General features: G+C 44.8%; 1 protein-coding gene and 1 long non-coding RNA gene across 2 annotated transcripts; both read right to left on the reverse strand.

Moving 5' to 3' along the window:
- Positions 1–16705: 16705 nt before the first annotated feature.
- LOC119394626 (uncharacterized) lies at positions 16706–25180 on the reverse strand. The gene is made up of 5 exons (XM_037661944.2): positions 25147–25180; positions 24725–24860; positions 22121–22266; positions 18845–18968; positions 16706–17182 (listed from the first exon to the last, which is right to left on the reverse strand). Exons 1-5 carry the CDS (start codon positions 25178–25180, stop codon positions 16918–16920), a joined length of 705 nt encoding a protein of 234 aa, XP_037517872.1. The 3' UTR covers positions 16706–16917.
- A 14865-nt stretch (positions 25181–40045) lies between these two features.
- On the reverse strand, positions 40046–50568 carry LOC119393524 (uncharacterized). The gene is made up of 4 exons (XR_007416198.1): positions 50482–50568; positions 45898–46008; positions 42354–42473; positions 40046–40659 (listed from the first exon to the last, which is right to left on the reverse strand). It is a non-coding gene; the product is annotated as an uncharacterized LOC119393524 (long non-coding RNA).
- Positions 50569–72089: the final 21521 nt, after the last annotated feature.

Genomic DNA, 72089 nt, shown 5'->3' on the forward strand with positions numbered 1-72089 from the left:
CCGGCGTCGTCCGCGATGTCGTCGCTGCTGCCTGGAGGCCCGCGGGGCCATTTGCATGCGAGACGACGGCAGCGGCGCTGGACGAAGAAGCGTCGCCTCTTCGTCGGTGCGCAGCTTTCGGCGGCTTTGGCGTCGCATCGGCGGCAGCAACATCGGAAGCCCTGGCACACGTGGCCAGACATTCCTCTAGTGAGCCGAAGCGGTTGGCGTTGCCGCCGCAACCTCCGTACAGGAATTCCTCGCACGTGCCCGCTGCGGCGTCGAAGTAATAAAGTGTGAAGGCCGCGTAGCACAGGCCTCGCTCGGGCTCCAGTAGGCACGACTCCGGGCCCCTCGTATTCAGCGCCGCGTACCGCAGGCGCCACTCCTGAGAGGCCGGTGCGGCTTTGACTGCGCAGGGTTGACGAACGCGCGCGGCGTGAGTGACGTTAGGATGATGTACGCGGGAGCTTGTGATGACGGAATGCCATCGAGTCCGGACAGAACATGGTGGGAAACAAATCCAGACATGGACCATAAAACAATTTAGCAATTAGGGCATTCTAGTTCCCATACGGCAGTCTTTTGCGCAATTATGTTAAAAAGCGGCGAATTTGACGACCTCTGTAACTATGTTTCCTTCACGTCGTGAACAGCATTTATTGTCAAGCTGTGGCATTACGCGAAGTGTGATAACGAGACTTTTCTAATAATAAGGCGTGTAAGAAAAGTATAGTCAAAGTAAGCATCCTCATATATACAAATACAATATAGCATGATACTTGAAATATATCGCCTTATTGAAACAAACTCAGTAGTTTTGCCAAGGAAACTTCGCATACGCTCTCATGAAGCCGAAGCTTAGGGGCCGTGGCTCAACTTGAGCTTCGCAGTGCAGTTATTTTGATATTGTTTCCTGCGACGCTCCCTGTGGAACTACTTCTTATAATAAAAGCGCAACTCGTGACCGTAGCGTTGCATCAAATCGCTCCTTACTCGTGCACCTCTCTGCTTCCACGCACTGTTCGGCATGCTGTGTGTTTGTTAGTGAATGCACGCGGCGCTGATTTGCCACTTGAGGCATAAACGTGGGTATCCGCTCGTGCGAGGACAAGTACAGATCGGCGACGCCTTTCATCTAACCATTACGTCTCCTCTTGAGACAGAAAAGTGTGAGACATTATAGCAAGTTACAGGACTCATAGATTTATATCGTTCTTTCCGATTAGACGGTTTATTTTTGGCAGCCAGTGCGAACATTGTAGTAAAGAGAAATATATCGTGTTCGTATAGTTTCCTGCTACATAGAAAATGAAGTACTGGCTGACCACTCCATTAAACGCGCCAATATGTTGGGACAAGCGAAAGAAATCCTCTTCCGTGTCTCTTGATCTAATACAGCGTATGACGAACTAGTAATTCACACAGCTACATGAGAGTATTACCAGCAGGTCCAAGTAAGCAATCTGGAGAGTACGCATAACGTTTCCTAAATACCGCGCAAAAATGACATTGGTGCGAAGTAAAACACATTTAGCTCACCTGATAGGAAGCGGGATATCAGCAGACTGAAGATCAACTTCGTCCAACGAGCCCTCATCTTGGAAATTGCGAGAGTCGACAGTCGGTCTCCAAGTGCCGCAAGGCCTTTCACATTCGACTGCACCCACTTTGCATCGTGTTCGGCCTCGTCGAAATGGCGAGGCCCGTTCCCGCCTCTGAACGGAGGCCTCCTTGCTTCTTTTCGTTTGCTCCTGCGTCGCTTTCAACCCAGATTAGCGACGGCATGGGAGAGGTCAGTGACCTTTCCTCGGCTTCTTCTTCCACCTGGCTAGAAGTTCTCACGTGTTCTTTTAGTTCATTCTTTCCATTTATTTCCTTCTCTCTCTTTTTTTCCTACACAGATAGCGCACACCTGCTTTGTAATCACCGGATGTATTTTGCGTTGAGCCCACTGGACTTGCGTGAACGAAGCGGTTGTGTTCTAGGTGAGGGATCCCAGTATCTCCGCACCCTCCTCCCCCCTGCCTGACTTGGCAGTCAGAGTTGTTTATTGCCTTTGTTTTTGTTTTCCTCACGAGAAAACTCCACGTTCGCAGGCCAACGGCGGTAATTGCAATCGTCTCCGCGCTAACGCTGTATGTCGTACTATTCAGTTACTATGCAGTGTACTTGCTATATAGGGGTGTGCGAATAGTGGATTTCAGAACCGAATGGAATACGAATCGAATAGTGATGAAACCGAATCGAATACGAATACGAATCGAATATTATTCGAATAGTTTTCGAATAGTAAGGCAGCAATTTTGAATGGAAAGGAATAGATAAACTTTATTCAGGTTTTGAAAATCACCCTAGAATTGCAAGTTCTATTTAAAACGATATTCACAAACGTTAACAAGGCACATGACAATTCTATTTAACCAACAAAAACACTACAATTACGTATATTGAGGTAATTTTGTATACAGCAGTGATAATAAAATTACACAGAGCAACACGCAAGGGCTTATATTTACAAAGCACGAAACAAAATAACTTCAAGTAGGCCACCTACATAATGCAAACTACTCACATGATAAATAACACGGGCTATGTGTGGATTTTCCACGAACTTCGGTATTGCGAAATCTGCCTTGTGCTAAATTTACTTACACAAACTCGTGCTGGTCAAGCTGAAAGCGTCACAAAGCAATTCTGTTTCTCAGAGCGCTTTAGGACAATATCGGTAGTTCCCGTGCAAGAACACAAGTTCCTCAACGTGTTTCGAACTCAGCGACTTTCTTCTGCTGGTAACTGTATTAGAGCAGGCTGAGAAAAGCCTCTCACTAGGCACTTGGGTTGCAGGAATACCGAGGTAGCGCTTTGCTGACGTCACCAGATTTTTGTACTTTGCCTTACCTACGTTCAGCCACCATTGAAAAGGGTTGTCTTGACGTGGCAGCAGCGGAGCTCCAAGACAACTTGACAATTCCTGCATTAATAGATCAGCACCCTCTTTCTGTCCTGCAGCCAAGCTACTGTAAAATTTTCCACAATGGAGAACACTCACTGGCTTGTCCACTTTGGTTGGCACTACAGTCTGCAGGCATCTCCACGTCTGCTGAACGGCCAGACATTTCTTTGAGCACTGAATACACCAGAGCTCGCACTTCCATTTTTTTCTTCGTCACCGTAGCATATACATCTTTGAAACGTGGATCAAGCAATGTGGCAAGACGATTGGGCGCAGTAGTGCTTACAGCCGGAAACCTAGCGTTTATCGATTTCAGAAGGTTCTGCGCAAAGTCGTACTCATCACAGTCGCTTGTTTTGTCGCAAAGCAACAGCTTCATGCAGTGAACGAGGGGCACGACCAAAGATAGCGTCGGGTAAGACTCGGCACACGCAGCTGTTGTAGCCTCTTCCACTGGCTGAAGAACTGTCACAAAGGCCGACACTTGACGCCACTCTCCATTTGTCAAGTTTTCAACCGAATCATTTTCGGTCAGGTCGATCGTCACGGCAGTCTTCAGCTTGAGCAGACGAGCTAGCATCGCAAATTCGCTGTTCCATCGCGTTGGAACATCTTGGACGAGCTCAAGTGGAGGGTCAACGGAAAGCTGCTTCTGTATTTCCTGCAGTCTTGCCCTCGCAGTGCTGCTCCGCTTGTAGTAGCCGACGATGGTCCGCGCTTTGGCACACATGTTGGCGAAGCCAATAGTTTCTTTCTTGGCATCTTGAACACAAAGTTGTAGAGTATGTGCGAAGCATGAAATGCGAACCCACGGAGCCTGCTGTATAGCGGAAACAAAATTTCTCGCGTTGTCAGTGACAACAAAACATGGAAGGTTGTCACTGATACCCCAGTCCATGAAAATTCCTTGAAGCAGGGAACGAAAGTTGCTTGCTGTGTGGCTCTCACGGAGTGACCGGCACGCAAGCCCGAAGTTATGTGGCTCAAATTCCTCGCTAAGTACATGACAAGTCACAGCTACAAAACTGTCCCCGGCGCGTGATGTCCACCCATCCGTCGTAATTGCAATGGATGCCGCGCAAGTCTTCAAGATGCTTTGCAACTTCTCGTGCACGGCATGTCTTGTTGCAGAGTACAATTCTGGCACGACACTCCGGGAAAACGTTGTGCGGCTAGGAACTGTGAAATTCGGAACTGCGCACTTCATCAGTGCAATGAAGCCTCGTTCTTCCATTATTGAAAAACTGTGCAGACCAGACGCAATAAATGAACCAATTTTCATGGTGAGCTCCCGGGAGCGGGTACTGTTGGCGCTTAGCTGCGGAAGAAAACCTGTGCATAGACTCGTCGTTTGCCTACTACCGCCATTTTTTGATGCCGGCGTCGTTGTGGTGGCTGCGATGCGACTGCTATACTCTTTGTGGGCAGCTGGATGGCGCTTCAGATGGTTTATCAACGGCGTGGTAGTGCTGGTCGGTGTCTTCAAAACGCAGCCACAAGTGCGACACTTTGACGATCCAGTCCCAGTTCGGTCAAAAAAGCTCCACACTGAACTTCGTTGCTTCCTCGGGGTCGTCTCATGTTCGCTACTCATGGTGCGCCACTGTACGAAGCAGCAACTTGAACGCAATTAGCGAGCGTTGTCCGCCGAAAACAACACAAATGAGCAATGGCGCTTCGCTTTACGGTTAAAAAGAGAGTATTGGCCTCGAGGCCCACCACTGGAAACGCCGGCGCCACCGTCGGCGTGACGTGCTTGGCAGGATCACGTGGTCTCAGCGGCCGCGTCGGCTGCTTGTGGCGCACTGCCGCGTGCTTTGAAAACGAGTTTCAAGTCCCACATGCGCTGCGGTCTGTTCAAATTAGGTAGTTTTCTCTCATTTTCTAGTCAATTGAAACCATTGTAATAGAGTGGCTGCCTCCGAAGGCGACGAACATGGGGTTCTACCGCTCGGTGCCGCAGTACCGCACTTACGCAAAGGAGCCCAGTGTCAGCCTGCACTGGTAACCGCGGGACAAGAAACAGCGTGAAGCATGGGTTCTAAAGCTAAGAACCGGCAAGTAGCCATCCGCTACGAGTCTTGTGAGCAACAAGCACTTACGCGACGAAGACTTTCGTTACTGCGTCGGGCCTGCGATGTTCGGTGAGTAGCAGACAGCGCGCACTGAGACAATGGCTCGCGCGCGCTTCCCGCCGGCAAATGATGCTTATCTGCCACAGGATGTTAAAAGCGCTAACTTTTACCACGTGCGATGCCATCTCAGAACCCTCCAATGCGACCTCTTGATCGTCGGCCCCGTGCTCAGCGTCCACAAAATCGGCTGCAGATGCGCAAGTCATTGTTTAGATACGTTAAATTAAAAAAACGCACAGGGTCCCTTATGCATTCGTTACAGATGACTAGAAGGCGAAAGCCATCTTCTTCTTGTCAGTCGATGTACTGATTCTCCCGCGCCCCCCTCCAAAAACGTTCTGCGCCTAACGCGGTTTTGCACGGCCTCCGTGACTGATCACGGACGCAATGCAAAGCGACCATGGCGTGTGAATACGTCATCATGTGACGTCACATTATGTGACGTCATAATGACGCTACTATTTTGACGATCTGTGACGTCATGATGACGTCATATGGTGACACCATCATGTGACGATTATTTTTTGCATCACTCATGTTGACGCCGCCGACGCGGGACGCCGACGGGCAACCTTCCCATTTGATGAGGCATGCATTGCTTCATAAGCTACATAAATTTTCCATTGCCTCCGTGATCGGCCCATCGGCCAACCCCATGTATTTACTTGGAGCCTCATTTATTTACGTGGGAAAGATGCCACCCTGTTGGCGTTAGACACGACACTGCTGCCAAAATTGCTGGGGTACTCGTCAAATAATTACTATCCTGTTTTGCGGCTGCTGGTTGCTGCAATAACTTCTATTTTATTCACCGCTATTTCAAGTTCATGTGGGTCCTAGTTCACAGCCGACGTTTGCAGAACAAGTCCGGCACACGTTACTGTATTTTCTTTCTTTTCCTAGGCGTCGCATGCTACTACATGCTCGGTCTCGTAGACTGGTTCTTCTTCCACCAGCAATCTCGAAGTGGTGAAGCTTTGGTCTATGAATTTGTTGATGACAGAGAGCGGCAAGTTCACTGGAATGCAAACGGAACGATAATTAAGGAGCATTAAAAAAAGGTGTCGCATTTGCTCACGTTTTGTGTGAGCACCAAACGAAACGAATGCGCTGAATAAAGAAACAGAAGCAGTGGCATTTGCTCGCTGAGAAGACCGATCAATACGCAGTGCGAGACAACTTGTCAAATGACATTGAAACGTACCCGAATTTAGACCGAAAAAAAAAAAAAAACACTGTATCGTCGGGACGGCAGATCACAAAGTTGCCATGCGCACCGAAGCCGCAGTTGTAAGGAAATTGTTATTGAACTGCTCTGATAGTGTCCGCGCAACAGTAGTTGTTTGTTTATTCACAAATTCTCATATTTTGCGGCCTAAAGTTCACAGCGCGGTGCCAAAACGCGCTCGTAGCAAAAGCGAAACCATCAGTACGAACATACATGCAGACGCTCATACATGCAGAGGCACCGTCAGTTGTCGCGAACCAGTGCGATCGCTGGCTTGAGGCTTCTTTCTGTTATGCTCCGTTTGTTTATACAGGCAGTCTACTCTAACGAGATATTTCACATAGTTTGCACTCAGCGAGTCACCTTTCACGCAAGAAGCCGGTTTAGGGGTCTCCAACGCGGTGACAGTGTGAAGCGGGTGCTCGGTTTTCTGCAAAGAGACAGCGACTGTAGACTATCTTGTGCTTTCAGTTCGTCGAAAATGAGTATTGTGGCATTAAAGAACACAGTTCATTTCGAAAGTACTTACAGAAATGCCCTGGAAGGCTTCCGCGAGGTGTTTTTGTAGAGCGCTGACAGCAAAACCTATGGGGAGCGCGCCGGCGGTATCCTGCCTAGCACGCAATCGAGGCGCGTCCGATAGAGGGCGACTCCGTAACTCCTCGAGGCCAATAGCGCGAAAGCGCTCTAACAAGCGCACGTGAGAGATGACTGCGATGTATGGCTAAGAGCACGGCAAACAAAACCACCGTTCTTATTATGATGATGATAATGATGATAGCGGATTTATGACTCTTTCGCTTCTACGCTTTGGCGGCACTGGAATGTTAAGCAAAAGCGGCTCCATCTGGTGATCAATATGACGCCGATAGTCTCGTAAAAACTACAGCTGCATGCATCTTAGCGAATTAAACAAGAAAAATCACCTCTCGGTGTTTCATCGTTTCGTTCCTTTGGTGTTTTGTCGTAGGCGCTGATTACTCGAAAATTATTCGAAAACTATTCGAAATCTATTCGAAAATTATTCGGTATTTCGAATATGCACTATTCGATTTGAGTGCCGAATCGAATAGAACAGTATTCGATTCGTTATTCGTAATTTTCGAATATTCGCACACTCCTATTGCTATACATACTTTGCTGGGACTAATAAGAAGAGTATGACATCATACTCATCTTTCGAGAGAAGCACGGGTAATTGCAGCCTATAACGGAACGGTTCCCGTTCTGCTTAAATGGGGCAATCTCGCACACGTTTGTTTTCTCTTTCTTTCGGAAACGGTAAGTAAAACAGCGTAGAGACCGTCAAGGGGAAATGGAGGAATGAGAGTAATGAGCTGTCGGGATGCAGTATCGTAATTTCTCGTATCTCTGCACCAGTTCACTCCACGACAGCCAATGGTGTAGCGGCCTTTTTTCTTAGGTGCAGTGCCGTCGCTGTTCATTAAATTTTGTTCTTCTGAACGCATTAGGGGCTGCCGGCAAGCTTTGCAAACCTTCACATGCACTCCGTGGTTGATAGAGAGGAAACCGGCATGCAGTCCTGATAATTTTGGACCCGTTCAATCAGCCATGATAGTTTACTATCCTTTTTCTCTCGTTTGTTGAGAGGCTCGGTAATTCGGCATCACGTTTTTTTGACTGAAAGGATTAATTAGCGTGAAAGTGGGGCAGTCACAGATGTAAAAGCAAGCAGACTGGGCGAACGCTCATTTCTATGTTCCAACTGTTTCCACAAATAAAGTTGAAAGTAATTTCTCCTGTCTCTTTGCTTCTAGCTGGATCCTCCACTTTATTTTCCGTCTATTAATCTCTCCTGTAGAATGCGAGACCACTCTATAAATCTTGAGTACAACCTTTTAGCACACATACAGGCTTGCGGGTACACGTCGACTAACTGCCGACGCAGTTTGCGATTGCCCCTGGTCTTTTATCATCGCCCAAGTTCAACTATCGCGTTGTAAACTTATGGTTGTCTATCCCGCACTAGCCAAATCAGCCACTCTGCACAGTTCCCATTCAGCTCGATGAAAAGTGCCGCACATTAAGGTGGCGTTAAAAAGATATTTCGCAGAAATTACGGTGTGGGTGTCGGCGCTGTCCGTGAGCGAAAAATCGCGATGGATGCAAGTAGATATCATGCGTCCGAACTGGAATCGAATTAAGGAATTCTGCGTGGCAAGCAGGAGTTTTACCACAGAGGCACGCCAGTGCTTGGAACTCTTTAGGAAAGTAGAAACAAAATAAGCTATACAGGTGATATATAGCGCAAGGAGTCGCGTTATCACATGTAATATTGCGTGGCGGAAGCTCGGAATCGCACCTGGCGTGACACCATGTGAATTGTACGACGCGTGGATAATTTAATGGCCAACCCATTACAAAGCGCTCGGGCATAATTAATCATTATGATCAGAAACAGCATCAACAAGGCGTTCAGATACGTCGGTGCGCGAATTGCTTTGCGGACGCGTAGTGTGTACTTCGCTAGCAACAACTTGCAGGTTTGGACGAGTGGGTTCATGATGCGAAAACTAGAAGCAGCGCGAAGCACTTGGCAGTTCAACGCTAGTCCTGTTGTGTGTGTTCCTTTTTTGCCATCGTGTTTTTTTTTTTTTTTCGCGCTGCTTTTAGTTTTCGCATATTTCGCTAATTCGCCGAATGATAATTATGGAGTAATGGGCAGTTCGCAGCTTTGCTCGCAGTAGCCATTCTAGGGTAGTTTTAGACGGCCCATGTTACGCGCACAGACGATCCTTTCGTCGCGGCACGGTTGAGGAGCCTACCGAGAAGCGAGGCCTGACTAGCGAATGAGAAGCCGATGCGAATGGTGCCAATCGCGGTATCGCGTTCTACTCTTAAAGGCGAAGCTCAAGCATCCTCCAAGTGTTTTGCACCGTTTAGTAGTGAACGTAATTTTGAGCTTTTTACGAACATAAACTTTGTTTCGGGTCACCTGTTACCGCTTCGCACCTTACGTAAAACACTAAAGGTTGTAATGAACTTGTCCATCCAATCAGGTTTTTGATTCAGTTTGCTTCATAAAACAATCAATAACACAACCATTTCCTATACGGCGAAACTTAACGATAACGATACCACAGAGCTCTGGTACACTCTTGTTAGCCATGTAGAAGCCATACGTGCACTCGCTGTGACACCTAACGGGTTTGGTGCCAGTGCGTGCCATGTTTGCGCAACCCGAGTGTTTCTGTGGAAGGAGACCATTATTCACTGAAACATGCTTGCACCCGAGCGCTTCTCTAGAGGAATAAACTTGCCTGTGCTCGTTACCTTATGCCAGCTTCTTTACGCCTGGAGGATCATTTATCAACTCCTTTGTATGCTCCCCGCAACGTATGACAAGCAAAAGTGAGAGATACATCAGCTTTCTTCATGCGCTGGTCGGTGTTCTTACTGTGTTTTAAATGCGAAGCATTTCTTAGCGAACTTCTGCGACTTTGAGCGTATCTATCTATCTATCTATCTATCTATCTATCTATCTATCTATCTATCTATCTATCTATCTATCTATCTATCTATCTATCTATCTATCTATCTATCTATCTATCTATCTATCTATCTATCTATCTATCTATCTATCTATCTATCTATCTATCTATCTATCTATCTATCTATCGGCCCTACGACTTTGTGCTTTCCTGCTCGTTTCGTTAATCGAATGTACTCCAAAACTGGTATGGCATAACATGACTGTATGACGAACATGAATGACGAGTCATAGCATGAAAATCATGACATGCATGTCATGAACGACATGATATACATGCCACAATCTTGGTGGTCTTACGGCCGTTTCGTTAATTTGATATATATATACACCAAAATTGATACGGCGTGACAAGAGTGTATGACGAACATAACTGACAGGTCCTAACGTGCAAATCATGACACGCATGTCATGTACAGCATAATATACATGCCACGCTCATGACGCGCTCGCGGCCGTTTCGCTAGCTTGATATATACCAACCAGTGCTGGGCAGTATCGAAGATACATGTATCTTAGATACTACCTTAGATACTCTTTGAGTATCTTGTATCTGTATCGCGATACGTCTCGCAATTTGTGTATCAGTATCTGTATTTCCGATACATTAAGGAATGTATCGTGTATGTCAAGATACAAGATACATCGATACGAACGCCACCTTGTGAAAGCGGATACTGCGTCACTAAGCCACTTGAATAAAACTAAAGGGAGTGACATTCTGTTATCTTTCCGCCGGAGTCCTCCATAGAGGGCAGGCGATGAGGTCTACGCGTCCCTATTGGTGGAACCGAGCCATGTGGTGGCGCTCACGCCGCCTCGAAAACTACAAGCGCTCGAATGTCTACGCCCAGCTGACCTCTTTTTTTTTTCTTTCTTTCTTCTTTTTTTGGTTGTGTCGTTACCATGACACTTGCTCGTAACCACTGCCCTCTACTTCAATTCGTTCGGCGCCACTGCGCGAATTGTCATGCCGTTATAGAGCGGTTATCAAAGTTTCTCTTGCGCATGGTTCTTCTTTACAAAGTCCGAAGAACGTAAGAATGGGGTTGCATTTCGTCTCGTAGCTTTCACGCACCAGTGATTTGAAGTGTCTCGTGGATTTAAGTTTGACTTATTCGCTGTGAGACGACCTATATGCAAATAAGATTTTCACATCTATAGCGCCATTGTTATATATGCTAGATCTAATAGAACAAGCATTTACCTAACAAAAGATATCTTAGCGTACCGTATGTTTTTATTCCGGCTATCTTTATTCATAAGAGTCTTTAAAAGCATCATTTGATTGTTAGCAAGATAAGTGCTTTATTAGGTGTCCTTCGTGTGCATCCCGTGCATTACCTGGGTCTGTATATTGTTTGTTTCTTGTCTGCTTACTGCAATGTGTCTCTTGTAACGTGCTGCCAAAATAAGCTGTCGGCTTCATTCTTGCTTTTATCTGTCTGCGTCATTTCGAGTGCTTTTTCTTATATTTACATTCCACTTGAGTTTTGTGTTATGTGAAAGCGATGTTGAGGACGAACGTATAACATTCTGGGAGTGCCCGGAATATAACAAAAATTCTGCTTACTACTTTGTAAAATAGCGAAATTGAGTTTGCATTGTAATAATGGAAATGATTAGGAGCCATCTTAAATGTGTTACGAAGGATTTTCGAGAAACCTTGCTGTACCAAATCCCCCTTTTTTTTTTCTGAGCGTCGCAACGAGCCGTTTTAGGTTATCTTCCATGTACACTGATTTTTTTATTGTATTACCCTAACAGATAAGCTCACGATACCTCATGCCTAATTGTGATAGCAATTAAAGGTGCCGCCTGTATCGTCTTTCTATACTTATTCACTATAATGGTTCGATACGACACATTCTTTCTATTTTACTTAGATATATATGTTTTCCTTTTGTACTCCTCCTTAATTGTTTTTGCTATTAGTAATCATCAGGTAATCGGAACTATAAGTGGCAAGAGTGTGAATAGCGGCGGTTGCCTGCGACGCTTTGTGCAACTATAGAATACGTCTCGGACGATTCTGGGTGTACATGTTCTCTCGTAGAAGAAGAATTGCCGAAAGATTGCTCATTAGCGAGTACTTTACTGCAGAGCGCTTTACGCTAGCAGATGAGTAGAACATGGAAAATCATTGTAATTTTACGTACTCTACATATACGCGATGCATCACAAAATATCTCGCTACCAGAGCTGTTGCCTATGTACACCTGCCCGGCGATCCAGTATTGCATGAACGGTAGTACGTCTACGGACAAGGTAAAACTCCACACCGGTATTCTGGCCATCGCTCGGAGGTTTCTTACTGAAGCTCTTGTGATTAGATCGCAACCCGCCAGCTGGTCGGTAAGCAGGGCAGCCTCTCCCATCATTTACTAAAGCGACGCGCAAAACCCGCTTACAGCGCAGTGTATTAAGAGCTCTCATGTTAAGCAGCTAAAGCAATCCCAATAAGTTCATTCGGAATGAAGCAGATACGCTTTGAGCAATATATAGAAAACTTTTCAAATACCAACAGACATTTTTTTTTTTCAGATCAAGCAAAATGTGGTCGCAGTTAAGAACTTTTAATCATACATTTCTGTGTATACATGTATACGTCCTTGCTGCTACACTATGTAGATCTCTAGTAACAAATTTCCGAATGTATCGAACGTATCTTAAGATACGTTTGGAAGGTATCGTATCGGATACAATAATTGCGGTAGTATCTTGTATCTGTATCTCCAATACTTTTTGCCCGAGTATCTTGTATCGTACTGCGATACAATTTCAAAGTATCTTTGCCCAGCCCTGATACCAACATTGGTACTGCGCGGCGTTACTGTGTAACGAACATAAATAACATTAGTTAACATGAAAATCATGACACGCATGTCATGTACAGCATGACTTACGTGCCACGCTCATGGTGCGCTGGGGGCCGTTTCGCTAGCTTGATATACCCCGGAATTGGTATGGCGTGACGTGACTGTGTGACGAACATAAATAACACGACTTAACATGAAAATCATGACATGCATGTCATGTACAGCATGACTTACGTGTCACGCTCATGGTGCGCTGGCGGCCGTTTCGCTAGGTTGGTCTACCCCGAAATTGGCATTGCGCGACGTTACTGTATAACAAACATAAATAACATGAGTGGCACGCATTTTCCTCAGTGATAGACAAGACGATGTATGCAGCTCTTTGCTGGGTGCTTCGCATTACATCGATTCCCACAATACGTGGGACCTGGTGGCTTTTTTTTTCTGCATTCGCCTTGGTCGTAGTTGGCGTTTTTTTTTTTTTTCATAATGTACTTGGTTTGATAATAAAGTTAGTTTTATTTGTTGTTAGAGGCCTGCTATATGTGCTGGAGGCATTTAGGCGCATGTTAAGGAATCCCAGGCGGTCGAAATTTCCGGGGCGTTTCACTACGGCGTATCTCATAATCACATCGTGGGTCTGAGACGTAAAGCCCCAAAAATTACTTTTATATGTGCTCGAGGGATTCTTTCATTTGAGATATTTTCTAACTACTATGACGACTCACACTAAATGCAATGTAGACTACCTAGAAATTGCATCGTTTCTGCATGGGTGGTCTACATGCCAAGCTTGCATCTTAAGCCTGATGACTGCTTATCTAATCTGGCCAACAACTGCTCACTTGCCTTATGATATCACTGCTTTTTGTTCCACAGTTATTTACACGTATCAGGTTACGTACCATCTAGACACATTAGTCCTGCTTTACATCTGGTCCGTTCTCCTGCAGTAAGTTTTTTGGCACTACTTTGCATTGTTGGTTTAATTAAGAGCACCTGGCACATTCGGCAAACGCCAGCATCTACTTAGGCGCGTGAGCTAGGCCCATGGCTTCTGCAAAGACTCACAACGAAACTTAAAATTATTCAACATTAATCTTCTTTCGATGCAGCGACGTCACTGGCGTGGAGGCGTACTCAAAAAGCAGTCTTTATCATAAGTAGGCACCGTCACACATTCGCATATGCTCACTCATGCTTTCTCGCACTTATTTCAAAGGCGTAAGTACAAGTGTAAATAATTGAGGAGGAGCGGGAGTAAGTAGGAGTACTAACCTAAATGCGGTAGCGCCAGTTTATCTGAGTGGGCGTGATTATGAACGTGGGCGGTAAGTGCAGGTGGGGGGCGTATGCTTAGGACTGTAAGTAGCATAGAGTTAATACACTGACTCTAGAGGAAAAGCTGGGCCGCGAAACCACTAACCACAAGAACGCTGACATCTTGGAACGTTGTCATTCTTGCCAGCACATATCAATCCTAAAGAAGCATTTGCACAATTAAAAACTTGCGGATATTGCTTTGTGTTTATTTTGAATACTTCTACGAAAGGATACGACGGCTATTTATGCAATTTACTGCGCGCGGAAAGGAGCGTTTGCAGGCTGGTTAACTAGATGGCACCACCATATCAACACTCGCGAGAGAGAGAGAGCTCTTGAGAGAGATAGAAAAAAAATATAAAAAGTTAAAATAGAACACTCGCGAGTACGCGAGTTTGTGCTTGCGGCCGATTGCGCCGGTTTGCGCGTCGTGTTAGAGCCCCTGGAACTTCGTTCGCGTCGTGTATCTCGTAGTTGTCATAGTGTCCCATTGTGCACGTTTTTTGTCGCCGCATACCACTCGACTTCATGTGAGAGCCGTTTTTTGTCTTTCGAGCTGGAAACTACAGTGCATCAGTGCAAACCAGGATGGACGGCAAAGAAGAGATGAGACAAGCCCTGAAGGTTATGTACGAACTAGTCGCAACCGATCTTTTTAATACTTTTTAACGGCGATAAAGCTTCGTGGGCCGTGTAACTTTAGATTCGATTGAAGCTTTCGGGAGATGTCTCACTCACATTCGCCGCTGCATGCTGCAATCGAAATTTTTCTGCTTTACGGCTCTCTGCGCTGAAGTACGGCAGCAATGAGCTGAAAAAGAACGTGAATACAGGTGTCTCGCCATTGCAAGTCGAATCAGCGCGCGACCACGGCCTACGGACTTTGCTTCGAGCTGCGAATCTGTCGAGTGACCTTTGTGCCAGCGAACGGAGAGATTTTTGTAGGGAGTGCCTAGTAAAAACCATGCACAAACAGGTGGAAATTTTAACTGTTATCGACCGGACCAGCTGCACAAACAACCGTACACTAACACACGGCTTCACGCATCAAAACACAGCTGATGTTCTCTGAACAGCGCGTAGCTGGCTTAGGTTGGTAGATTAAAACTGATAACTACCGTCAAATATAGCGAGCGTCTCAGGGTCTGGCAACGCTGGCAACGATCGTTCTGTTCCATCATGGCGGAACCCATGTGGTTGTAGGTTTCAATGCTTGGGCCCTATGGGGAGCTTTTCCTCTAGAGTCAGTATATTAACCCTATGGTAAGTAGGCGGGAGTATGAACGTTAGTGAGCGCCGGTGAGCGCGAGTGTGAACGTAAAAGCTGAACGTAAAAGCCGCCAGTGAACGTGAATATTACATTTGGTCAGTGACCGGCCTCGCTGAACGACTGGTGTGTGTGTGTGTGTGTGTGTGTGTGTGTGTGTGTGTGTGTGTGTGTGTGTGTGTGTGTGTGTGTGTGTGTGTGTGTGTGCGTGTGCGTGTGCGTGTGCGTGTGCGTGTGCGTGGTGTGTGTGTGTGTGTGTGTGTGTGTGTGTGTGTGTGTGTGTGTGTGTGTGTGCGTGTGTGTGTGATCTTTTTGATATTTTAATCCTCTCTGTCGTGCTTTTCTTTGCTTAATCTCCCTGCCTTTTGTTTGACCGTTAGCTCTGTCTCTCTTCGTGAGTGACAGTAAGTGCCGGTGAATTTGAGCAGACAGGAACAGTGAATGGGTGCTCGCGAGTGTGAATGGACTTGGGTACGAACCTGAATGAGAAGCTGCGAGTGTGAGTAGACGTCAGCAAGAGCCAGAGTGTACGCCTACATGTGTGAGTGAGCACCGGTGAGTGTCAGTGGGTACGAGTGTCAATTTTAGCGAGTGCACAACATGTCAGAAAAAATAGTGAATGATTATTGGTGACCCTTCGCTCATAGTTTCGACCTATCATTGTTTCGCTTGATAGGATTGTATAAGCAAAAACTACAGCTCATTTGTCTCTAGATACGATGATTTTTCGTTAATTTGACGTTCCAGAAACAACGTTATTGTTGCGAAGACTGCCACTGTGGGGAGCTATGTAAATGGAAGAGACAAAAATGAAAACATCGGTTTCTTAAAGCTGTTCCACTGACAAAGTATCCTTTTTGAAACGTTGGCTCTAGCGGCATTCGCTGTTCGATTTCTAATAACCACTGCTATAGGCGATCTGGCTTTCTCACAGATATACCAAGAAAAAAATTGGCCGCCATTCCGCCCTGCGGACGTGGATGTCCAGCGAAGCTGCATCAAACACCGCACATGCTGACGGGGGCTCTGTTTTATTATTACTTTAGAGCAATGGTAGTCATAATCGCTTTGTGGTCGTTGTGGTAGACTGTGATTGGTTCCGCGACCGTTTTCAGCAAGTGGTATTTGTTCCTTTCCTCGAGCATTGTATTCGCGCTGTTCTCCTGCTGTCTTTTATTGACAACCGACCAAGCACTCCGTACAGACGGTTAACCAGCGGAGCCGAAACGTGCGGCCATGGTGTTTGTCACTGGGGTAATCCCGACTTTTCAGCACTTGATGCAGATGATTAACAAGAGAATCTGCAACGTGCGGCCCCTAATCGATGTTCGCCGCCCGTGTGTTCCCTTTCTAATCTTCAGTGGACCAGTGTGGTAAGTAGTGGGATTACCCCAATTTCTGTTGTACATACCCGCTATAGGAGTTATGTGTTTACGCCACAAAATTTTCCGACAAATGAGAAGGATATCGCTTCGCTGCAAAAAAAAAAATAAACGATTGCTAATAAAAGCCGGACATGCAGCCTTAGTAACAGCAAATATTAACATAGTATTTTGTAGGAGGTACACATGTGTCGCAGTTCGGGCGTCTCATTATGAATGGGAAGATTTTCTGGAGTACGTGCATGTAACAGCACTCGCGCAAAACAAGCAACCAACAGTTTTCAACGCCGATACACCACAGGTATTAGAGCACTTTATTACCCGCTAAGTTCGATCACGACTCTTCGAGGATGATCTTGAGCTGTACGTGAAAGCACGGTACCCTTAGGCACCATCACTTTGTCAGCTGTGATGTAAGGGGCATTGCGACACTTTTCTGAGCCGGGTATGTTGTTTCCGCAGCTGGCCAGGATTGGCGCCTGCGCCATGCCGTTTATCAGGTCCATTACCTGGTCTGCCGCGGTCTCACCGCACGTCTTCGTGATGGAAGCACGGGCGCACAGTGAGTAAAACTGCATGTTGCTATATGAATGAACAGAAAAGACAAGGTGATATTTTTGCGCCTGAATAACTGCCCAGTGCACGGTAGAAATCTGAGAATAAGGTACAACGGTCTGGCCTGCCGCTTTCTGAATATGGCCATCCCAAGAGAATTCGTAGGTGGGTTATTTGGTTCATAATGGTAAGCTGCAGAGGACAACTTAGGTACGGGACAAAGAACAACACACGCAGCACAGAACAAGCGCTGAACCTGTGATGTCCTGTTAGCTTATACAGTGCTTGTCTAGCGAACAGGACAGCAAATGGTTAGCGCTAGTCCTGTGCTGTCTGTTCTTCTTCATCCCGTACCTACTTTGCACTCTGCAGTTTAAAGGGACAGTAAAGAGCAAAAACTATTTTTTTCTCGTATTAGTAAACTACTCTTCCACGATACCAAAAACAGCACGCTTGCGACGAGAAGACGCTTAGTAAGTGAGAAATCGCGGAAAAAGAAAATGTGGGTGGCGACGCCACCTTGAAGTTTCTGCACCATTCGCCGTGACGTCACATATTTTGACGGCGCCTACTGCAACCTACGTAGTTCCTTAACGGTAAAAATGAAGTACGCTGTTCTCTGAGAGGGCCATAGAGTTAACATACCAAGTTTGAGGAAATTTTCTTGAGCCAATGGTGCCAAAATACGATAAATACACTTTGAAATCAGTGACGTCACGCGTGAATATTTCGGCGCGTTATTTAAAAATGAAACTTTGAACTTCATTTTCACCTTTATTAGTACAACTACGATGGTGAAATTAATGACATTATAGTTCTCAGAGTACAGTTTATCAATCTAGACCGATTCATTGTTTCTCCTTAGTGCCCCTTTAACATGATGGGCATCCCAATCCTCACAATTTTCACGGCGCGAGCAGATAATTTTATTTTAAGGTTAAGGTTTTAAGGTTAAGGTACAGACTATTCAGGTTCCACTATCTCAACTCGAACAATTAATCTCTTACAGAGTATTCATCATGACTGCGTAATCAATAAACTACGTCTAAGGCCGTGACGAGCCATGCTGGGAAAGGCCCTGGCTTACAAGAAACGTTTGCTGGCTGAAACTTGAACTGGCTAACATGGCACAGCAATCAGACAATAATTCTCCTATTAATACCGCGGTTAAAGTAAGGGGGCGAGACGCAGGGCAGGGATGTCTGCTAACCTGCTTGAAAAGATCTTCCTCATAAAGGAATCTGGGCGCGATAATGTCGGTGGCAATAACCAAGAGGCGCCCATTCAAGTCTGCTGCAATTTTCAGCTCCTTCTTTCACACATTGTGTATTTGGACTGTTGAATCTTCAACATGTCAGACTAATAGGCTACTGCTTAACATTGTTAATTTCATTAAGTTCTCCACACCTATCTTTACAGTAGCCATGTTTAAGGGGTCTTTGGCTGCCGAAGATTACGCTTTTCTTTACCTGTCCATGAGTATAATTTTTTCACTGTTCCGTGATTTTATCGACATGTTACGAGCCCTGCCAAGGCCTATCGTGTTTTTTTATCTTAGTTGGAATAGTAGGGCAAGCCGTTAGTAGCAACAATTATGATACTTTCTTTCCACCCCTTCCAGACCCTACTGAACATATAAGCTAAGAAAATAGTTGTATGAAAGAAAAGAACGGAGATGCGTTGACCCACCAGCAAGCCATCTGCATTTTGGCAGTAGCGTTGGAGCCCACAATTGAGTCTAGCTGGTTGATGTACAGGTACATACAATGCGTGGCAGGGTTCTGACGAATGCACTGCGCCGTCCGTAGATACACTGGAATCAAAGAAAGGTTATTTAAGGCAGTAGTGTGGTGTCTCGAAAAAATTTGAGAATTTCAACTGCGTTATATTCTTAAATGAAAATAGTGCCTACATGAAACGCACAGCACATTGGAGCGAACGCTACTTTGATGGAATGCTGCTGCTTGAAAACACGCATTCAGTCGTCACTGTTTAATTATTATTTACTTGGGTATTATTTAGTCCTGTCAAACGAAGAAACGAGCCCGTCGATAAATTACTCTTCTTTAGTTAGTTAGACCGGTTGCACTACGATCGTAAGAATGTTTCCTGTTCCTCTAGCTTCGTCTGCTATGAGTGCAACCAGTAGGACCACTGACCTGTTTCCCCCTGCGATATACTTTCTGTGTACGAAAAGACGATTACCGGAAAACGGACAAACCTACGCTACGCTATAGGAATCGCCTTCCTTACAGCGTGAAATAAATTGTCTGGCTATTTATTTGCTCTCGCTATTGCACTCACTGTCTGAAGAATGTCCGAAAACAATTTCTTCGCGCTGGTAACGGTCTTTACAAATATTTCGTATGTATAATTTCAGAGTATCGATTGCACTTGTTTTAATTATTGAGCGTTGTCCTCACAAATGGCTTGACAGGCCAAACGTAGGACTGCTTCCACAAAAGCTGTACGACTCGGAAAAATTGTACCACTCAGAAGAATTGAACGAAAAAAAAAAAACATTTGAAGTAGCTCCAATGACTTAACGTCACGAAGACTGGTTAAGTAGCAGAGCTGGTGGCATACTACTGCTATTTCATTGCGTGACTTTGCTGTATATTGCCATCATCTGCACTGTTTCACCAGTCCTCGTGACGTTAAGTCAGTGAATGTGCTTCGAATTTCAAATGCATAACGTTCAGTGGACGGAGAGAGAGAGAGAGAAAGGACTTTATTGATCATATCCTGAGGAGTCTAACGGGAGGCCGTGAATAGAACGGAGGCGAGTAGTCCAGCTTGCCCAATTTCTGTGACGCATACCCGCTATAGGAGCTGCTTGGCATATACCCGCTAGGCTTGTTATAGATGGCTTCTTCATTTTAAGTTGACCGGAGGTGAGTATCGAGGCTTGCCTAATTACTGTGGCACATTCCCACTAGGCTAGCTACAGACAGCTTCTTCATTTTTAGTGGACCGCAGGTCAGTAGTGGCGCTTGCCAAATTTCTGTGGCACCTGCCCCTAGAAGCTGCTTGGCACATACTAGCTATAGGCTAGTGATGGAGAGCTTCTTCATTTCATTGTACCGGAGGTGAGTCGCATAGGTCGGCAGAAAATGTGGAGCTCACTCAGACTTACTCAAAAAATATATTTTGCGCTTAGGGCTCCCTCGCACACAGACTCACTAACATTTGCCTCAACTGGACTCACTCGGACTCAGCCTCAGCAAAATTTTCCTCAACCGTACTGACTCGGACTCACGGCTCGATGAGTCTGAGTGAGTCTGTGTGAGTCGACTCATATGTCTGCTGTATCGTACTATTAGCTGTTTCGACCATGATGTCGTTGCTTTCTAACACCAATATCTCACATAATTTGTGCTCTACGTGGAGCCTTTTGATCTCATCTCTTTTTGTAGGAGTTACCAGCGGTTGCTGTCCAGCAGGGATATTTTATTGCGATAGCAATTATATGGACAGTCTCAGCTGGATTTTGCCGTCGCCGTCGCCGCCGTCATGCACCGTATATGTATAAGTGTGTATATATATATATATATATATATAAAAGCCCCAAAGAAAGATAATTCAGAAAAATGCTTCCGAGGCGCGGAATCGAACCAGGGACCTCTTCCTCCGCAGCGAGTGGCGCTAGCCACTACGCCACGAAACGCACATCCTCCACATAGTTAACCGCGAGCGTTATATACACACCCTTTAGCGCTGGACGGACTCAGAGACGGCTGCGCTGATAAGCGTTTCTTCATTACCAGCGAGATGGCGTTAGGAGCACGACAGGCGCATTTAAATGTCGTCAGCGAGCTCGCTTTCTTCTATACTTGCGCAGGGAGAACCTTGCCCTTCCGCTGTCTGCTCGCGCGGTTTTCTTGTGCTGAGGGGAAGAGGGATGTTTCACGCTTTCACCGTGATGTCCGCGCTCATGTTACGCAGCGTACGAAAGCCACTCGAGCTCAAGGGACGCCGCTAAACGAACAAACAGAAGATGAGCGCGAACTATCAAGTGTCACAGCTCGACACTTGAAGCACGCTAGTTTCCTTCGCTGCTTCGGCCGCCTTTGCAACAGGAGCGCCGTTCAAACTGAGAGTATCCATTGGTGAGCCTCACTTCATATAGCATTAGTTTCTTGCTATCGCATTCATTGCTTCGCCCGTGCGGCGAAACTGTGACTTTTTTATTGAAAGACACGACTCACAGAAGATATTTTGATCCAGAACTTCCCGTGAAAGTTTGCGAAAGGTGGGGGTCAAGGTCAAGGCACACCCCCTCTTCTCGACACTCACGCCTCTGATCAATAAATATTCAGCTGGCGTATGAACGCTAGTGCGATAAAGTATGTGGGAGTAGACGTGGATATAAACGTGAGCCGACAGAAGTCTGCAATAATGATGGAGTAGATAGGACCATAGATCGGCAAAAAATGTGGAGCTCACTCAGGCTCAGTCATTTTGCACTTAGGGCTCACTCGGACCCAGGCTCACCAAAATTTTCCTCAACCCGACTCACTCGGACCCTGAACCCACTAAAATTTTTTCTCAACCGAACTCACTCGGACTCAAACTCTCCAAAATATTTCTCACCCTGGCTCACTCAGACTCATGGCTCGATTTGAGTCTCAGTGAGGCTGAGTGAGTTTGCCGACCTATGGTGAGTAGTGGTGCTTGACGAATGTCTGTGACTCATACCCGCTAGGAGCTGCGTTAAGCTCCGCAGGTATTAAGCTCGACCATAAACTGTTCCACTGTTAAAATGAAGTGCGAAAGCTCAAATTTCGGTTTCCGTACACCGCAGAATTTATTACGTGAGCTCTGCCAGCGCTTCAGCCTTCTTCATCCACAGCACAAGAAAAGCTGCGGTTACACAGGCTAGGCAGAATACAAAAACTGCGCAAAAGAAGGTTGTCTTGATCTGCTCATCGAGGAGTATCATCAGACGATGTGGGAATGACATACCAGCATTCTTTTGCAGATGGTGGCTCTTGCAGAGGTCTTCGTAGGCGACCTTAAGACCTTCCATTGTGGCTTCCAGGAAGGACCTCGCTCTGTCGGGACAACCCTCCGATTCCCTCATTATGCAGCCTCTCGCGTCGACCACTCTCCTGAAAATTTACCGAACAAACAGCGTCACATTTAAGCGTCATGCTGGCAGTGAATGTACAGTGTTCGGTGATTGAAACGCGATTCTCGGATCGCGTGGCTGCTGCCGGTGATAGTGAGCGACGCATGGTTCCTGCTTCCGGTAAAAAGTCGTTTAGTCTGCAGTTCTCGGTGGATCTTGTGGAGCGCTGCGACCCTCGTAACGCACTCCCGCCAGCTCCAGCGGCTCAGCGCGGCACGGAATGTGAGCGCAGTGTTTTGAAGCCATGGCAAACAGCGCCCCGCCGGCGCCACTAAGAACGATAGTCTGAGCGGTGGTATACCGGATGCAGTCACCATGTTTCACGGACGCTTACACCCTCACCATCACCCTCACTGTCACCCTCATTGCCTGCAGCCATGCGCTCCTAGTATCGCGTTTCTATCGCCGAGCAGTGTAAATGCATTTATTCAAAGAACGACTGAAAAGTAATATTCAGGTTGAGTTGAGTTGAATAAAGTTTTTTGTGCAACGGTTATTGATAGGGATGCCCAGGACTATGCTCTCGAATAAACGGTAAAATAAATTTTCACGTTTTTCAACATATGAAACCTCTTTTTCAAAGTGAAAAAATAGAGAAATCTTTAGAAAACTAGTGTTTCTTGTACCCCCTGAGAAGACAGTTTGTTAATACTACGTGTGCATGTATGTTGATATTTCTCTTGCGAATGGCAACTCAGAAACCATGGTCTTTGTTGTTTTTATCTTCTTTCAGATGCGTGCCGTGACTTCTAGAAAGTCATTCTTTTTGTCATCCTGCGCTGAAACCAGCTCCGGATAGCTTATGTATTTTGTAGTTAGCCGTATGTTGCCTAATTTTGTATATTATATAAGCCTGATTTCATATATAGCTTGCTTACACATATATTTTTGAGCTGCTTACGTTCACCCAATTCGGCTGAATTTACACTGCACTACACCACACTTCCGCATACATACTTTCCCCATAGTGGCACACGCGTACGTGCATACAGGTTGCCCATGTGAATTTGCGGGGCCCCACTTTTGATCAAGATTGCTCCCCCCTCTTCCCTCCTCCAGACCAGAGGAATTTAGGCACTGCTTTCTGTGCGTGGTAACACCGCTATAAGATCACGTCTTCATTACTCGGCACTTGAGCCTTCGACATTGACTTCATATAATAACGTTTCTGACAACAGCGTTTCTGAAATGGTATGGTAACCTGACTTTAAAAATCGTAATTAAAAGCGCTTTTCCGCGGCTTTCCTAGGTGACCCCGGCACGCGGATTACAGCAAATTTATAGTGTCACGTTATTCGCTCGCATTTATCATCCTGCGGTGCTTCACTGTTCTTAGCACAAACTACGACTAAATATGCACAGTCAAACGCCTTTCTAACGCATGGCTTGGGACCTCAGAAACCCCTTGTTATTGTAGGAAGTGAACGAATCGCTTTTTATTTTACGTGTCGACTTGTGAGGCATATTTCTAGAATATGGTTTATCGTCTTAACCTTTTGCGTCAGCTTGTTTAGTAATCCCTCTGTCAGTGAGTCCGTGATTAAGTCGGCGACGCAACAGTTGCCAAAATTTCAAGTTTCATTTAAATAAATCACGCATATCCTCGTCATACAGGTTTTCTTATTGTACAGGTAGGAGATCGTAGAGATTATTGTACTGGTAGGAGATCGAAGAGATGGCCGGCATGCTGCCGCTTAGCTCCGCAGCACATTTGAGGCTGCAGCGCGTACGTACCTATGCTGCGTTATAAGGCATCAAGTCGGCTACCGGCGACCTACACGTTCAATCGCTGCCAGGCAAGTTCTTAGACAGATAGATAGATAGATAGATAGATAGATAGATAGATAGATAGATAGATAGATAGATAGATAGATAGATAGATAGATAGATAGATAGATAGATAGATAGATAGATAGATAGATAGATAGATAGATAGATAGATAGATAGATAGATAGATAGATAGATAGATAGATAGATAGATAGATAGATAGATAGATAGATAGATAGATAGATAGATAGATAGATAGATAGATAGATAGATAGATAGATAGATAGATAGATAGATAGATAGATAGATAGATAGATAGATAGATAGATAGATAGATAGATAGATAGATAGATAGATAGATAGATAGATAGATAGATAGATAGATAGATAGATAGATAGATAGATAGATCTGTAGTGCCCATCACGGTAGCATCATACATCATACATATTAAATACGGAAATTCGGCCACCACATATGGAACGATTGAGCTATAACATTATTTTATTGCAGATGAACGCCCGTGCGCAACGGTAAAGAAACTCACGGGGTCGAAATTATTCCGTAGTCCCCCACTACGGCGTGCCTAATGATGTCGTGGTTTCGGCACGTAAAATCCTAGCAATTCTTAACACTAAACATCGCAAGGCGGGATGTTCATCGATACGAACGTGCAAAAGTGCGACAGCTGTTCCGAGCTCAGCGGAAGGAAGGCCGGGTCACCCTTGGAGCTGTCGTACACGCCCTTCACGCATCGGTCCACATTCTCCGGTTGGCACGCATCGGCAGCCAGAAACGCCGACAGCACTAGGAATGGACAACGTCAAGAAAGAAAGAGCATAAAGGTATTTTCTATGAAGGCTGCTTCCGCAGCGAATGGTAGGTACTGAGATGTAATTGGTCTGCCAATCAAAGGGACGACAGACAGATGCTTAGACGGTTATTCATCAAAACATTGGTGTACTTAACAGACCATATAATGTACAGGCTATTACAACAAAACTAATGTCCCGTCCTATTGTGCGAATAGCTAGCTCCTGCAGTCTATACTAGTTTATCGAGCCGTAAAAATACGCCATTCGTAGTAACTCACCTGATGCAGTAAGAATAGTCAACGAGCTTGTCATGCTTGCAGTGAGATTGGTCACTGATCTTATTTTGCCACACTGTTTTCGTACTTTACATGCGGGTAGCAGGACGTCTTCTGGATCGCCGAATGCTGCAGATCCGATCCCTAGGGCTCCCAAGCAAAACTGCTCATGCGAGCTGCCGGTGAAGTGACGCCAGCCCGCGGAAGCCGATACTAGAGAGCGGGCGATACAATTACCGGAATAGGCGATGTACTAGTACAGCACTCCACGCAAAGACTACGGTGGCACCAGCATAGAACGACTGGCTGACTCGCGTAAAATTTTTCGCACCAACGCTCATTTGTTCCTTTCCAAATTTAAGTATACAAAAAGGGCTGCCAAGATATCCAGTGTTCAACGCGAAGGAACTGTTCAAGCGCATTCCACAGCTTCTCTCAACATCCTTTCTTCCAACCATATTCAAAGGTTATAGGGCTACATCTCTGGTCAAAAACTGTACCCACAATAACCATTATTAATTGGGATGAACCCTTCAACAAAAAATACAGGATACCTGAAGCCTAAAGTGTTGTCTGTTTGTTCGTAAATGCACCCGGAATGCTGTTTATCAGAATGTCATCCAACTTTGAACACTATCAATAAAAGATTTCCGAAGGGTATTGGCTTACGCATTTGGTTAGAAATGCACCCACAATCAATTTCATTAAAATGGGATTAAACGTTCAAACATGGAGAACTGCAACATTTCTAAAGGCTATAGGCTCAGCTTCTTGATAAAAAAATATACAATCAATCAATTTTGCACACACACTAACACCACGACCCTTTCGTCGAGGCTGCGCGAGGCTCTGCGGAGCTCCGCTCTTGGCGAACAAACCTGGGCGACCCAGCACGCCCGTGAGGCGGCGTTGAGGCAAGCCCTTGACGTCCCCTCATGGGAGGCCTAGGCCCGGCCACTTAAACCTGCTGGTTTCCCTTAATAAAGTTTATTCCTCCTCCTCCCTCCAATCAATTTTATTACTGGGATGAAACTTTCAGTAGTCTGAATCTACAAGATTTCCAAAGCTTATAGGCATACCACTGTGGTTGGAAATGCACATATAAGCAATTTTACCATTTTTGGTCAGGAATGGACCGTAAGTTAATTTCAATAAATTTGGATGAAAGTTTCAAAAATCCAAAAGTGCAATTATTCCAAAGGCAATAGGCTTACTTTTTCCGTCAGAAGTGTACAATAAATCAATTTTATTACAATGAGATGAAACTTTCAGAGAGAGAAAAGTACAGCATTTCCAAAGGCTATAGGCTTAACTTTTTGCTTAGAAACTTATGCTCAACCAGCTTTATTGCAATGGGATGAAACTTTCAGTGGTCTGAAACTACAAGGGAAGGAAGAAACAAGCGGAAAGACGAGGTCATAGATGCATCCATAATCAATTTTGCCTTTTTGGTCAAAAAGGCATCATAAATAAATTTCATTGAAATTGCATGAAAGTTCCAGAAATCGAAAAGTACTTTATTTCCAAAGGCCATAGACTTACCCTTATGGTCAGAAATGCACGCTAAGTCAATATGATTAAAATGAAATGAGAGTTTCAGAAATAAAAAGATACTATATTTCCAAAAGCCATAGGATTACCTTATGGTCAGAAATGCACCACAAATCAATTTTATAAAATGTGATGAAACTTTCTGATATCGAAAAGTACAAGATTTCCAAAGGCTTACCTTTTTGTTCAAGATTTCCTACAGGCTGACGTTTTTATTTAGAAATGCACCATAAATCACTTCTACTAATATGGGATGAAACTTTCAGATATCGAAAAGTAAATGATTTGCAAGGGCTATAGACTTACCCTTTTGGTCCAGAAATGCACAATAAAATCAATTTTACTGCTCATTATTCCATACACACATGCATGTCGCTGCACATGTATTGCATACGTGAACAATAAATGCGTTGCTTTCCGTGCCCATCCTTGGGCAAATGCACAGCTTCACAAATAAGTTCGGGTGTCTTTTGCGAACAGAAAGCTAAGACTATAGACTTCTAGATTTTTAAAGGTTTCATCGTATTCTGATTGAACAGATCTGGCGAGAGTTTTTGGACGAAAGGGTAAGCTCAAAGCGTTTAGAAATCTCAATTAATTTATTTTTGAATCTTTCACGGCATTTTGAAGAAATCAATTTTAGAATACAATTATCTCGGAGTTGACTACTTGGTTCGTGACGAATAAATTCTGCAGTGTGAACAAAGAACGATCAAACCAGACACTAGAAAACAGGACGAGCGCTGACATTCTACTGAGCGTTTGATGACAAAATGCGAGCTACATACGTTGTAGCAGACACGACCTCACTGGCTGTCTTGATAGCACCACGTGATGCGCATTACCGATGCGCGTGGCCCATCCTACTTCTTAAAATGTTCCCGCCTTCGCGTCGCCCGCACAGAGGATCGTCCAGCTTCAACAAGAAACACAGTCTGCCTGGAGTCGCTGGTCGCCTGCTTCTCGCTATCTGCCTGAGCAGCCTCGCGCCTTCGGTCGTCGTGCTGACGTGTGAACGTTAAATAACTTGTTTCCCCTTGTTATGTGAATACTACTTGTGTCTTGGTTTAACTACGGGCGGGATGCACCAAATCCAATACCCACAATAGTGTGCCGTGACAGTGATGGCGTACTAAAACAACTACTTACAGTTTAAGGAAATATGCCTCATTGATTACGCGTGAGCTAGAGCTTATCATGCGCCCATTGAGAAAATGTCGGGCTCTGGAAATGAGCATGCATTCACGCTGTTAACGATGAAGAAGAATTGCACACAAGATTAGTTCCTAACATCCAGTTTGTGTTACGCGCGCACGCTGCTCTTTTTCAATCACTGTGATTTCGTATCGGCTGCATGATAACTTTGGACGCGATATTATTGAACCACATTCAATTAATCTTAAAGTACTGTCAGCAGGCCCGTAGCCACCCCCCCCCCTACATTCTGATGGATGGGGGTGTTTTATTGAAAATAAATAATAAAAATTGCCTTTTTCTGAAATAGCCAAGGCCTTCAGCAAGTGCCCCCTCCCCCTCCTGATAAAAATTCCTGGCTGTGGGACTGACTGCCAGTACGCTATGACTATCACAATTTAAGAACGAAGTGTATTGCTTGACAGCTTTCATCTCATTTTGTAATGACGAGCGCACGCGTATATATGTCATATTTTCCAAAAAGAAAAAAGATCAGCAAACAAAGTATTCAGTGTAACATTAGCGCTCGTACCATTTATATCATCTGTCTGTTGTCGTCCTTAGCTGTTGGTGCTAGACAATTTCTCCTCCTTTTTTGTTTATTTTCGGACTAAATAGTATAGCCTTTGGAAATCTTGTGTTTTCCGATTTTTCATAGTTCGGTCGTATCATGACTGAGTCAATTTTCGGATCATTTTCAACCTATATGGCAAGCCTATGGAAATGTCGTGCTTTTCGATTTTTGAATGTTTGGTCGTATTGTGGTGAAATAGATTTTGGGGCCATTTTCAACATAAACGAGAAGGCTTTTGGAAATATTGTGCTTTTCGATTTTTGAAAGTTTGGTCGTTTTCTGAAGAATTTGACTTTGGCACTATCTTCAACCTACATGGCAAGCCTACAGCCTTTGGAAATGTATTTTTACGATTTTGCAAAGTTTCGTCGTATTCTGATGAATTCGATTTGGGGACCACTTTCTACCTAAATGGCAAGCCTATGTAAAACTTTTGTTTATTTTTCGACCTTTTCTTAAACTTTGCTTAAATATATAACGTGGGTGTCTTTTTAACCAGAAAATAAAGCTATAGGCTTAGCTAATTTAGAGTTTTTCGACCTGGAATATTTTGTTGTATACACATAAAATAGGTTTGAGGGGTAATTTTGACCAACCAGTAAGCCTATGGGCTTCCCTTTTTGGTGAAAAATGCTTCAATGATTTCTTTTATCTTATTCCAAGAACAGCAAAGACATAGAAAAATAGATTTTTTATAGAAGCTATAGCCTTCGTCATGACTGACACGAATGTTTTTTTGAAGTGGTACATCTACGAGACTACGAGAAAAATGCGGACAGTTTGCACTAAGTCGCGCAAAGCTTTGCACAGCAAAGCACGGGCCCGTCGACTGACACGTCTAACTTTGAGATGCGTGGCTTGTTTATTCGAAGTACGCACTTTCTTAGGACGCCCCATGATTATCTGGACAGGATCGGGCGCAGCCAGGTTAGGCACTATAGAGCGGTGTTTGCGGGCGATTTCTCCGTCGGCGGGCGTGGCTTAGCTACTGCGCATGCGCGGCTTGGCCAGGTGGTGCGGCATCTTGTCGCTAGGCGACACGATTCTTGCTTCCTTTTTCTTTCTCTTTTTTTTCCTCTCTTGTTTTTCGCTTTCTTTCGTTGATGTCTCCGTTTCCCTCTCTTTTTCTTTCTGCATTACTTTCCCTCTATTTTTCTATTTCTCATTCTTTCTATGCTACGCTCTACCCTCTCCCCTCCTCCTTTTCCTGCTCCTCACTATTACATCTCTCTTCCTCACGCTCAATTCCATTTCCCAAGGCAATTATATGCTTTGATACATGATATACCTTGCTATGCCTTGCTAGCTTACCTGGATAGCAGAGCGTTTAGGACGCTCGCCCTCGGATCGAAGGTACGCGGGTTCGAATCTCGCCTCGTCAAGATTTTCTCTCTCTCTCTCTCTCTGCCTGCACTCGTTCTCTCACCCATCATGGTTATTACAGGCTACGCCGTAGCGGTGAGTAGAGAGATTTGTCCAAATTCTGTGGCATATACCCGTTCATGAGGCCACGGTCACACAGTTTAGCTAGAACAGCTTCGCTGTTAAGAATCCTAGCATTAAGTTTTAAGATTATGGAGTGTAATAATGTACAGGCCAAATTGTAAGCAATGTTTGCTGCGCCGTTCCAATAGCTCGGTGGCTGAGATGTTACGCTCGTATCCAAATGGGTGGTAGTTTGAATCCCGGTGCAGGCATCGCAACCAAAAGTTAAGGTTATAGCAAGGTGGTTCCTGATATAAGGGACCCTCCCACTTAGACCTAGTGACCCTGACATTTATTTCGTTCAGTCGATTCTTTTTATGTTTCGACGCATTTTCATGAAACCGATATCTTGCATGTTGTTTGCTGGTACCCTCACCGCAGCGATGGCGAAACGCTTGGGCGTCAGCTTCCAATACGGGAGGTACCGGGTTCGATTCCCGCTGCCGACCAGCCACCCACTGGTTTCGAAAGGGTACACGCGAGCTTCGGGTGGTGCCGCAGTGGTGCGAAGCTTAACACGCTTGGAGGACTCCCGATTTGCGGCATGGGACCAGTGGACACTTCCCGTGCAGCGAACAGGGGGTCCTCCTTTTTTTATAAAATATTCAACATAAAAAAACAAGAAAACACCAACCATAACTTTTAGGGCCTGGCCGTCCCTTCTACTGCGTTTCAGGGTCGGCCAGTATCTTATCGCCGCACATGCTGAAAAATCCAATGGTGGAGGTGGTAATGCGAGGCCCTATACACGCATGATGCCATGATTTTCTGCTCAGCACTACCGGCAATGCAATGCGAAACCATCAGTCTCTGATGTACGAAGTGCGTTTTAGCCACGGTAACCGCATCACTGCAGCATGCCTTTTCATTTTTCTTGGTAAGGCCTTCAGCGGGATTCAAACCAGCGCCCCTTCGCTTCTGAGCCGAACACTTCACCATCTCGGCTACAACAGCAGCGCAGGAGACGGTGTTTAAAGGTTGCACTGAACATTGACTACAACGAGATGAAACTTTCAGATCTCGAAAAGTACAAGATTTACAAAGGCGACGGCCTTGCGTTTTTGGTCGGAAATGCAACCTTTATCCATTTGATTAAAATGCCATGGAAGTTTCAGAAATCAAAAAGTACTATAGTTCCAAAGTATAGGCATGCGTTTTTGGTCAGGAATGGACCCTAACTCAATTTCATTAAAATGTAAGGAAGGTTTTAGAAATCGAAAAATACTGTATTTACAAAGGCTTACCTTTTTGGTCAGAAATGCACCATAAATCAATGTCATTAAAATATGATGATTTTAAAAGTTTCAGAAATCCATATTTCCAAAGACTATGTACTTTTTGGTCAGGAATGAACCCTAACTCAATTTCATTAAAATGTGATGAAAGTTTCAGAAATCGAAAAATACCATATTTTCAGTTTATAGGCTTACCTTTTCGGTCAGAAATGCACCATCAATCAATTTTATTAAAACGAGATGAACCTTTCAGATATCGAAAAGTACAAGATTTGCAAAGGCTATGGGCTTGCCTTTTTGGTCAGCAATGCAAGCTTAATCAATTTGATTAAAATGGCATGAAAGTTTCAAATATCGAAAAAATCATCGACGATTACGAGACTGCCAATGCGAATTCTGAGCGCAGCGGTTTAGCTGTTTTCATTTGGCGATAAGTTGAGCAAATGCGCTTGCGTCAAGGTGACGCGGCGAGACGCGAGTGGGAGATATATACTCGCGGACAACTTTTCTTGGCAATGAAGGGAATGCTACAGAGCCGAACTACGCGTGTGCTACCGCTGAAGAGTATAGTCCCACAATTGCGTCCGTGGTTTCTACGCGAGAATAAAAAAAAACACGATTACTTTATTTTCTACGGGGCGCTGTTTGAAAAGAGGGTCAGCGCGCACCAAGGAGATATTTATATTTGTTTTGCTTTACGCAGTGCCATTTCGCGTTTTTGCACCCACTAACCAAGACTAAATTCGAAACGCGCGCCGAACCGGACTACTTCGCGGAGCAGTACATGTGCAGTAGCTCCGCCCCCGTAGCCTTTCCTTCATCGTGGTGAACCCGGCATCGCCAACATCCGCCGCCGCTGTCTCACAAGAATGCTGAGCCGGACTATAAAGGGTCCGCTATGGCGTTCCACACACAAGCCTCAAAGGTCAACCCACTTTCTCGCTCGTGCCCGTGTGCGGGAGGCATGCGTTGCGCTGCAACAAGAAGCGCGAGCAGGCACGAGGCATTGCAGACGCTAATACAGCAGCTCGCTGCTCTCTGCGTTCGCTCTCTGTCGCGCTCGTTCTATCCATCGGTTACGCCGACGACGGCCACGCCATTCAACGCAGGAACGGGCGCCTAAGAGATGCGCTCTTAAAGACACACCATGAATGTCATGTAGTGCGAGGACTGCCGTCAACACATGTATGCTGCATGTCGCAGAAGCGTAGAATTACACCAGGCGTCAACGCATGTGAAAATCGCTATGAGTGGTTGGTTTAAAGACCCACCAATTAGAAAGAACAAAGGCATAATAATTATCATTATCAATAACAGCATGAATAACGTGTGCAGCTGCGTATGTGAGCGTGTTCACTTACGGACGCGTAGTGGTTACCTCGCCAACACGCAAAAAGAAGAAATATGTTGTAGTAGGCACTTCGCAACTGTACTTGCGGTAGGCAGTCTAGGATAGTTTGAAAGGGACATTTAACAGGCGCATAGACATTCCTTTCTTTACGGCATGGTTTAGATGTCCATTGAGAAGCGAAGCGAGGCTAGCGATTAAGAAGGCGACGCGAACAGGGCCCGATTACACTATCGCGTTCTGCTCTTGAGGCGAAGCTCAGGCGTCCTCAAATTCTTGTGCTTCTGTCAAGGAAGTGTAGAAGTGAGTGCTAAGCTAAAGAGAATATAAACTGTGCTAAAAGATGTAGCAAGACTGGTAGTGCGACTCATGTTTAATGCGGAGGTCGTAGGTTTGCACCCCCCCCTTTCCCTCCCACCTTCTTTCACCTCGACCAAGGGTATCTCTCCTTTAGCGTATCATTGTACATCTGAATTTAAGAAATAAAAGAAAACAGATTGGCTTACCCTATAGGCTTTCTGTGGTTCCATTATCAATTAGCTTCACATGAATTTAATTTGTTACTTCAGAACTTTCATGCTATGCTTTCTTTTTTCGCATTTTACTATAAACTTTGACCAATTCACCTCGTTGCATCAGCACTACGCTTTTGAAAAAACTTCCATCTCGACACTATTATGCCCCGCCTGAGGTGAAAGACATCTGGTTCAGACCACACGGAAGCGCAAGTATTGATTACTGCTTCATTGACAATGGGTACCCCCCGAGGCCATGGCGCACGCTTAGCCCTCGAGCGAGTCTGTCGACGGCAGTGCGGCTAACGATCTCGCAGACGCTGAATAAATGAAGACAGGCGTGGGAAGGTTCCGATGCTGCATTGAATTCTTCCCGAGGGGCAACCGCACGAGAATCGAAAATGCAACAAAGCGTGATTGCTTGGCACGTTCGCGACTAAATCGCGAGAATAAACTGGGGCTAGCGGCAACAATGCGAAATTCGTATTTCTTCTCAGACACATTCGTTACCCCAAATATGCGGACTTGGTGTTCAAAAAAAAAGGTAAGGCTTTATAGAGTCTGCGAAGTGTGAGTTTCCAATTGTTCGTTCGTGATTCGCGCGCGGCGTATTCAAACGAGTTTGGTTGCCATCAAAATACAGGCGCCATCACGGAACCTTTAAAGTCGCGAGCCTGCCTGCATTTTGCCAGCACAGGAATCAATAAATGGTGCGTTCGAAAAGTGTGGGCAGCTTACCCTCCGTTCAAAAAAAAAATAAATAAAAGTCTCGTAGTAATAAAACCAGGTGTGAAACTAAACTATATTTATGTTTATGTGCGTCCGCCAGATAAATGGCCCATTTTTATTCCACCACAAGGTATTGCATATAAACCGCCCTTCAATCGCCATTAAGCGTGACAGACTCTGCGGTGACGGGCTGGGCCCAGTATAAAGAACCCAAGCTCAAGTTTGCGGGGCGATGACAGCGCCGTGCTGCGGCTCTGGAGAGAAGCTCTGGCGAAACTGGGGGTATAGGCAAAGCTAAAGTCCCTAGATTTTTCCCTGATCTTTCTTAAGTACCGACAACCATTGAAGCGCCGTCGACGAATCTCATTGGCTAACGCTCGTTTTCGGTAGCCATGTTCTTCCTAACGCTTTTCCAGCACCCGGTGGAACGCGATCCCCCATTCACTAATGACAGCGGTTTGACGGGAGGAGAAAGGCACATCGCGTTAGCATATTGTCCGCTGAAAGATGCGTGGCTAACGTACTTAGACGTGCATGGCTTTGTAAATCTTCCAAGTTAGGAAGAAAATGGCGTCGGACGCCAGCTACGCGTGAGAGAGGGCCGGGAAAGGAGGCAGTTGTCGCTACTGAAGTAAAAGGGAAAAATCTGGCACAGCCGACTCGGCCTGTTTGTCGGCAGCGGGAGCACGCGCGCTCACGCGTTGCTCAGTCGGTACGGGGAATTGGTGCGCCGTGCCGACAGCTTAGCACGCTGAACCGAGAGGCTTGCTATGCGAAGCTTACTTGACTATCGTAAAACGTTCGTAAACAATGTAACTATTTATCTGCGTTCAGGTGCTGCAACAGATGTAGCTTAGACATTTGTTTTCGGTGCAGAGTTGCTAAATTACAATTAGGTCTATAGCTAGCCCATTCCATTGAAGAATTTTCTTTCGCACAAATATTTTGTCACAATTATGCAGCAATTTTCGGCGTCGCATATAAAACTTGAAAAAAAAAAGCTCTTCTATGTCTGATCAGACGACGAATACATGTTTATCAAGACCATGTTGAAAGGAGATATCCAAGGTAATTTTATGGCCCAATTCAATATGCCATATGGAAACACAAAATACTTTCGAATACGAAAATGTTTTTTTTCTGTAAAAGGGCTTTAATTGCAATGGAAGAAAGGCTATATTCAATAAGCAGGTGGTGGCACCACTGTCAGACGTATGCATTGACAGCCGAAAGGATCTGCAAAGTTGTGACATTAGTCTATATACAACAGCACTATTCATTGCATGCATCTGCTTCACAAAGTGGGCCATTTGAGTCGGCTAAGGTACTCTGACATTGACTTTTATTGTAATTTGTATCATTCACTCAAAGAAAGATTATACGTCAAATTTCAGTATTAGAACACCCATGTAGATTGAAGTTTGTTTCCTTGGTGCTGCAAAGAATATTTATGCTAGCCTATGCGTAGCCACCTTACATGATGACTGGGAACTGCTATATGTATCCTAGTGTGGACATGACCTTTAGGTTTTGCAATGTGTCGCTACGTCCGCCTTGTTTGTAGCAGGTCCGCCGCGGTGGTATAGCGGTTACGGTGCTCGGCTGCTGACCCGAAGGTCGCGGGTTCGATGCCGGCCGCGGCGGTCGCATTTCGATGGAGGCGAAATGGTAGAGGCCCGTGTACTTAGATTTAGGTGCACGTTAAAGAACACCAGATGGTCGAAATTTCCGGAGCCCTCCACTACGGCGTCTCTCATAATCATATCGTGGTTTTGGGACGTTAAACCCCAGATATTATTATTATTATTGTTTGTAGCAGAGTTGCTTTACTGCCATTGAATAAATCCCAGTCAATTCTTTCAGAAGCTGCATTATTAAGATATTTCAAGTACATCTGTATGCACAAAGGCGTACACACATAAGCAATCATGTAAGTCAATGTAGGCAATCTATTCGGGCCTTTTTGATTGTCCTGTGATGCTTCCATTTCACAACAGAAACAGATACCAGGCACTTCCAGGTTTGCACTGTAAGCGTGACACTACAGCACTCAAGTTTAGTGCAAAAGGACATGCGCAACGCACTATAGCATGCCGTCTGTCACCACCTGTCATCATTGAGAGGTGGCTTCAGGCCTCCATTTCAGGCTACTATTGAAGCAAGCCAAAGCTCTGCTTTCCATAACTTATGGTCTCAGTACACTCATTTGGCTACTGTTTTTGCCCATTTTCATGGAACAGATATGATATGGACATTGCATTCGAAACACAAAGAAACGCTTGCTTATACACTTGTGAGATCTGATATTGTACTTGTGGCTACTTTGAAGGCATTAGCGAAATTTCAAGCAATGGCACCTATAGCTGCGTATCAGCATTTCTGAAACTGCTTTATTGCATAAACCACGCCCATAACAATCTCAATTCATGCACGGTTCTGCGTCTAAAGCTTGCAATATTTTAGTGCTGGCATTCATCCATCCACTACCTCTGAACTGTTAGCTTTTTGCATAAAGATGTGCTATGCAAAACATGAAACATATATTAATTTTTTTTTCAGTATCTTGCAGGTGTCCATGGGTCGCCAGGACCCATGATTGCTTGGAGCTCGGCAACAAAGCTCATTTTTGTAGCGTTGCTACACTTGCCTAGCCGGAGCCGATTTCGCGTGGTACCTCATGAGCCGTGCTGCGCATGCGCAAGGATCAGTGATGTCACACAGCTGGCTCACCGCTCTCCGCGCTCTCCGCCACCGCAATCTCACGCGCTCTCCGCCACCGCCGCGCGCGACTCGCCGCTGCTGGTCTGCGCATTCGAGAGTAGGGACGTCGTAGCCATGACAGACAGACTGGCGCCAGCGCGCGCGCAGCTATTCACCTTCGCTGGGCAGTCGCCGTCTGACACTGCACTGGAGCCGATTGATAGCGCCTCTTACTGGCGTTTGCAGGTGGGTAACGCCATGGAGAGAGAGAGCGCAAATGCTGCTCAACGGCGCAGAAGAGCCGAGAAGCTTATCTCATGGGATCCCGAAGTAGTTGCCTGGCACTTAGCGGTTCAGCGTACGAAGAATGAACAGAAGAAGGCTAATAATCCTAGACAACCTGGAAAGCTAAGAATAATCAGCTGAACCTTTGGGATAACGCTACGTATATCCTGGCATAGCCGAGCTAAGCTACTGCAATTTTTTTTGTGATGAGGACGAACGTGTTACCCTGAAAGATGACTGCACGCTTGAAAAGGTACTTTTATTGTGTTTGACCGTATATTGCATAAAAGATGTTTCCTACCCGTCTGCTTTCGCCCGAACATTGGGACTAATTCGAAGTGTGTTGCACAAGGAAGAGAGTTTTCCACGTTGCTGAGCAAGGATTAAACTGCTGAAGATTCTCGACAAGCTCAAGGACAACGCCTAACTTAAGTTCGTTTCTCTGCAGTTTTATTTCGGTTGTGTGTTTTAGTCACAGTGTTAGGCTAGTTGCATAAGGCTGCTGGCTAGCTAAAATTTGACAAAGTTTAGAGATATTTGTTTGTTTTATGTTCATGCACTTTGCAATACTCTTTTTTTTAGGATACCTGAGTAGCAGGTACACTAGCAGTAGAATCTGTGATAGACATTATGTGCAATAATAACTGTGTGTGTTCATATATTTATATTCATTGTTCATTTTGTAGTTTTCCTCGGAGTATAACATACGCAGTCATCGTATTATTTCTCATACATGAATTATGAAATTATTAGGGCATTATATTAGCATATCACTTGTCGTTCATTCACAGCTGATACCCCTGTTTTGAAATTTTATTAGCCACTGCCTATAGAAAAGCTGCGTCCTCAAACTTCAGGCTTACTAACATACAGGGTATCTAGTTTAGTCATACATTTACGATAAATCATAGTACTTAAGTGCACATAGCTCATAATAATTGAACAGAATTTTTTCCCTGTGTACTCTAGTCATATATTCTAGTCAGCCTCGAGCTCAGGAGACTGCATTCTTCTTCTGCGAAGGCTCGTTGTTCTTTCGACTCAACAGCAATGTTACTCCCTCGTTTATACTATACCTGTCGGAGAGAAATGAGCGCGCCCGTTCTGAAAGCTGGCCCGTCGCCCCGTACGCGCTGCACTACACTAAGCCCATCTGTTGCGCGAATAAGCGATTATGTGTTTTAATCCTATTCCCTGTGAATATAAAATTAGCACACTTATACTGTGAATATAGAAGAACTGTGAATATAAAATTAGCACACTTATAAAGCTGTTGAGAGACGCGCTTCCGAGAAATCAAAGCCCTTAATACTAAACGCGGCAGTCATATTCAACTCAAATTGCACTCAAGTTCTACAACGTCGGCACGTTTTTTTAAACAACAAGATAGGACGACGCGTGCAGTGCACACTCGTATACGAGCGGTGCACTGCACGCGTCGTCCTATCTAGTCAGAGTGATCCGCGGACATGCTAACAATACGCAGACAAGACTCGTAACTTAGTAGGCTTTTGCCGGGGATAGCCTCTGCAAAAGCCTCCTTGTCAAGCCGTCGTGGGCGAGACGATAGATGCAGCTGTAACCGATAATGTATCTTTTATGTCGCCGCACGCACCCCGAGTAGTGGAGTTACGAGTCTTGTCTGCGTATTGTTAGCATGTCCGCGGATCACTCTGATTTCGGAATGGCATCCGATTTCATGCATAACGCTCTTCGCTGGCCTACACAGCGACGGACGTTGCACGTAATCACGCAGGCCTGTTTCACGAAAGCTGATAAGCAGAGCGGCGTATCGATCGTCCGTAAAGCTAGCCAGAACTGTATTTTGGAATTTTTTCAAGTTTTCCACGCATTTCTTATCGCTCATTGCGCCAAGAGGCCGATGTACCCTGGGACTTCTCATTTGCAACGATCGATTTCAATTTCCATTCCGATTATCCGGCGAACCAAATGCCAGATTCGACCAGGCGATAACGACGGCGTAGCTTTGCCTGGGCTAATGACGGAAGACGAGGGGAATGGAAATAAAGTAAATGGTCACAAATGCGCCCTAAGAGCGCGAGAAACTCTTCGACTCCTGCGCATGTAGCAGCTTATCAACGCCGCAGTTCGATTATGTATAATTGTCCTGAAGTACCTCTGCTCTATGTACACTAAGCCACGTGGCGTCCGGGCTTCATTACGGCGGAAACCGTACCCGGATGTCGACCAAGGCACAGCGTGCTGTGTCCACGGAGAGCTGGAGAATGCGGGAGTCCTCGGCGTTGGCTGAGTGGTGTGTACAGCGGCAGCACGTCCTGTATGAAGATTTGCCATTTGATCCAAAGCTCGTTGGAGTTTTGAGCTGCTCCGTCAGACGAGTCGCTTTGCCTGTCACGAATCGACTGATTTCATCCCAAACAGCGCGGAATGATCAGTAGATTATCATTTTTATGCAAAAAAGTAAAATGACTGGAATGCGAACTAGTTGCTGTGGATTCATAAAGATAGGGTGAATTGAAAATTTGGAAATGCGGCGTTCGCGTTACTCTTCTCTTGTGCCCGGGTCTGAGCCTTACCTTGACTGCTGACCCGAAGGTCGCGGGTTCGATCCCGGCCACGGCGCGCTCGCATTTCGATGGAGGCGAAATGCTAGAGGCGCGTGTACTATGCGATGTGAGTGCACTTAAAGGACACCGGATGGTCGAAAGTGCTGGTGCCCTCCACTACGGCGTCTCTCATAATCATATCTTGGTTTTGGGAAGCAAAGCGCCAGATATTATTATTATTGTTAGCCTTCCTTTCTTATGCGATGAATAAGCAAGAGCTCATCTAATTGGTAAGTATTCATTTTAAAAGACAGGGCGTGCAAACACGGGCACAAGAACACGGATCCGTATACTACCCATCATTCCCATGCTGCTGAAGCGGCATGTGTTGCAGCTCCCATAGACAGTAGCGCCAGAGTTCCGTCTAGTAAGTATTGTAGGAAACTCTATGGTTTGAGGCATGCGTAAAAGGCGCGACTTTCTCACGCGCGCACAGAAAAGCAATGTGACAGCGTCTAAAGTGAAATAAATACAAATATCATACTGGTGTGTGCTGCGTCCTGTCTCAAGGAGCTGCTTGTGGAAAATAAAGGTGTTGTTTTTATATCTCACGTAGAAAATACGGACGCAATTGCCGAACTACATTCATTGGCGGTAGGACACGCGCGATGTCGTTCTGTAGCCTTCACTTCATTGCCAAGAAAAATTGTCCCCGAGTATGTACGAAATCAGAACCCTGTAAACATTTTCTTGTTGCTTAAAACCATATTTTAATTGTGTTCTGTGGATTCTCATAGGTGTAAAAATTTCAGAAGAAATTACGGTTACTTATTTAAGTTTATAATTTCTGTGTATCATACTTCGCTATAACTCGTTTTGACTGTAAACCAACAAAGATGCTGTTAATAACACATTATCTTTGATTTCGTCTCGGCTGCAGGCCTAAGAGAAACGTTTAAGATTTCGTGCGTTAGCTCAAACATCCTTGCTGTTAAGTAAAAGCTCTGGCTTGAGATAGAAAGTGTGAGATGAAACGGAAAGGCGGGGACGTCAACGTGGTTCTTGTAACCGGTTTGCTACCCTGCACAGGGGCGGGGAAATAGGAGTTGTAAAGAGAACAGCGAGAGCTATCTTATTTTGTACAGAAACCGAAGGGCGGTTAACACAACACAGGCCCCACAGGACACGTTCTGGGCTGGTATTGGCGTGAGCGCTTTCGGCGTAGGCGTCATCCAACGTCTTCGTAGCAGCTTCCCACTTTCTCCTTAGTTCCCGTTGGCCTAAGGATCCGCCGTCAGCGCGTCCTTTGAAGGCGTGCCCAGAAGGATATCCTTGGTTCCAAGCACCGCCAGCAAAACATTTCTTACTAGGTCTGGAAAGTAAAAAAAAATGCATTGAAAAAAAAATTGCATAATAATTTCATAATAATTTGCATAAAAATTGCATAATAATTTCAGTTTTACACGCATATATGGTGACACTCTAACATTCAGTTCATCAGCACTTTCACGTGCCATTAGATTATGGAATAACCTGCCGGACAACAACGCTTCATTGTCCAACCCTGACACATTCCACCACCAACTAATTGCACATTTTCACTGAAGTACGTTAACATGGCTAGATTTGCATATATTATGTAAGTACTATGTATGCATCATGTATTTATTCTGTATGTATTACGTGTATTATTATGTATTACGTGTTCAAATTTTATGTATTATGTACCGTCGTTTCTTACCTGGTTTTTGATACTGTTTATTTGGTATAGAATGTTGTGATTGTAGCGGCCCCCTTACACAATGCCCAACGGACCAGCAAGGTATTTCATATAAACAAAAAATAAATAAAAACGAAGTCGATGAGCCGCGTGTCTGCTTTCTGCGAATCAGTGAAATGTCCTCATAAAATGTATTCGAAGACTTAGTGAACTAAGGAAATCTAGGAAACTTGTATTTGATACCTGTATACGTGTCAAAACTAGAATGTGATCACAAGGCACGCCGTAACGCAAGAGACCAGATTAATTTTGACAACCTGCAGTTCTTTAATGTGCACCTAAATTGAACGACATGCGCGTTTTTGCGTTTTGCCCGCCGTCGCAACGCAAGCGCCGTCGCCAGGAATCGAAACCACGTCTTCGAGCTTATAGCAGCGGAAAACCTTAGCCGCTGAGCTACTACGGCGAGTAAAAAACAACGTACATGGCCAGCATTGGGACACATGTGAACGCAGCGTCATCTCTCGTCAGGAACAGCGGTGGGCTGCCGTAACTGAATGGGAAATAGGCGAAAAAAATCGTATCTGACGAAAAAAGCTAGTTATCAAAAACAACTCCCGGTTCCATACGGCAGAGACTTATTTGAACATTCCGTTAAAATTACAGTGTCGCACTACAAATGGCGTGGCTTCCCAGAGTCTTTAATATTGTACGATGGGGCCCCATGTGTTTCTAATGGGCGGTGTTCAATTGTCCTGGGAAACCACACGCTTTGTAGGGCAATACTGCAATTTTACCATAGTGTTCCAGTAGGTCTCTGCTGTATAGAACCCGGAGTCGTTTTTCATAACTACAGCTTTTTTCACGAGATATGATTTTTTTCGCCCATTTCTCATTCAGTTATGTCAGGATGCCGTTGCTGCCGCCGAGAGATGTCGCCGCGTACAGATGTCCCCAAATCATGGGAATGCGCCAAAATGCAGTTCCTGAAAGTTCTATATTATCTGCCTGCGCATGGCTCACTAACGTGACGTCTTGCTTCTGCGATATGCACAGCCTTCGCGTGCATCTTCGCGATAATAGATCGCTCCATTTAACGCATTCTACTTAATCGCACTGCATCGATTTGATTCGCGGTTGCTGCGTTAGCGTCTTCGGTGCAGCAAAATCAATACAGAAGAGGCTAACAAACAACATAAGAATGGCTGTCAATATATCTCCCGTTGAGCAACTATGGTTCGTACGTGAGTACGAAACGATGCAAAATGAACAGCTCGACATTTGCTCGATGTATTGCTTAACGCTTATCTGTCTTTCATCCAGTACCGCAATATAAAAGCACTCACCTAAGCTGACATTAAGGCCAGTGAAGAGCGAACTGAGCAAGCCTAGGAGACCGCCGTCACTTTCCCCAACCACGTCTTTTCCTATTCTGCCAACGGACTGCAGCAAGCCCACGCCAGCTCCTTGGTGCAGAAATTTGAGTGGAAAAAAGGAGGTGTTAATATTGAGTTTCAGGATACAAACGAAGAGCACATCACTAGATTAATTAACGCACTAAAAACTAAATACTTGTTTAATGCGGGGTTGCGCGAACATACCAATGAATATAGCAAAAGGGTCCCTGAAAGGATATTTTTCTTTAATTATGTTAGCGGTTACGCTACACCTATAACACGTCATTGCCACCATAATTAAGCGATACACCTTGTAGCGAGACAGCCACGGGCAAATAAAAGTTCCCTGCTTCAAAGCTGTGCTTTCCTCGAGCTTATATGCCGAGCGTTCTGGGTTTAGGTCCATAGTTTACCAAGCTTCGCCGGAGCTTCGTGGATCGCGGAGGCCGTGCTACGTGCTTTTCTGGTTCATATCTGCGCCCTTAGGTGTCGCCACAAGCCTGGTGGCTTATGTTTTCTCCTCTAGCACAAAGGAAGCCAATGGAATCGGGCGCACGAATGACGTTCCCAAACAATGCCGCGTCCAAAACCACGGGAGCGGAAAAATGGTCTAGGCGGCGTGCTCCTATCAGTAGAGATGCGCATTTTTAAAACCTTATAATTAATTACCATCCTTATTTAGAGCTCTAAAATTCATCTGTCAATGACGTTTAAGACCTGCGCTATAAGCTTAAAACGGATAGTTTGGCAAGTTGGTGTGCTTCGATCTTGAACAGCGCGAAAGCTGAGGACGAGCAAGGAACGACAAACACGAACGTGCGTGATCGATCAAGATGGCAGCTATAGGCTCAACGCGTTTGTAAAAAAGTCGCCATAACTGTTTTAGCTTTTCGAAGATATTCAGCGTGATTGATCCATTGGCTGATATATAGAGAGGTATTCATTATACAAATAATGCTAGTCCATCAAGTGAAACAGTTAGGAAGAAATAAGCATTTGCCTTAGCGATGCGCGACTGCTCGAAATTTCAAATACGGGTCGATTTTTTTTTGTTTGTTCGTCGCACAGTTGATCGAAAAATGCATATTCGGACTTTCCCGATTATTCGATCACGGCCGTATGTGAGGCCGAAGAGGAAAATATTGAGAAAATTTTGTATATCCGAACAACTAGCGAATTACGAGTGGTACGCAATTTCATTTTTATCCTGCAAGCAAAGGTAATATCCTGGAGATGTGAAGAAGCTGTGACGGGATAATGTCACTAAGTAAACCCCGTGACTTCATCTCAACGGGACCCTAGAGCCTAGGTGTAGTCGTGCTTCAGCAGACCGAATTTACGTAACAATGTTAACGCTACCTTTGTGAGAGACACCACAGACTTCAAAAGGCCTTTGAGTCTGGACGGAACAACCGCCGACAGCATTCCTAATGCACTAGGAGCGCCTGATTACCACATCCTTGCGAGACTGGTTTCTAAGACTCAAAGGCGCACACTCAAAAAGAGGGGGCAGATTTGAATGTCTGTGTTCCTGTACAACGTCTACTCGTAAAAGCATGGCTGACGACAGGGGTACGCGGCAATCCCAGCCGTACACCCAGCTCCTGACGCGGCGCTTTAACCATATGACAAGGAAACTTAAGGTGCGGCTTTAAAAGAAAAAAGGAAAGAGAAAATAACAAAATTAAGAAAGTGAGGATCAGTATAAGGCACCCAAACATTGTGTAGCGCATCATACAAAACTAAAGCTAGCAAATTAAATAGCCTCGAGACAGTATTGTTAAGGATTTGCCGATCTTCAATTTCCTTATCTTTTTACTTAGGTCTGTTTGCGTTGGCTGACGAAAACGTTAAGTGTGTAGAGATGTATTTAAATGAGACGTGCGAATAAGAAACTAATTTGTCTTAAATGCCTGGCTAGTCTGACGAGGAATTTTGACGATACGTGTGCTACGCTCGGCGCGTCGCCGGGAAGCATACTAGAGTATAATAGTAGCCGTTACGTATACAGTCTATATGTTCATATGCCTGCTCGCTGTAAGTGAATATCCCCTCCTTCAGGAGCCAATGTACTGTGACAATCCAAAGAAATATATGACATTAGCGCGTAAACTAATACACGCCCAACACAGTTTCAAAAGCGCCTGTTCAGCTATCGAAACATGGGCGTCATACAAAACGTCGAGAAAACGAAGAAAACAAAAGTGAATTCGCGAAGAATGGAGCAAGCACTAATCCGCATTTATATACCTTTCAGCTCGTTTCGATACATTTCACAAATATTATGTTTCACTGTAGGTTTGTAACACATTTTAGGTGCTGTTATTTTTGTCATTGTGTTTTTTTTTTTATTACGACTTCATATTTTAGCGTGTGCGGTTATGATCATAGCACCTATATACTACACCCAGCGTATACTTAGCGTCGTCTCCATACACAGGTTTCTATTTAGAGACTGTCTGCCTTGAGCTTGGGACACTGGCACTTCAGTGCCTCTGCAACTGCGGCCTTATGGCTCAACTGTGGCCAAATATATTTTTTTTACACCATGGCTGTGGGTTTAGAGAAGGTACTTTGCACTAGAAAAACATGAAAGCAATGCACCTTGTCTCCATGTGCGGCCTGTAGCACGCAGCAGCGGCCCTTCTCGCCGCACAACCCCGATGCGTACAAGCGTAGCGAAGGCTCGCCTATCACGTAAAGCTTGCCCCAAATCACGTTATCCGGAAAGCTGACCGGAATGTATACGAAAGCATTCTGCAAACGCACAATTGCTGCGTTGCAGGCAAAGATCACTGTATGTGTGCAACACAGAAAAAGAAAAAGCTGGTAGCTACATATGGTCACCGCAGGTAACTGATGTATCACAGAATGCATCGTGCTCCTAATGTAGGGGCTCCGAGAAGCAGCAGTAACGCAGGTAGACGAACTACTGCATCGCGTCAACACTTTGTGTACGCTGCGCAATCACAACAAGACATGAGGCTTTAGCGCTAACAGGTGCGCGCATTTAGTAATGCTCTAGGTAGTATTGAGGGTTGATGCGTTAAGCGTTTGTTGTGTGCCTTTCGCGTGCGTGTGATGCTTCACGTGCCACTCTAAGTCTGTGGAAGAATATGTCAGGCCTACAGGCACGTAAACACCTCTAGTATTCACTCTCTCACTATATATGTATATATGTACAGCGCTCAGGCCTCTGTTTCCTACTTAGTACTTCGTCGCTTCATCTTGCTTTTTGGCAGGGAGGAAGGAAACGGACTTTACCGCAATGTTCTTTCGACATTCAACTTATACTAAGAGAGCGAGTACCACGTGCTTCGGCAGCACTTCTAGCGCAGCTGCTGCCTTGAGCAAGTTGACCAACCATAGTCAAACAGTCAGTCCTTCTAATGTCGGGCAATGGTAAGAGACCGCGAATACCCTAACCTGACCTACTCACGGAGTAGAACGTATTCTGCGCACTTACTGCCTTCACGCGAAGAAACCAACGTACCAATGATGAGCCTGGCTCCCGAACTCAGGGCGTACACGACTTCCGAGAGCTGCCTCTTCTCGCGTTGAAGGCTGCCATTGGGATGCGTTAGAGCATTTATGCTCTCGGCATCTGCACAGCGCGATATTTTGCTAGTTAACACTTGATTACAGAAATGTTGACGTCATCGTCTGAGAAAGCAAGAACATTGAACATGCGAGCGGTTCCGACGGTGAAAGCCCCAGCGACACCAATATTTGTGATTGCTGCGATGACAATACTAGCGATGCAGCGAATGAATTATTTTTCCAATATCCAGCTTTTCGAGTGGCCATCCCTTCTTACCCCTCCTCATTGTATGGTAGTGTAACAGTACTGGCTAGCTATGTGAGGCAAACAGATAATCATGCCAAAGAAATCATAGAGGGTGTTATACAGTACACTGTCGCACATGCATCGCATAACAAGAACAACAAAAATTGACTCATTACAAGATCTCAGGGAATTCTGAAGAATTATGTAAAGGGTAATCTGATCCATAATGATACGGCCACAGTCAACTGTCTGTTTTTCATAATTAGTACGAACTTTGGATAGAATGAAGTTATGAAACGTGTTGAGCTAGTGTTGATCAGAAATGATCTGGGAATTAGCAAGAATGAAAATTTTTGTTTATTACTTTAAAAAGAAAATTCGCGGGGTTATAGTTTGCAAGAACAATTTAGGACCACCTTAATTAGTAATGTTGGGTTTAGAATAAGCAATGGAAATGCGAACAACCTGATATTTGTATCAAAGGTGATTGCGTAATACGTAGTAAATATAGGACCTGTCGTACCTACTGAATCTAGTTTGACGTTAAGAATCTCGTCATGTATGCTAATACCTTTGAATAGCCTACAAATATGTATCTTGCAAATTTACCATCATCAATGGCTTTCTTTAATAGATCAGTACGAGATGCGCGTACTAGGTAGGTAGAGTAAGCGGATCGAAGTCCAAATTTGCTGAAGTGAAAGAACATTAAACTATTTAAGTACTTTGTCAATTACATTTTTAATTATTTTTGGCAACTTTCTAAATAATGCTCAAACACAGATTGTATTGCAGTTACATAGTAATGAGCGATCGCCTTTCTCAAAAATAAATTGACTAGTCACACCGCGCTCAAGTTCGCCAAAAATGTGCCTGTTTAGAACGTGAGGTTAACGATTTCATAGAGAACAAATCACATTTCGTTAAAACATAATTGAGCGTGACCAATTTGGATGTTGTCTAGCCCAGCGCCAGTTATATTTAAGTGGACAGCTACTGATAAAACCTCGTCAGGAATGGTTTTAAACAAGTAAAGCGCATAACAGGTGAAACAGAATAAAGGAAACTGATAAAAAATTATTGAACCAACCAGCCCATGTACATACGCCTCTACAACTACTGTCGTTCCATTTTCACACCGTTGGACAGTTCACATCTCAAGCCCAAATTTATGGGACCAAGGTCAGCAATATTGGTAGTGAAAATGACATCATCGGCTAAAAGTCTATCGGGCATAGCAAAATTGATATTACATGGTGTAATTAATACCTCTGGCATTACGGAATCTGTTTCCTTACCAACCGCGCGAACAGCTGTTACTCAACTGATAAGACTACAAAGGAACCTGTCGAACAAAGGAGTCTTTGTCGGTATGCAGTGACATACAAAGAACAGTGACAACACAGTCCGTATGAGCTCAACTTGCAGCCTGTTTAGTATAAGGCACTCAGAATATTGAGCAATATAGCGTCTACGAAGGGCTTCTGTGTCATTAAATGAATGTATCAACTACTGACTTAGAATATTACGCGCTGTTGTAGGTCAGCAGTTGAGGCGCCCTGTATCTATAAGCTCAATGACGCGGGTTTGATTCCCGGCCATCACGAACGCATTTCGATGGGAGCGAAATGTGCAGTGTACGCGTTAAAGACCTCGATGAGGTCAAAAGTCCTCCGGAGTACCCCTCTATGAAGTCTCACATAATCATATCGTGTGTTTGGCTCGTCATACCTTAGAATGTAAAATTATACACTATTAAATGTATACGTACCCTCAATTCGTTCCTGTCGTATGCATGAAGCTGCATTTAAATGGGCTCATGAAAACTAGGCTATGTTTCAACGAACCCTATTGCCTACAATGGCGGCCACATATAATGTAGACTACGCTGTTATCATACATACCCAACAGGTTTGATTTATTCACGGAAGGCTTAAAATATATATTGTAGAGGTTCTCATGTACTCTAAAGCCGCTTTACTTGCGAATTGTCAGCAAACCAATATCCATTTATTCAACTATTACACTAGTTAGATTGTGACATAAGTAAGATATGCCATTGTATTTTATTCTCCATAATTCGAAATGAAGTGAACGATTTGTACTAACGTTAAGAAATGAAGAATTAAATTTTGAGATTTGACGTGCAAAAACAAAATGTGATTATAAGGAATGACGATGTTGCGTGCTCCGAATTAACTTTAATCACCTGGAGTTCTTACCATGCACCTAAATTGTGGTACACAAGTGTATCGGTGACCGCTAAACAATACGATGTACGCCAGCCGGTGTGCCAACCCCCTCAAGCACTTCCGATGCGCGAGCAGTAAACATCAGTTCATCCGTGGTCACTGTGCGTGTTGGTCTCATTTCATAATTTAAAAAAAATCACCGCATCTCCACGAAGTGAATGATGATGAGTCGGCGAAGCACTGGGATCGTTCGGTGTAACCGTAAATCACCTGTGACACTGCCCACTCACGCACGTTAATGAGTGGCAAAGCGATGTACAGTTATATACAATGTTTCTTGGTCATAAATGGTATGTCGTATTGAGTTGTGGATTCCGTTTTCCCTTCATTATTGCTGCTTTGTGGTCCGTGAAATGTAGAGCCAATGGTTCTTCGATCGGATCGAGCCTGAAGTTGGCAAAGACAAGGTCTATTCACGTCCCCCTGGTGGTTGTTCGTTGTTTCCAGTCATACGAAATGCATCGTAGAGCATATCGAGACGTCATACACTGCCAAAGCCAGTCGTTGTCCATGATATCTACGTTAAAGTCACCGACTAGTACGGAGGGGCTGTTCTTGTACTTTGTTTCATAATCGCGCATTGCTCGATCGATGTACGCGCTCTCGCCTCCGGAGTAGCAGCTTGTTCTCGGCGTTGCCGCTTTGCCGCTGCTTCCGAAGCTCTCGCCTCTGGGGTAGCTTGTTGTCTTCGGCGTTGCCTTTCGCGGGCGAGTGCACGTTCACGTTCGGTTTTTCATCCATGGCAGAAATAGAATGTGTGGTCCGGAACGCGCTTATGCGCCCTCTCGTGTATTTTCACTGCAGCGTGCATTGTGCTGCCATATGCTTTGATTGAATATTAAAGATGATAGTATTTCTTGGGGAACTTAAACGCAGAAATTTTGGTCTGTCTGTCTTTCTGTTTGTCTGTCTGTCACCCGATTCAGCCAGCCGGCCAAAGTTTAACCACTTTCTGAACGCCCAGCCATCTTGAACTGGTACGGCCGTTCATACTTGTGAACCGTGTCGATCAAAAGGCAAATATTACGCATATCTGTGGCGCAACATCAATGCATAAGTATTAGGTGGTGTGTTCCTTTACTAGAAAATACATAGATAAGTAATCCTAAAGACCCTAATGTTTCTTAAGCTGCGCTGAAAATACTAGTGTTTCTTAGGCTGCGCTGAAAGTGCGACGCTATGAGCCAGATGCGGCGGTTCAACGTAGACGAGGAGGACTGATGTAGTACGGCCGGCACAAGACCATCGTCTTTCGGCGACATTTGCAGCGAAGCACGCAGACACGCGGCCAATTTTTTCTATTCTATAACCTCCCTTATTCTCAAGCTCCGTAGCATTTTACAAAACCACTCAATTCTCGGCCAATCCTCCACAGTGGGTCTGAGCCACAGAGATATGCGGTGCTATGCCGTGACGGCCACACGGACAAACGCCGGACAAGCCTCGGCCTTCAGGTGCTTCGCGCCTAATAACTGTTGGGGTTCAACGTTCCAAAACAACGATATGATTATGAGAGATGCAATAGTGAAGGGCTCCAAAAATTTAGACCACGTGGGGTTCTTTAACGTGCACCTAAATCTAAGTACACGAGCCTCAAGCACTTTCGCCTCCATCGAAAATGTGGCCACCGCGGCCGGGATCCGATCCCGCGACCTTCGGGTCGGCAGTCGAGCACCATAACCACTAGTCCACCGTGGCGCGTTCGGTCTCGCTTCATGCAACAGGTATTTCTGTACTTCGCCCCATCGAAATGTGGCCACCGTGGGCATAAATACATCGCAAGTTCCCTTCATACTGCACTTTTAGGCATAACAGTGTACCTTTCCTGCCCGTACAAAGCTCCGCACAAATTATAGGAAGTTCACGCACAGTAAATTGTCGTGTGACAACACTGGCGTTCCATTTTTATCACTACACGAGCTACTGGCTGCTAATGGTCTACAATTTGCACAACACATTTCACTCTTGTTATTTATATCCTCAGCTAAGAGTTCAAAAGTTCAGTGAAATTCTTGAAGTATTTTGCGGTACCACTTACATTTCGAAGGTGACAGCGTCAATGGAACAGCGGAACAGAGGAAAAGTGAGAGGCCTGCGCAGGCCGCTCGCAGTAGCAGCACCATCTGCACGCGGAAAGAACGGCAGTGCAAGAGTGTTTCAACTTCAGCAAAACTAAAAGCTTATTGTGCTGATTACCGCAGGTTATTTCTCAAGGTTTCTATTACACCGGTTGTTCTAGTCAACCATAAACGTTTCAGTTTCCTCTCTTAACAAGTTCTCTGCCGTTTTCTTCCTCCCCACTGCAACTTTTCTAACCGGGTTAAACGCCGTATTCACGAACCGACCTTAACATAACGCGGTAAGGCTACTTACGAAAGGAAGAGAAAAGTGGCCATAATGCGTTGGCGGGCTAGTTGGTTTGTTATGCTAAGTTTGAACAGCGCGACTGAACGCACGCACGCACGCACGCACGCACCCACGCACGCACGCACACACACACACACACACACACACACACACACACACACACACACACACACACACACACACACACACACACACACACACACACACACACACACACACACACACACACAGCGCTGACTTTCAACTGGAAATATATACTCATATATGCACGTGGCGCATATATACATAGGCGAGCAGGTGAAAACAAAGCAAGAAAGATACAGAACAAGGACCCAAACCAGTATGTTATACCGCAGTCACAACCTTTTGCAACCAAACTTGGGTGACAGATCGCGAAATGTCATTTCCTTGTCGGTCAGTGACAAAGATGGCATGCTGACACACTTATCATTCATATTTTCTATTCTACAGGCTTCAATAATTTCCCTTGTCAATCTATTTTTCGCCTTGTTGAGAATACTCGCTTTTTTTAAGCATCGGAAAACAGCAGCATTTTTGACAGTGAACAGCAAGGTGCCCGGAAAAACCCGCCTTATCTTATCATAAGTGCGCCTCATGAAATGCGTCCTTAACTCGTTATGTATACGTGGCCTGCGAGCCAGGGTAGGTAATTTTTTGCTACAGAACGATTACTTCGAGTGGGAATAAATTAGTTTCATTGCAAGGAACCAAAAACAGTATGCACAAAAGCGCCCATGCCACCAGAAATGTTTGCTAAGGCACCGGCCGATTTCGGTGAAATCCGCAGTTTTTGTCTGGCCGCATTTGTTGAACCCCCGTCGACGCAGTCGGGTCGTGAGATCAACATTGCCATTTCGATGTCTTCTCTTGTACGTTTTTGTTTTGTTCGTACTTACGGTTAAGGGTAACTTGAGTCACAAGCATAAGTTTGAGATAGGTTTGTGAATACGGGGGTCTTGGTTAACTTTACTGCCAAGGTTTAACTTATCCCTCTCTCTGTCTGCAACGGGCGGCTGCAAAAGTATTTAATGTTTTCAAGATCAGTATCCGTTGAAAGCATCCTTAGTATAAATGTGAGCTAGCCTGAGCCTTTTTTTGTGCTTCTTGAGGACCACCGGACTTCACGAGCGCCTGTGAACTAACAGCGTGAGTTCGTGTTGTGTAGTTCATCCATCCCTTTCTTACTCTTCTTCTTTCTTCCTTACCCTTTCTTTTCTATTATTTCCCCTTCCCCCACCCCAAGTGCAGGGTAGCCAACCGAGCCAAAGCTTGGTTAACCTCCCTGCCTTTCCTCTTCGTATGTGTCTCTCTCTCTCTCTAGCCTGAGCTTTTGATAAAACGAGAATAAAAGAGTGCATTTGCAAACGCCACGCGCTTCACCTTAATTTTCTCTTTCTACCCAAGCATGTAAGGAATCCTAGCCAATTAGCCGAGAAGTTTCCGGGGTAGTTGGACGCTGACGCAGGACCAGAGTCGCACAATTTTCTCTCACTGTTTGCGTGCCTCACGGCGTTTTCAGTCGGGAGCACGGCCGTTTGACCCAAGTGTTCTGCTCTCCTTTAGCTACCCCGTCTTCGTTTGAACGGGGAACCTCGGCTCTATCTTGCAGTTCAGAAACAATGCAACCTCGCAATCAATTTTTTAATAATATCGAGCGAGCGTCGATCCCAGGATACCATAGCTTCTTTTTCTGAAGATGCATCTCAGGCCATGGTCCAAGTAATTTCTTTAATGTGAGGGGCCGTCTGTCCAAACTTGCTAATTTTTTCTTTAATTTTTCTCTTTCATTCGCGTATTTAACGTATTCCGTGATATGGAGTAGCCGAGGCAATATGGGCCTCAACCTCTCCACAGCAAAACAGTTAGAACAGAACAGATACCATAGCTTCTAAGGTCGGCGAAAAGAAACGAGATCAGCGATACGACTATGAGCGTACCACCGACTTTCTCAACATATCATCGGCTGATACTGTGTGTGCATCTGTAAGCGGACAGCGGCGCACGTGCACAAGTGTGCTATCTGCGCTTGTGCATCACGTAGCAAATCTCCCTACTTCTCGCATATACAAGATGCTACCATGCCCAAGAGTCTCAAGGCCTGGAAGTTCCGGCCAGCAGTATTCAATAAATAAATAAATAAATAAATAAATAAATAAATAAATAAATAAATAAATAAATAAATAAATAAATAAATAAATAAATAAATAAATAAATAAGAATCAGCGCTTCCCGATATTATCATAAAATTGCAAGAGTGTACATACATATCTGATTAAATTAATTGAGAAAGCCCTCAACTTCGGTAATGGTCGCCCGACATGTCGGGCTTACATTTGGCTGGCACTTTCAGTCGCTAGTGGAGTGTATACGCTGCCACAATCTATCCAAAATGTCTCGTAACTTCTTTTTTTTTTCACCCTGCACCTGTTTCATTCTGATGACAACATATAGTAAACTCGAACATAACGGGGCAGTGCTAAAGCTAATCACTTTGACATGAAGGTCCAAGGCACCGCCCTAGTTTTATATCATTAAGGCTTCAAGCACACGTGAGGAGTAGCACACGAGCAGTCATTTTAGGCCTCTAAATAGAGGCACGCCCCGAAAGCATTCCGATGTTGTTTTTTCTACTACGATAGCAAATGGTTGTTCCGTGAATATGATCTTCCAACGTGCTCGCGCAGACCAATGGTGTACGCTGACGCTGATTAAGCCCAATTCGTCTAACTGTAATTTACGTTGAAGCGTATACGAAAGCCCTCAGAAATGAACTTATGTTAATTTTTCCCCCGGTAGTTTAATGAATTGCAGTTTTATGCAATAAAATACCAACTAACGCTGTAGTACGAGTAATTAACATAAAGTCACGTGAACACGCTATTTTCGTGAAGTTGGTTCCAGTTATCACTTATTAGCTCAGACATGAGGAATGAGGGAACAAGGACGGAAGGAAAGGACGATATGATGCGCGCCTGTTTGCAGCAAGCTACTGCATCCTATTAAACTTATTGATTTCATTGAGTGTGATGGCATTGTGTTTCTCACCACGCTTTGAAAATTACAATTATTACATATACCTATTGATTCTTCGGCATCCTATTCTTTTTCGCGTCGTTTATCACCTTGCGTGTGGTTCCTCTCGTAAGCTAAGTTAGTGGCGTGCGTAAGCAATGATAACCGGCTACCGTTCTGAATTGGGGGCATAATAGCACAAAGTGAGGCTTTTCGACATGGCGTTAATCAGTTTATCAAATATCAGAATGACGTAAACTCTCCCCGTGGCAGAGACGGCTGTGAGCAAGTGTCATCATCATCATCATCATCAGCCTGTCTACGCCCACTGCAGGGCAAAGGCCTCTCCCATGTTCCGCCAATCAACCCGGTCCTGTGCTTTCTGTTGCCACGTTATACCTACAAACTTCTTAATCTCATCTACCCACCTAATTTTCTGTCTTCCCCTCACGCGTTTGCCCTCTCTTGGAATCCAGTCAGTTACCCTTAATGACCACCGGTTATCCTGCCGACGTGCTACGTGGCCGGCCCACATCCATTTCTTCTTCTTAATTTCAACTATGATATCCTTAACCCCCGTTTGTTCCCTGACCCACTCTGCTCTCTTCCTGTCTCTTAAGGTTACACCTATCATTTTCCTTTCCATCGCTCGCTGCGTCGTCCTCAATTTAAGTTGAACCCTCTTTGTAAGTCTCCAGGTTTCTGCTCCGTAGGTAAGTACCGGTAAGATGCAGCTGTTATATACCTTCCTCTTGAGAGATAGTGGTAGATTACCATTCATGATTTGATAATGCTTGCTGAATGAGCCCCATCCCATCCTTATTCTTCTAGTTATTTCACTCTCATGGTTCGGCTCCGCGGTTACTACCTGTCCTAAGTAGACGTACTCCTTTACAACTTCCAGCGTCTCGCCACCTATCGCGAAGCGCTGCTCTCTGCAAAGATTGTTCCACATTACTTTAGTTTTATGCATATTAATTTTCAGACCTACTCTTCTACTTTCCGTATCCAGTTCAGTAATCATGAGCTGTAATTCGTCTCCCGCGTTACTCATCAATGCAATGTCATCAGCGAATCGCAGGTTACTGAGATACTCTCCATTAACTCTTATCCCTAATTCTTCCCAATCTAGGGCCCTGAAAACCTCCTGTAAACACGCGGTGAATAGCATTGGAGAGATCGTGTCTCCCTGTCGTACGCCCTTCTTTATTGGGATTCTGTCGCTTTCTTTATGGAGGACTATAGTGGCTGTGGATGCGCTGTAGATTTCTTCCATTATGTTTATATAGGCTTCGTCGATGCCCTGATTCCGCAGTGCTTGCATGACTGCTGATGTCTCCACCGAATCAAATGCCTTCTCGTAATCTATGAAGGCTATGTATAGGGGTTGGTTGTATTCCGCGCATTTCTCTATCACCTGATTGATAGTATGAATATGGTCTATTGTTGAGAAGCCTGTACGAAATCCTGCCTGGTCCTTTGTTTGATTAAACTCTAATGTCGTATTAATTCTGTTAGCAATTACTTTTGTGAATAGCTTGTAGACAACGGACAGTAAGCTGATGGGCCTGTAATTTTTCAGGTCCTTGACGTCCCCTTTCTTATGGATCAAGATGGTGTTGGCATTCTTCCAAGATTCTGGTATCCTCCCTGTCGAGAGACACTTCGTATACAGGGTGGCCAGTTTCTCTAACATAATCTCTCCACCGTCTTTCAACAGGTCTGATGTTACCTGATCCTCACCAGCGGCTTTGCCTCTTTGCATTTCCTTTAGGGCTTTCTTTACTTCTCCTGTTAATACTGGTGGGATGTCAGATTCCTCTGGGATATTACTGCTTCTTACGTTATCATCCTGACTGTCTCGGCTGCTGTACAGATCTCTGTAGAACTCTTCCGCTACCTCAACTATTCTATCCATATTGGTTGTGACCTTGCCATCCTTGTCCCTTAATGCGCACATCTGATTTTTGCCTATGCACAGTTTTGCCTTCGTAGCCTTCGTAGCTTCGTAGCTCTTCCGTTCTTTAGAGCATGCTCAATTCTCTCCATATTATACTTTCTTATGTCTGCTACTTTACGCCTATTGATCAACTTCGAAAGCTCCGCCAGCTCTATTTTGTCTGTTGCATTTGAGGCTTTCATGGCTTGACGTTTCTTAATGAGGTTTTTCGTCTCTTGGGATAGCTTACCAGTGTCCTGTCTAACGACTGTACCCCCGACTTCCACTGCACACTCCTTAATGATACTAGTCAGATTATCATTCATTGCGTCAACGCTAAGGTCGGTTTCCTCGGCTAAAGCCGTGTACCTATTCTGGAGTGAAACTCTGAATTCCTGTACTTTCCCTCGCAGAGCTAGTTCATTAATCGGCTTCTTGCGTATCAGTTTCTGCCGTTCCTTCCTCACGTCTAGTTGAATTCTAGATCTTACCATTCTATGGTCACTGCATCGGATCTTGTTAACTACTTCCACATCCTGTATAATGCCCGGGTGGTCGCACATTATGAAGTCTATTTCATTTTTAGTTTCGCCAACTCACTAAATGCGATGAAACATTTTATTTTGATATTGAAGTCACTTTTTGCATGGCGCCCCTATTGACATCGACAATATCGTGGCGTTAGGCTACAGTGTCAACTCAGGCTAAAGCGTCACGATATCTTGTGCGAGCACGTCACGAGTAGTTCATACTGTGTTGTGACGTCAGGGTGCAGTAGGAACCCAGACTAGCTTTTAAAAAGATACCGTAATTACTTTTCCAGAGCGCACTCATGCTTACCAGTACATTTTCAAGGGTCTTGAGGAATTGTCCTTTCATTTGAAGCAAAAAAGAAATGAAAACTGAAATTTTTCGTGTCAGTACCCCTTTAAGAAGACTGCGATTTGTTATGTGTCCGAGTTTAATATGTTTACTTTTTGTACCGCCAACGCCAAACAACTGTTTTTGTAGCATCTTGGCAATAAATAGCAAGAACGCCTTCGTTCCGAAGATGCTCGCCTTTGGATCCGGGGTACCAGGATTCGAATCTCGCTTCGCCTTCATTAAGTTTCTGCAGTTCGTTTACCTTGAAAGTTCACAGCAAGCCCAGAAGCAAGCTTTTGAGGCATAAAGACGCAACAACGTTTTATCAATTAAATTCTTCTGCCTACATGGAAACAATTTCAACCGAACCATCTGCGCACAGTTGTCGCACTCAGTAGGTCAGCACTGTGAAAGACACTCTGGCTTGCACGAAAAAAAAATGTGAAAGTTTTTGAGGAAACAGTCAGCGTTGGCGAGAACGCGCTAAGCGTCTGCATACGCAGGCTTGAACGCGAGAAATTGTTAAAGATGTTCTGTTCTCCCATAAGAAGCATGCACTTGAGGCAACAAAGAAAAAAAATGTACGTGTCACACATTGCAAAGACACGATCAACCGATAAGGTTGGTCTTGGTTGGAGCTGACTAAAATATAAATTTCGAATTTATATGAAGGTCATCATTGCGCTGTCGCATAGTTCTTGCAGTTTCGCGGATTTTGAAGCGTTTTAATTGGACTTTATTTTTTGCGACATGAAGAAAAGAAACCTTTGACGCCTGAAAGGACTGCACACGTTCAATTTATACCTCGTTCACTGAGCATGCACCGTGCAAAAATAGGTGTTACTAGAGAATTTAGTCACCGTTCTGAAAATACCAGTGTCTGGTTAGGGTAAAAATAACGGCTGAAGTAACGAAGAAAATCGACCGTATTTCCAAATCGACCGTATTTCCTACCCGTACCATAGTCGTCTGAGTTGCTAGTTAGCGTGCAGACATCATAGCTTGCACGCTAATGAGCAGTCCAGCGGTCGCTGTAATTCATTTACATTCGCGCCATATTGAAGTCCATGAGTAGCTGCATTGCAAAGAGCCGTTGAATACATAGGCGTGCGCAGGGTTCCCCATTTGGGGGGGGCGAAGGTTCATCGCAGCGCCCCCCCCCACCCCCCCATCCTACTAAGTCCATGTATGAGGCAGATTTTGCTTCCCCCCCCCCCCCTCTTAGGTGACTATAAGGGTCAATGTACGGGGCAGATTTTGCGCCTCCCTGCCCCCCCCCCCCCTGCCCCCCGTGTGCGCACGCCTATGGTTGAATATGCCAAATGCAGTGCCGAGTGGAACATATTGAGGATCTAGTTGGTTCACTATAACTTTTATTATCGTACAGTGTAAGCCAAAACTTTCATGGTGTTGCTACATTTACGTTATCCTCTTTCCAAGCTTGCGCAGTTAAGAGTTACCGCTAAGCGCATTGTGTTGCGTCATTGCGTGTCGTGTGCCTAATTGTGTTGCGCATCTTGTCCAAACCTAAGTAGCTAACTTACGAGCTCGTTCTGTCAATGTACGCAGGAAGACAATGCAGCTACGCATTGCTCTAGAGAGGAAGGCTGACATCAGAGACAGTTGTCGACTTAAGCGAGCCAAAATTCAGGGCTGCCGTCGAGCGCGCGTCGTGTTTGTTGCAGCACACTATCATCGTTCAGTATCCGACACCGCCTTGAACATTCAATGGCGGCTTAACAAAAGGCACACGCTTGCGTTCTGCAGCGCATGCTCCGCGGATTGGCTTGAGTAACGCTACCCTCAGCGACAAGACGAAAAACGGGTATTGTGATGAACCGTTTTGTTCTCCGCTTTCGCACATCTCCTATAGCACACAGTAATGCGTAGCACCATTAACGCCTTTCTTTTAGTAAAAAACAAAACAAAAAATGGAACCAAGCATCACGCCGTATGACGCTGAGGTGCATCGTCGTAAGCAGTAACGTCGGTAACGTCGCCAACAGCTGCTTTTCGTGTCGACAACGTGCGCAGCGCGTGACGCAGAGAGGTTACGCCACGCAAGGGGGCTGGCGTGAAAATGCGCGTCCTCCAAAGCTACCTGTCCCACCGCTACAGCGCTGTCGCTCAGCCTGCTTTCTCCTCGACATAATTTCTGACGTTTTCTTTTCTTTTGCTTTCGTCTTTACGGTATATATGATATCATGTTACTTCGTTGTCCAAATTGTTCCTGGGTGAACGCCCGCCACGAAAAGTAGCCCGTCAGTTTCACGCGTGCCACTTTAGCCCATCATCCGTAGAACCGTTAAAGCACACAACGTACACAGACAGGCGCACATACGGGCCAGTGGCGCTTAAGCCTCATAAGCGAAAGGGCGCGGCTTCTATGCCGCGCAGGACACGCCTACCACTCGCGGTGTTCCACGCGCGTGGCGTGGCTCCTCTTAGCGTCACGCTCACCTCGGCCGGTTGAGCGGTCGCTCCGCTGCCGCCGAATGTTTCACGTCTATCCACTCGCCTGAATCCTGCAGACTCGTTTGGTGCTTCTTCTTCGGCTGTTGTCGCATTGTTAGCCGGCCGGGTGTCGCCTTTAAATACAAAGGTCGCCAAACGGCCCGAGTCGCCAGTCCACTCGTTTCGACAGCTACACAACAGGAGCCTCGCCCCTGGACTCTCTATTTACACTTGTCGCAGCTGCAAACGCAGTCTGCGGTGGCTCGATTTCGCTCGGACACGCTACAGAGCGAGCGTAGAACAAATACGTCCCGCTTTGGGCGTTCTTTCGTTTTATGTTCGTTCTCATTCATTTCTTTTCTTTTTACATCAGAAGCATTTCTTTATCTTTTTCGTTTTGCGGGAACACACCTACCCAGTCGTCAGGTGTTACGTTCTGAGAAAGTGCTCCCAATTCGCGGTATTTTGTGTCATGGGTATTTGTTCGATTAAGGTCAAACGCACGGAAACCTTGTCGCCTCTTGTGTCAACATATTTCCAGTTAATGCGTTCCTTCTATCGATATAGATGCGAGCACTTGACCGTGAACGTACTTATATCTATTTTATATCTTAGAGTTGACTATGCGTGGCCTAATATGGCACAGTTCAACGGTGATCTCGATAGAGTCGTTGACATGAGTGTCACACTACGTGTCTGCTTTTCCTTTAACTAGTGTGGTTGCTGCATGATTCCGCGATTTATGAACCGACGCTTCATTGCGACAGTGTCGTCCCCCTAGCCACTGGAACTGACAGCTGTTCCCTTTCATTGACGTTGACCCTTGCAGCGTCAGTTAGGAAGCAACCAGAAAAAGACATGTGCAGAAACCATCGACGATGATAATCGGTGCATGCGATGTCATTGTGTTGTTAAACTGGCGCGTGAGCTTTGCTGGCACATACTGCTTACCTGAAGCGTCTTTGTAACGTCAGCCGCAGCAGTTTCGCTGCTAGCTATGAAGTCGGCTAATGCTGTGTACGCCTTACTGAAATTCTAGTATTAGCCCTCTCGCTCGAAGTGAAAGTGTGGTTAAAGCATTACTCACATGATATTGCTATATATCTTTTTCCTTCTTGCACTACGTGAAAATTCAAGCTCTATAAACCAAAGGGAACAAAAATACTGAAGAGTGTAAAGTGTGCCGAATAACTTACTGTAATGCTTGTTTCTGAAAACCACCTCCTGGACCCAGGAAATGGTTGTACAATGGTGTGAGAAAACTACCGATCGCTCTGTTTTTGCTAATGTCGGAGGCAGGCGCGGCCAGACAAAATACGCTCGAAATATCTATTTACCTTGTTTTTATGTTGGGATCTGCCGTGGAACGCGTGGGATCTGCCGATATTTTATTTTTTTTATTTGTTTTATTTATTTATTTATTTATTTATTTATTTATTTATTTATTTATTTATTTATTTATGCAAACTCCACTTCTCCGAGACGGCTGATGCAATGCTGCGACGTGGTTTTGTATACCATACTTTCTGGAGCTTTACCAGAAGTATGCAAACGGAGTTTTTTGACAACGTACGTGAGGCTTTGGAACGTTAACCAGTATATATTACGTATTTAAATATCAAAGTTGCATACACCCTGCATTTGTATACACTGACGTGGAAAGCGCGTTAAAGAAACCTGATAAGGATCCGTCGTTTTCACCACGAGCTGCGCGTTAGGAGTGACATCCTGGTTCCAGTTCCTCACAACAAGGTGGTTGCGAAGGAAGAAAATAATAATTTAGGAAATAAGAAAAAACGACGTTGGCAGAATGCTTATGGTTAGACAGACAAGCACCCTCGTGACAGCTACGCGTCGAGATGTTCACTTCCGCAGGTGTCTTGACTGTCACTTTCGACTGTTTATATAGCGCCAGTTTGCCCTGATGGTAATTTTTTTCCGTTTCGAATGTTCCTCTTCTCGAATTCCTTCAAAGTGCCACCGAGAGAGGACTCTTGAAAGACCGCGCTCCATTGCTTCCATAGCCCTTTTCAACCAACACCGACATTCCATGACGTTACCTCGAAAACGTCAAGAGAGCACGCAAGATAAACCAAGCTTTTTCTCCGCGCCATTGAACAAACGGCTACGGTGCACCGCTACACCGCGAGACGCGTCGCAGACTACTTCAAGATTCTCGGAAAGAATGGCACGGCCCCGTGCGCGGCTGCCATTCGCGACGCACGTTGCGTTGACTGCAATGTCAGGCGAGTGAGTGCCGAGCCGTGTTGCCATTTGTGTTCCGTCGCGAATAACACAACGCATTCGGCGACATCGCGAGCGCCGTCTTTCCAAGCGCACTTCTACATGGCTATCTGCCGAAAGTAGGCTGCGGCGCCGTCTTGGTTCTACGAAGAATATCATTGCATGAAGCGGCAGCCCTACCGAAAGATAAGGTGAACTGTCACGTTCAGCGGCGCGACGAACTTGATGCGCTTCACAGTTCTCAAACAAAAGAAATAGCAGTGAAAAGCTTATCTCTTTTTCTTTCTCGTGTGCATGCATGCGTGCGTGGCCGCAGACGCACACGTTCACGTGCGTGCCCAAGGCTGTCAAAAATGTGTCCCTTTGGTATGTTTGGTATACTTGCACATTCGTGGGCACTGGTTGTAGTGTGTTTTATTTCTTAGACACGGGTGCGACCACTTATTTCCTAGTTATTATCCGTAGAAGAACGGAAAGGAAAGGGGCTCTACGGAGAGCATTTAATTAAAGGGCATAAGCAGCTATGCCTCTTATATACATAATGTATATATGAGAGAGTCGGAGATGTGTTTCCTGTGTCCTGCTCCATTACCTGGCCTTATTCACCGCTAGAAATTCGACGAGGAGCTTCCGAATGCTTTTCCGTCGATGCCTCGAGAAAAAAATATCAGTAGCCTCAGCAGCTGCATCTTAAACAGCAGTTCAATATAGTATACGACGCAGTTACACTGGTTTTGTGCCCTTCAGTCAGCTCTAACACTGACTTATAAGAGATTCGCCTTAGCCCTACCCTCTTTTTTCTTCTTCTTGCTTTTGCACTGTCTGAGGTTCTTAGCTCTGTGAAGCATACTGGAGTTTACGTGTGGAATCGAAGGCAGCTCCAACGAGAACCATTACGTCCGCATTTCTATACAAATTCTATATAAACACAGTCCATCTATATTGTGAGACGCCTGCAAATCCGCTTTACCTCTTTCTGACGAGTTGTTGCGCCACGGCGGATTTAAAAGTAATCAAAAGTTTGTTGCTAAAGTTGGGGTTGTTTAAAACTTGGCTCTGTGGCATCACTGTTCAAAATAAACCTCTAAGCCTCGGCATTGTGTAAGTCAGCGTCAGCATTAGCTATAGGCTTTCTCTGGTCCGATTGCGCGCGAAGAAAATAGGAGTGTGGCGTACATGTATTGCTGTGAGCTTTGTACAAGTGCAACATGCCTGTACACCTTGAACAATTTGATCCAAAAGAAAAAAGAATGAACGATGACGAATCAAATGCCCCGTTCGTACGGTTCCTTTATCCCTAGTTGCTCACTCGCTGCAGTTAATTTCCTGCTGTAAAAGCAGATTTCCATCAATTTCCTCGCGCAAAGTTTGCTGCACTGTCGACTGTTCTATGGCTGCCTGCTTCAGCGCATTGTGTTCCTCCTTCTCCCTTTGCGTGCCGTCTTATCCAATAAACTTCGCCAAACTCAGTCGCGCAATCATTTGCTGTGTCTTGCAACCCGCAGGGCGACATTCTAATGCTTTCTAAAGTGTAATGCCCCAACAAGATTCGAAAGATTGCTCCCACCTAAGTCGCCTCGGATTCACGTCGTCTAGGCGATCACCAAAGAAGCACGGGGCGGCAAGAGAGAGAGAGGAACGGAAGTGAACGAGGCTTTAAAGAATTCAATTTAAGAAGTACTTGAGTGTTGGATTCTCCTAAAAAACCGTGAATCTTCCGTGAATTCTGCCCAGTACATCATCACCGACGTGAGATCGGGCGCGTTTATACTAAAGGTTCCATGAGAGTTATGACGACTTGCAGCTCACTTTAATTTTACATGTACGCTGTGAATTTTCATTGTTTAGAAAACCATTGCTTTAGAAAACATCTGGCGTCTTTCGTTAAGCAGCTGGCGTCTTTTCGTTTTGCTTTAGAAACATCTGGCGTTCTTTCGCATTGCTTTTAGAAAACATCTGGCGTCTTTCGTTGGTTTATTTCATCAATCAACGGCGTTTTGAACAAAATTTTTATTGTTTAATCACGCACAGGAGAAATCTCACCAGGCACTACCTTGGAGGTAAACAATGGCTGCTAATGGGAAGGAGAGACAGAAGAAGTCGGCTTTTAGCTAACACTTACAGGTCTACTTCTACTAACGTTTCCTACTGGAACATTCCAATGGCTGCTAATGGGGAATGAGAGAAAGAAGAATTCGGCTTTTAGTTAACGCGCACGCTGCGAATTTTTTATTGTTCAACAACGCACAGGAAAAATCTCCCACCGGCACCACCTTGGAGGTCAAGATCTGGTACTAGCGTTACGACTGGTTACGCACTACGACTACGACAACTACGAGGGACGAACGGGTGCCGCCTTAAGGAGCGTCGCCCCTAAAAGATGTATCTCTGTATTCTGAGCGAAAATAGCTCCTGCATTTTTTTGTTTTGGTCTTTTTAAAGTGCGGAGCACATTAGGGGACCGGCCTGTCGTATGCTGTCGTAGCCTGGCGTAACGCAGGCAAAAGCACGAATAGCATAGCCATTTGTAGCATATTGAGCGCGAGCTCACGCCAAGGAAAAGTCTTCTGCCTAACGTTCTTCGAGCACCTTGATGATGATAACTGCGGAGCATATTAGGGGCCAGGGCTGTCGTATGCTGTCGTACGCTGTCGTCGCTTGGCGTAACGCAGGCAAAACCACGTACAAAAATAGAAAAAAAGAGGAAGCAAGCGAGAAAGGAGAAAGAAAGATAAAGAGAACGGAAGAAATAAATAGAGCAAAAAAGACAAAAAAGAACGGAAAAAAGAGAAAAAAAGAAAGAGAGGAGGAAAGAAAGAGAAAACCGAAGAAAAACAAAGAAGGCTTCCCAGCTCCGCACTTCCTTCAGGCTTGGCACCTCTAGTGCGAAGCGGCCTTAATGTTTTAGTTTGACTTCATTCGTTGCGGGAATACTTGTACTCTCTCAATGGAGTAAATCCTCTCAGCTTTGATGAAGTTGTGAGTAATATGCAAGATACTCAATTTAAGAAATATATACATTTCTAAAATATATAAAACGTTCTATATACTAACCAAAGAAATTGCTTAGCAACGTTCCACTAGTTGCCCAAATTAAAAAAAAATCCTCATTATAATACAAAATACTGAGAAGAGTTTCTTGCTAGTTTCAGGATGCTTTCGGTATTAAAAAAAACAGTACACAAGTGAAACCAAGTTCTACATCATTCAAGCATCAAACGAACCAAGTAATCAAATTACTAAAGCTCTCGTTGGCCCACAAGAAGGCGCAGCGTTTCAAGAATAGCGTGAGGTATCCTGCCCATATTTTGATTTTTGAACAGTCCAACAACGTACGTAAACAGGACTCGGGCTCCATAGCGAAAGAGGCACATGACGTTCTTAGGAACCGGACCATAACTATGCACACAATCATTTGGTTCCCGGCACACCTAGGTCAAACTTTGGACTCGCTCACCAACCTCAACGACATCGCCCACTCCCAAGCGCGCGTACTAACTCTCCGCGCGGGAGGAGAAGCCTTGTCACAGAGCAGGGTTCAAGAGTTCCGAGACACTTTATTCACATTTAATTAATTCACGAAGCATTTTTATCTGGAAAGAAGAGTATTTCCTCCACCACACAAAAGCTCACGAGACCACAGGCGATGACCCTTAGGATGCTTCAAACTAATTCTTATCCGAATCTTGCTTTCATGCACTGTCTATTCCCAAGTGACTTCAGCTCGCAATGCCCTGGCTGCGGGGGAACGTGCGATTTAGAGCACATGCTTTGGCGGTGCCCCTCGTTACGTGGGGATAAGGACCTCACAGAGCAGAAATGGAGCTCGGCCCTCAAGAGCTCGGAATATACTTTGGGCTGTCCAGAGAGCCTGCGATGCGGCGGTTAGGCTAGGTCTAACTGTCCCCACGTGGGAGCGGCCCGCGGTGTCACCCTAAGGGGTGGCACTTCTCCGGATCTTTAAATAAAGTTATTCGTACCGTACCGCACTACTGATATTATATCTAAAAGTATTAATACCGACGCTAAAAGATTGCGCTATGGCTGAAAATTGCACTTGCGGTTAAAGTGCCATAATAAGCAGCTGATACGAAGAGTACAACATGAAAACAAGAAGTGTCTAAGCCACGATAGTGAATATTTCTTAGGGAAAGTGTTCTCTTGTCTTGTGTGTTTTGGGCCTGGGTTTTTTTTTTGTTTTCTTTTTTTTGTTGTTACCAATGGATATATACCACCTGCTAATATACAAGTGCGCACATGCGGTCTTTTCATCTTCTTTTGTTCGTTTTTCGAGCGCAGTTAAAACCATTTCAAGATAAACAAGCTCACGTGTGGATCTTTTTGAGTTATAAACAGGAGTTCTCTCCGAAATATATCAATATAAATCAACTAGCCCGATTGACTGCTCCCTTGACGGTAATTTGCCGAAACAGCTGAAATATCCTTTTTCTTTGTCTCTTCGGTGCCCGTTTGGGAGAGCAGAGATGTTGTAACAATGCCGCACCACGGAGCTACCGTTGACTTGGACGGTAGGAAAACGAGGCAAGAGCTTACAGGGGAAGGTAAATGTACGCTACAATAAGATTTGCTTTAGGCTTGGGGACTCCTGATGGTATTGAGCAACAAAGTATAACCCGAAAGCGCTAGGTAATGGAATAAATTGTCAGCAGCAACCGTACGTTTCTCAATGGTGCACTGACCAATGCATTTGTGTAACGTCTTGGGATCTTTATATATATATATATATATATATATATATATTCGCCGAGATCGCATTCCTTTGTCTCAACGATGTTTCTCTCTCTCTTTTTCTTTTTTTGTTGCAAACTTTGTATTTTACATCACTACCTTTGTTCGATGTCGTTGTGGGCATTCGTAATATTTAGCCTGCGGATATCGGTAGATTCGTAATCGTTGTGCTATCCTGCGGTAAAACTTAGAAAACTGAAATTTTCCTATTGGTGAAGGAGACGTAATAACGCCGGAAGCAAGGGCCAGCGACCGTCTTCTTCTAAAGTACATGCAATTCGGTTCGCTGTACTGAAACCCTTTCAGGCGTTGTTACGCTAGGAAAACGAATCTAGTCATACGCAGTTTCCTTGTGCAATGTATAACGTTTAGTGAAAATGTCGACTGCTCGCAGTCGGAAGAAATAAGAGAAACCATCCCCCAGTGAAAACCCTCTGGTATTTTCCTGTCAACAATGTCTTGATTACATTATTCACAATGGTGCTATGAAATCTGTTCAATGTTCTCTATTTTATTCTACGGAGGTCAATGACAATTTATGCCAGTTATCACCAGACCAAACACACGACATTTAATGGATCACCCTGATGCCCCTAGAAAGTCATGCGCTAGGTTTGGGTTGTTAAGATTGAGAAAGCGTCACTGTTTGCTATAAACTTGGAAGCTTTTTTTTGCAGTTCTTGTTATAGCATTTGTTTCACCGTACAGATTAAGGTTCTTCAATTCAATTTTTATATATGGCTGCTGTTTTAGAATAACGAGCTCTTCAAGAGCCAAGCACCTCTTTCTGTCGCTATTATATGAACATTGCTGCGCTACTGTAATAGAAAATGTAATGCTGCGGCGAAAGATATTTTATTTTGATGCTTTAATTGAATGTATTGCAAATAATGACTATATCCGCGCTACTTTAACATATCCATGTCTTACATGAGGTTAGTAGTTGGTTTTTCCAATGTCCTCAGTGATGTAAATAATGCACCCTGCTCATATTTGTGGACTTAAGGGGAACGGTATGGGATATGATGTACGAGTTACTTTTGAGTTACTCGTACATGCTTGAGTTACCTTCAGCATTCTCAATAAATTACCTATAAAACTGCTCCGATGCGTCCCAGTATAGTCTTACTAGCACCGAGATGTGACTAAAGAGACGCCACTAGAAACAAACTTATCGAAATTGTGAGGATCTAAATGGGAAACTTGTGCGTCCATGTATATTGATCGAATACATATCTTGCGGTATATTTGGCGTCTTCGAATGCTCGCTAAAGCGAGCATTCGAAGACGCCAAATGCCTGTAATTATGAACTATGTTTGCAAACGTTGCCAGAGAACTCTTCGCTTCATCACATTTATATATCGTGGAAATGGAAATCATGCTAAGTGCGATGTGTTGAGACACCTTAATGTTACGCGCCAAGTTGCAAACCTCGCAAGTAATTACTGAACCACCGTTTTCTTTTTTTCTTTTTCGCTTTGCGCTACATTGGGCGCGTTCCTTTTAGCTAACCAAAGAAAAGAGGTTTGCCTGGTTTTTTTAGCTAGATAAAAAGAGAGCCTGTTTAAAGTTCTTCAAACGAATCTCAGCCTTTTAGCCTGAATACCTGCATTAGTACAGTACACGTGAAGCAGGTGTTTATCATGCAGTTTATGGTTGTTTCATGGTGGCTTTCCTTTCAGGTTTGCCAATATATAAACCTACAACCGCGGAGTCTAGCCACATCGATAATTACGGCACTAGTAGTGCTAACTGCCCTAACAGCCCGTAAAAGCTTCATTAGATATTGCGCCTCAGGAAAGCGCGACATTCGAATTAGTCATAACTACTTCGAGGCTCCCTTGAAAAATACTCACTCTGGCGTTCCATTTTTCCGTGTTATTTTGTTATCTCTTTCAACTCTCTTCGCATATCGTACGAAGTTTCCACGACCCGTTATTAGGAGTTTTTCGACGTCTAGATGAGGAACTGCAGTTTCAGTAGCAAAGCCCTCTGAGCCTTCATAAGACGGCACTTAGGTAAGAGGCTTAGAGCTCAAAACTGGTACTACAGCTGGGGACGAGCGTGCTTTCTCGACGGGGTTTACTTCCACCACAGTTCCGCGGTAGCGCTCAGGTCCGACGGGAAAAGAGGACAGAACAAAAAGAAACTGCAATGCAAAGAAAGGATAGAAGAGGGCGCATGCCAATAGTTTTAGCGTGTTCTGTATTTGGAGAGAGAGATATATATATATTAAAATGAGAGAAAGGCAGGGAGGTCACCCAGAATTCTAGCATCCGGTTTGCTACCCCGCACTAAGGGTACGGGGAAAGGCAAAGAAGGATGGAAAGAAAAGCGGGGAGAATAGTAGACGCGCGATAAAAAAACACAAATAAATAAAAGGAAGGTGTAGAGCACCAGCACTAGCCTATTCAATAGGCCACTATCACGCAAAAAGTTCAGTAAGGCCTTAATTGATTTCCGCTGTGAAGACAGTTCAGGTCGGCTTTATAGCGCTGACTGTTCCGACAGGGGTCTGTCGTCAAGGCGGGCCAACTTATCAGCTAGCGGCAGTCTGTGCGCGCTGTAGCGAGAGCCGCGACAAAGAACGTGGTCTATTGTTTCATCGCTGCCGCAGTGGCTGCAAGCAGCACTTCCATGCCGATTCGGAACGTAAAAGATTTGGTGAAAGTGACACCAAGCCACAGTCGGCAAAGCACCGTTGTCTCGAGTCGAGAGAGTCCAGACGGAAGCCGAAATCGACGAGACGGATCCAATCTACGGAGTGATGTGTGCTGTAAACTTGGTGTGTTCTACAAGGATTTTCTGTCATCGTTAGCAATCTCTCGAATTTTCATTTCAGCATCTGTTTTTGAGAACGGGATGGATTTTTGTACGCCGTCTTCGTGTGCTGATCGTGCAGCTGCGTCGGCATATTTGTTGCCCAATATGCCGCAGTGACTTGGAAGCCACTGAGACGTGATGTCATGTCCTCTCACGAAGGGATGATGGAGCAGCTCTCTAATTTTCAACACTTGGATTTACGTAAAGGCACTTCCATCCATTAGCGGCATAATGGATTGCCGGATACAGTAGCAACATCTCATGACGCTTCATCTTCCACATCTTTATGGACACATTCTCTCGTATTCGACGAATTTCGTTGCTGGAAAAAAATTAACGTAGCTTGCACTGGAAGCGCAAAGCTAAAGAGACAGCGGAGCTGATGGGCACCCATGTAGTCCTGGCTTTTGCTGCTTTCCTAAGCATTTCAAATTTTCTCTCATATATAATATAGCATTATATAGATCTTTCCTCGAGCAAGAAAACAAATAGTCATTAGAGAAGCCGACTGTCAGAAACCGCAGTGATTCGTACACTTCACGCATGAACTTTTGCAAATAAGGAGGCAAGGCACAATTAGTAGACACCGCTAAACTTGGTAAAAGATCGGCGAGATTCACTTGTAAGAATGTTCGAAGCAGCGGATGAGCCTGTTGACGTGCTCTTACTAATAGGTAAGCACTGTTTATGGAAAACTCACATGTTAGACATACATCAAGAACCAATGGCATCATCACGGTTGCATTTCACACAAATGGCTCTACAGCTTAAAGAGTTTTATCAACTACTACACTTTCAGACGGGCTGGTTTCCACTGTTCGTGAAATGCACTGCTTTAATACCCCTTTAGGACTCAGTGTTATCTGAAACTTCTTTCTGGGTAACGCTTGTTGTACGCTTGTAGAGGCGGCCTTGAGCATTTTGTTCGCTGTGTATGAATATTACGTGCATTACGTGATTACCGTGAAAAAAAAAGAAAAAAAAGCCGAGTGGTTGGGACGCTCGCCTTCGGATCGAGGGTACGCGGGTTCAAATTCCACCTCGGGAAGACTTTTCTTTTCGGCAAGAATTTCTCTCTCTCTCTCTCTCTGTACTTGTTATCTCACCCATCAGGGTTACTACAGGCCAGGCCGGAGAACTCGGCGCACGGGTTCTGGGAGCGAAGCAAAAGAGGACGAAGATGAAAATGAGGACGTAGAGAGCGCGTGCCGGTTCATGATGATGGTAGTTTTGGGTCACGACATACATTTTACGACGAGCTAGAACAGCTTAGTTGTTAAAAAGCTTAACAGTATGTTCACTGTTATCCCGACGCCGAAAATTTACACCAGCTTCAAGGAAAAACACTGTTGGCTACTCTATTAACAATGTTGTGTTTGTGTGCCCTTCCAGCATGATTTGCTATTGTACAGTACTCACGGATTGAAACGCGAGATCGTTTTTTTTTTAATATAAATACTGCCATGAGCAATCGCTCGTGATAACGGCGTTATGTCGCTGCAAATCCTGCAGCTAAAGGCAATGTTAGCTCTCATGTAAGTGTCCTAGTGTAAATTGCTCGGATATGACCCGTACTGTAGATGCTGGAAACGAAAGTACGTGCATTACTTAGCTCCACATTGTCGCGTTTCAATCCATGAGTACTGTACGCCATTACTGTAGGCACACACAGAGCTACAGCAGTGAGGAGCATTCTCTGTTTGGCGTCTTGAAGCAAGTGTCCATCAAAAATGCAATAAACTAGACTTTCGTTGGCCTTATTTATAGGGACAAATGGATCATCGGTTATATAATTCGAGCAAGTGTTTTGTCAACGATATTTTACTCACGGCAGCATGTATTATAACTTCACTGTATGACATAAAATAGCTGTGCTTTCGCTTTACGTGAAATTTACTTGAAGTGTTATAAACGAAATATGTAATCTAACCTACCCTCACCCCTTCCACCTCCTCCTCCCCTCCTTCTCCTCTGTAATGCTGGTAGAGACGAGTGCTTGTGTACACAAGCACTGTATACGAGCTTACAAAGCACGATCCTCATTTATTTTGTTGTGTTTATCAAGTTGCTTATCATGCCACCACATCAAGTTGTTTCTGATGTTTGTCATGTCATCAAGTTGCTTATCAAGTTGTTTATCATGCCACTACATGACCTATTTTCAATTTAGCATAAGCAAGCGACGACGTGTTCATCGCCGTCAACACTCCGATTCAAACTAAATCTAAAATAAAGATATCGCTTCAAAAACACACGGGTATGTATTTTTCATTGAGAAACAGGCTCCCAGACTAAAGCGGAAAATTGATTACAAAAGCAGCTGGTTTCAAAAAAAGAAACGGAAGCGACGACTGTACTATATTAATCGTAAATGTTGTGTTATATTTTTATACTCAGAGAAGAAGGAATATCAGGTGTAAATATTTTTTTATTTATCCTCAAGATCAAAGTCATTACAAAGGGGAGTGGGTAAACATGAAAAAAATGACAACCAGATGTGTACCAATACAATAAACTCAGATGAAGAAGAAGAAGATAGCTTTCTCTTGCCAGTCATCTTAGGCAAATGCATAAACGACCGTACGTGTCACTTTTTATTAGGGTAATTGCTAAGACAACGCAGACTTATAGCGATATATATTTTTTTATTACTTCAGAAAGAGCGGCGGCGTGTTGACGCACAGTGTCCTTTTGTGCGTGTGTGCGGTTGTGAGCATGTGTGTGCGCAAGACCAGGCACTGCTCTCACTGTATTCACATATTCCGGCACCTGTACAAATCTTGCTGACACTTGCACTTGCTCCAATGCATAACGATAATGAAGCTGCATCAAACCCTCCAATCAGATGATGGAAGCCTTTTATACTGACGGAAGTTTTTTTATGTCCGAGTTCTTCAGGACTCCAATAAAGTTCTTGTCATGTCATGTCGACAAGAGGGGACGTCCGTGTTAGCCAAACTTCAGTTTCTTTGTTGGATTGTGAAATGAAGTTCGTGCGTGGTCTGTTGTAATCTGTAGAGCGTGACAAAATGTGATTACCATTGTTACCACGTGAGTGAATGAGCATAAACACATATTGGCTGCGACGACGAAAAATGAGGTTAGTTGAAAGTTTGCGCTCGTCCGTGTTTTCTGCGTCTGTGTCTATAGTTCGCGCGCAACCATTTTTTCC

This window comes from Rhipicephalus sanguineus, chromosome 5 (genome assembly GCF_013339695.2).
Source record: "Rhipicephalus sanguineus isolate Rsan-2018 chromosome 5, BIME_Rsan_1.4, whole genome shotgun sequence".
Lineage (NCBI taxonomy): Eukaryota > Metazoa > Arthropoda > Arachnida > Ixodida > Ixodidae > Rhipicephalus > Rhipicephalus sanguineus.

Excerpts from the sequence above, each read along its gene's own strand:
- LOC119394626 (XM_037661944.2), bottom strand. The coding sequence starts at position 25,180 with ATGACAAGCTCGTTGACTATTCTTACTGCATCAG. Across the intron at positions 24,861-25,146 it reads GACTATTCTTACTGCATCAG|TGCTGTCGGCGTTTCTGGCT; the intron begins GTGAGTTACTAC and ends GTCCATTCCTAG. Across the intron at positions 18,969-22,120 it reads CCATCTGCAAAAGAATGCTG|TGTATCTACGGACGGCGCAG; the intron begins GTATGTCATTCC and ends CTTTGATTCCAG.